Source organism: Mus caroli, unplaced genomic scaffold (assembly GCF_978045245.1).
Source record: "Mus caroli unplaced genomic scaffold, Mus_caroli_1 scaffold_9, whole genome shotgun sequence".
NCBI lineage: Eukaryota > Metazoa > Chordata > Mammalia > Rodentia > Muridae > Mus > Mus caroli.
This window is the reverse complement of record NW_028227264.1, coordinates 8,325,867-8,397,500: the sequence shown is the minus strand read 5'-3', so window position 1 is coordinate 8,397,500 and position 71,634 is coordinate 8,325,867. Positions and strand designations below refer to the sequence as shown.

General features: G+C 39.5%; 1 protein-coding gene and 1 long non-coding RNA gene across 5 annotated transcripts; one reads left to right on the top strand and one right to left on the bottom strand.

The window, feature by feature from the left end:
- Positions 1 to 15,747: 15,747 nt before the first annotated feature.
- Positions 15,748 to 40,642, bottom strand: Fbxo30 (F-box protein 30). Of its 3 annotated transcripts, none has more exons than XM_021175260.3 (3): positions 40,466 to 40,642; positions 30,414 to 32,463; positions 15,748 to 26,754 (listed from the first exon to the last, which is right to left on the bottom strand). In XM_021175260.3, the coding sequence occupies exons 2-3, from the start codon at positions 32,445 to 32,447 to the stop codon at positions 26,551 to 26,553; spliced, it is 2,238 nt and encodes a 745-aa protein (XP_021030919.1). In that variant the 5' UTR covers positions 32,448 to 32,463; positions 40,466 to 40,642; the 3' UTR covers positions 15,748 to 26,550. The 3 variants fall into 3 exon arrangements, with proteins under 3 accessions (XP_021030919.1, XP_021030921.1, XP_021030920.1); XM_021175262.2 differs by lacking the exon at positions 40,466 to 40,642 and adding an exon at positions 40,243 to 40,366; XM_021175261.3 differs by lacking the exon at positions 40,466 to 40,642 and adding an exon at positions 40,083 to 40,227.
- Positions 40,643 to 40,741: 99 nt separating this feature from the next.
- Positions 40,742 to 49,592, top strand: LOC147002562 (uncharacterized). 2 transcript variants are annotated; one of them, XR_015048371.1, is made up of 4 exons: positions 40,742 to 41,323; positions 41,600 to 41,649; positions 45,099 to 45,249; positions 49,529 to 49,592. It is a non-coding gene; the product is annotated as an uncharacterized LOC147002562 (long non-coding RNA). The 2 variants fall into 2 exon arrangements; XR_015048370.1 differs by having other exon boundaries at positions 40,742 to 41,649.
- The last annotated feature ends 22,042 nt before the right edge of the window (positions 49,593 to 71,634 follow it).

Here is a 71,634-nt window from a genome sequence, read left to right as displayed (position 1 = left end):
ACTGTTAAAGGCAGCCTGGTTTCTGGTTGAGCTAGGTTTAAAACCCTGGAGACCTCACAGATAACTCTTCAAGGACAGTGGGCATTTGGCACACTCCTAGACACTAGGCTCCTGACAAGAGGCCGCAGCCCTCCACTTCATAGGTCTGTGGCCATCACCCCAAGCCCTCCTGAGGTAAAGGACTTGACCACAGATCACATAGCCTCAAGACAGATCTCCATTCTAATGAGGTACCTAAATGCCTGAATAGCTTAGCCAATTAAGCTCTCCTTTGCAGACACTCCTCCCTGTGAAAGGTATTTGGCCTCAGGCTCATCCTAATAAAGTGGGGTATGGTTTTACTCAGCACAACTCTCCACCATGACCACAAACACCTTAAAGCCACGGACTGTCTCAATGCTCCCAGCCAAGGTCTCCACCAAGCCAAGCCCCCCCACCCCCACCCCGTCCCAGGTGGAGCTCTCCTCCCCTCTTTTCCCTGGGCTAGAGCCTGCCCACAAGGGGGAAAGTGGCATGTAAGGAGCCGCCTTCACATTTGCCATTACAAGATGGCGCTGATGGCACTGACACCTGTGTTCTAAGTAGTAAACAAGCAAGCTGCGCATGTGCCGGGGTAGCTTTCCACGCCATGTGCTCTGCCTTTCCCGTGACGACAACTCTGGCTGATGGGCTGCAGCCAATCAGGGAGTGACACGTCCGAGGCGGAGGACAGTCCTCCATAAAAGGGAGGGGGCTCCGCCATCTCTCTCTCTCTCTCTCTCTGGCTCTCTCTCTGGCTCCTTTCTCCACTGGCTCCTGATGGGGTAAGCAATAAAGTTTGTACTGCAGAAGATTCCGGTTGCCCTGAGCGTGTTCTTACCAGGGGACAAAAAAGCGGCGGGCAATAGTGGCAGTACTCTCTTTTTGTGGCTGGCGTCTCAGGTGCCCAAGAGTCTTAGAACCTGATGTTCCCGGCCTCCGTGCAGGTCCAGGATCCCTGAGCCAACTCCTGCAGTCAGTAGGGACCTCAGATTGCTGCTCCCCACCCCTGGATCAGGGTCCTGAATCTTCTCATAGCCCAACACTTGCCCAGTGACTGTGTGGGGAACCAGCAGTCAAAACCTGCTGCACACAGCGGCCTGGGGGGGGGGGGGCGGGGGGGTTCAGGCCACCTTTTAACCCACAGTGCTGATTAATTATAATCAAACACATTATACAATACTGACCTGGGCAAACTTCAAAATTGTAGAAGGAAGAAATGCATTCTGTTTCTTTTTATGAATCTAGCATAATCCAAGTTTCAATTTCTGACAAAAACACACACACACACACAAAAATAGGAAACTGTACGGGGCTTTTCTATGTCTATTCTACTCTGAATAACGAATTGGAGACCTTTATATTTATTTAATAACCTTCAGGCACTATAGCTGGCAAGAAAGGACAGAGACACATCTTCACAGTGTACAAAAACATCACTACAACCAAAAAATCTTTTATATGCTTTGAAAAAGTTCAGCAATTATTAACCAATCCAATCAATGAGAACTAACAATAGCAATGCACAATGACACAGCAAGGTTCATCTCAAAAAGGCAAGGCTTTCTATTAGCTTTTAAGTGATCAGTGCAATTCACTGCAATAATGATCAAAGTAGAAACACTGAAGAATCAACTGCCAGAGGTAGAAAAGGCATTTGACACAGGTCAGCACCCACTCATGATCTAAAAAAATTAAAATGTTGCAGAAAATTAAGAACAGGAAAGATCCGGTCAGTGGTGACGCACGCCTTTAATCCCTTCGTTTGTTGTGAATGTGAAGTTGCATTATATTGTCTTCCTAAAACCAAGAAAGACACACAACACATAATGAGTGCCTTTAGATTTTGAAGGTAGCATACACTAACCATATCTGAACATCTATTTCACATTTTTTACCGTACTATTTCGAATTTTATTGAAGTCTGAGGCTTTACAGAGGCAGGTGGATTTCTGAGTTTGAGGCCAGCCTGGTCTACAGAGTGAGTTCCAGGATAGCTAGGGCTACACAAAGAACCCCTGTCTCAAAAAAGAAAAAGAAAAAAAAAAAAAAACACAAAAGAAATTCTGTGTTGCACAGAGGTAGGTTTATTGTTTATTTTTCTACTGCTGTGAAAAGATATCATGACTGAGGCAACTTATTAAAGAGAGCATTTAATTGGGGACTGCTTACAGTTTCAGAGGGTTAGTCCATGACCATAGTGGTGAAGAGGACAGCAAACAGGCAGACATGATACTGAAGCAGTGGTTACATCCTGATCCCCAAGCTGGAGGAGAGAGAGAGTAAAACTGGCCTGGTGTGGTCTTTGAAACCTCACAGCCCACCTCAACTTTCTCCAGAAAGGCCACACTTCCTAATCCTTCCCAAACAGTTCCATCAACTAGGAAACACTGAGAACTATATGGGGGTCAGTCTCATTTAAACCACCACAGTAAGTAAAACCTACTGTTAACACCAAATTAATGATAAAATGAAGACTTCTCCCTTTAAGGTGTGTGGGGGGGCTGAGGAGATAAATGCTGGCTTCATTCATTTCTGCTTTGCATTGAACTAGGATTTTTACTCAACATAAGTAAGAAAATACAAAGAACGGGAAGACACAACATTGCATGGCTAAGCATTATGATTGCCGATCTGTTTCAGGCTCTATGTCACTGTCTACCTTTGACCTTTTAAACATCACTGGGTTGTGTGGTCATTGGCACTGTAGTTTGTGTGGCATCCTAAGTGTTATACAATGTGTTCCTGCACTGGCTCCAATAAACACCGAAAATCTAAAGGCACTCAGTACGTGTTGTGTGTCTTTCTTGGTTATAGGAAGACAATATAATGCAACTTCACATTGGATGGGGAATATGAAAATTTCCCAGACTAATGGAATCCTAGAAATTTCCCTAAGGTGATATGACCACTTAGTTTTGTGGACTTTATTTCCTTCCCACTGACAAGCCAGTATTGACCCAACATGTCTGTGTTATTTGCTAATTCTTACTCACCAGGTCCTATCACTTTTTACTGGTTGAGATTTAGTATGTTCCAATAAAAATCTATCCTTATTTAGAAATAAAGTCATGGTGGACACAGCTGTTAAGATTCAAATACACTGAGACATCCGGCACCCTCCCAGCCGGAGGACAGTGGTCCGCCCTGCATGGGAGTGCCATCTTGGTTCCGGGACTCCACCAAACTTAGGAACTTAGTCTGCACAGGTGAGAATGTGCACCACAGAGGCAGACAGCTTCTGGGGCAGGCGGGAGCCACAGAGCCGCTGAGGCAGCAAACCTTTTGGGGTCGCAGACATCCGGCATCCTCTCAGCCGGAGGACAGTGGTCTGCCCTGCACGGGAGCCCTCTGCCTCAGGAGCAGGGAGCGCCATCTTGGATCTGGGACTCTGCCGAACTTAGGAACTTAGTCTGCACAGGTGAGAGTGTGCACCACAGAAGCTGACAGCTTCTGTGACCTGCCAAAGCAACACAGCATCTGGGAAAGGTCCTGTTTTGGGCCTTCTTCTTCGGCCAGGAGGAGGTCCAAACACCAGATATCTGTACACCTTCCCTTTAAGAGGAGAGCTTGTCAGCAGAGAGTGCTCTAACCACTGAAACTCAGAGGAGAGAGCCTGTCTCCCAGGTCTGCTGATAGACGGTAATCAGAATCACCAGAAGAACAATCTCTAAACAGAGACAACTATAACAACTCCAGAGATTACCAGATGGTGAGAGGTAAATGTAAGAATCTTACTAACAGAAACCAAGACCACTCACCATCATCAGAACCCAGCACTCCCACTTCGCCCAGTCCAAGGCACCCCAACACACCTGAAAAGCTAGACCTGGATTTAAAAGCATATCTCATGATGATGGTAGAGGACATCAAGAAGGACATTAATAACTCACTTAAAGAATTACAGGAGAACATTGCTAAAGAGTTACAAGTCCTTAAAGAAAAATAGGATAACACAATCAAACAGGTAGAAGTCCTTAAAGAAAAACAGGAAAACACAACCAAACAGATGATGGAAATGAACAAAACCATACTAGACCTAAAAAGGGAAGTAGACACAAGAAAGAAAACCCAAAATGAGGCAACACTGGAGATAGAAACCCTAGGAAAGAAATCTGGAACCATAGATGCGAGCATCAGCAACAGAATACAAGAGATGGAAGAGAGAATCTCAGGTGCAGAAGATTCCATAGAGAACATCGGCACAACAATCAAGGAAAATGGAAAATGCAAAAAGATCCTAACTCAAAACATCCAGGAAATACAGGACACAATGAGAAGACCAAACCTACGGATAATAGGAGTAGATGAGAATGAAGATTTTCAACTCAAAGGACCAGCAAACATCTTCAACAAAATTATAGAAGAAAACTTCCCAAATCTAAAGAAAGAGATGCCCATGAACATACAAGAAGCCTACAGAACTCCAAATAGACTGGACCAGAAAAGAAATACCTCCCGACACATAATAATCAGAACAACAAATGCACTAAATAAAGATAGAATACTAAAAGAAGTAAGAGAAAAAGGCCAAGTAACATATAAAGGCAAGCCTATCAGAATTACACCAGATTTTTCACCAGAGACTATGAAAGCCAGAAGATCCTGGACAGATGTTATACAGACACTAAAAGAACACAAATTCCAGCCCAGGCTACTATACCCAGCCAAACTCTCAATTAACATAGATGGAGAAACCAAAGTATTCCACGACAAAACCAAATTCACACATTATCTCTCCACGAATCCAGCCCTTCAAAGGATAATAACAGAAAAAAACCAATACAAGGACAGGAACCACGCCCTAGAAACAACAAGAAGGTAATCCCTCAACAAACCTAAAAGAAGACAGCCAGAAGAACAGAATGCTAAATTTAACAACAAAAATAACAGGAAGCAACAATTACTTTTCCTTAATATCTCTTAATATCAATGGACTCAACTCCCCAATAAAAAGACATAGACTAACAAACTGGCTACACAAACAAGACCCAACATTTTGTTGCTTACAGGAAACTCATCTCAGAGAAAAAGATAGACACTACCTCAGAATGAAAGGCTGGAAAACAATTTTCCAAGCAAATGGTATGAAGAAACAAGCTGGAGTAGCCATTCTAATATCTGATAAGATTGACTTCCAACCCAAAGTCATTAAAAAAGACAGGGAGCGGCACTTCATACTAATCAAAGGTAAAATCCTCCAAGAGAAACTATCAATCCTGAATATCTATGCTCCAAATACACAGGCAGCCACATTCATTAAAGAAACTTTAGTAAATCTCAAAGCACACATTGCACCTCATACAATAATAGTGGGAGACTTCAACACACCACTTTCACCAATGGACAGATCATGGAAACAGAAACTAAACAGGAACACAGTGAAACTAACAGAAGTTATGAATCAAATGGATCTGGCAGATACCTACAGAACAATCTATCCTAAAACAAAAGGATATACCTTCTTCTCAGCACCTCATGGTACCTTCTCCAAAATTGACCACATAATTGGTCACAAAACAGGCCTCAACAGATACAAAAATATTGAAATTGTCCCATGCATCTTATCAGATCACCATGGACTAAGGCTGATCTTCAATAACAAAATAAATAATAGAAAGCCAACATTCACGTGGAAACTTAACAACACTCTTCTCAATGATATCTTGGTCAAGGAAGGAATAAAGAAAGAAATTAAGGACTTTTTAGAGTTCAATGAAAATGAAGCCACATCATACTCAAACTTATGGGACGCAATGAAAGCATTTCTAAGAGGAAAACTCATAGCTCTGAGTGCCTCCAAAAAGAAACTAGAGAGAGCACACATTAGCAACTTGACAACACACCTAAAAGCACTAGAACAAAAGGAAGCAAATTCACCCAAGAGGAGTAGACGGCAGGAAATAATCAAATTCAGGGGCGAAATCAACCAAGTGGAAACAAGAAGAACTATTCAAAGAATCAACCAATCAAGGAGCTGGTTCTTTGAGAAAATCAACAAGATAGATAAACCATTAGCCAGACTCACTAGAGGGCAAAGGGAAAGCATTCTAATTAACAAAATCAGAAATGAAAAAGGAGACATAACAACAGATCCTGAAGACATCCAAAACACCATCAGATCCTTCTACCAAAGGCTATACTCAACAAAACTGGAGAACCTGGATGAAATGGAGAAGTTCCTAGACAGATACCAGGTACCAAAGTTGAATCAAGATCAGGTTAATGATCTAAACAGCCCTATACCCCCCAAAGAAATAGAAGCAGTCATTAAATTTTCCCAACCAAAAAAAGCCCAGGACCAGATGGGTTTAGTGCAGAGTTCTATCAGACCTTCAAAGAAGATCTAATCCCAGTTCTTCACAAACTATTTCACAAAATAGAAACAGAAGGTACTCTACCCAACTCATTCTATGAAGCCACAATTACTCTGATACCTAAACCTCAAAAAGACCCAACAAAGATAGAAAACTTCAGACCAATATCCCTTATGAATATTGATGCAAAAATCCTCAATAAAGTTCTTGCTAACCGAATCCAAGAACACATCAAAACAATCATCCATCCTGACCAAGTAGGTTTCATCCCAGGGATGCAGGGATGGTTCAATATACGGAAATCCATCAACGTAATCCAGTATATAAACAAACTCAAAGACAAAAACCACATGATCATCTCGTTAGATGCGGAAAAAGCATTTGACAAGATCCAACACCCATTCATGATAAAAGTCTTGGAAAGATCAGGAATTCAAGGCCCATACCTAAACATGATAAAAGCAATCTAAAGCAAACCAGTAGCCAACATCAAAGTAAATGGTGAGAAGCTTAAAGCAATCCCTCTAAAATCAGGGAGTAGACAACGCTGTCCACTTTCTCCATACCTATTCAACATTGTATTTGAAGTCCTAGCCAGAGCAATTCGACAACAAAAGGAGATCAAATGGATACAAATTGGAAAAGATGAAGTCAAAATATCACTTTTTGCAGATGATATGATAGTATATATAAGTGACCCTAAAAATTCCACCAGAGAACTCCTAAACCTGATAAACAGCTTCGGTGAAGTAGCTGGATATAAAATTAACTCAAACAAATCAATGGCCTTTCTCTACACAAAGAATAAACAGGTTGAGAAAGAAATTAGGGAAACAACACCCTTCTCAATAGTCACAAATAATATAAAATATCTTGGCGTGACTCTAACTAAGGAAGTGAAAGATCTGTATAATAAAAACTTCAAGTCTCTGAAGAAAGAAATTATAGATCTCAGAAGATGGAAAGATCTCCCATGCTCATGGATTGGCAGGATCAACATTGTAAAAATGGCTATCTTGCCAAAAGCAATCTACAGATTCAATGCAATCCCCATCAAAATTCCAACTCAATTCTTCAACGAATTAGAAAGGGCAATCTGCAAATTCATCTGGAATAACAAAAAACCTAGGATAGCAAAAACTCTTCTCAAGGATAAAAGAACCTCTGGTGGAATCACCATGCCGGACCTAAAGCTTTACTACAGAGCAATTGAGATAAAAACTGTGTGGTACTGGTATAGTGACAGACAAGTAGACCAATGGAATAGAATTGAAGACCCAGAAATGAACCCACACACCTACCGTCATTTGATCTTCGACAAGGGAGCTAAAACCATCCAGTGGAAGAAAGACAGCATTTTCAACAAATGGTGCTGGCACAACTGGTTGTTAACATGTAGAAGAATGAGAATCGATCCATTCCTATCTCCTTGTACTAAGGTCAAGTCTAAGTGGATCAAGGAACTTCACATAAAACCAGAGACACTGAAACTTATAGAGGAGAAAGTGGGGAAAAGCCTAGAAGATATGGGCACAGGGGAAAAATTCTTGAATAGAACAGCAATGGCTTGTGCTGTAAGATCCAGAATTGACAGGTGGGACCTCATGAAACTGCAAAGCTTCTGCAAAGCAAAAGACACCATCAATAAGACAAAAAAAACCACCAACAGATTGGGAAAGGATCTTTACCTATCCTAAATCAGATAAGGGACTAATATCCAATATATATAAAGAACTCAAGAAGGTGGACTCCAGAAAGTCAAATAACCCCATTAAAAAATGGGGCTCAGAACTGAACAAAGAATTCTCACCTGAGGAATACCGAATGGCAGAGAAGCACCTGAAAAAATGTTCAACATCCTTAATCATCAGGGAAATGCAAATCAAAACAACCCTGAGATTCCACCTCACACCAGTCAGAATGGCTAAGATCAAAAATTCAGGTGACAACAGATGCTGGCGAGGATGTGGAGAAAGAGGAACACTCCTCCATTGTTGGTGGGATTGCAAGCTTGTACAACCACTCTGGAAATCAGTCTGGCGGTTCCTCAGAAAATTGGACATAGTACTACCGGAGGATCCAGCAATACCTCTCCTGGGCATATATCCAGAAGATGTCCCAACCGGTAAGAAGGACACATGCTCCACTATGTTCATAGCAGCCCTATTTATAATAGCCAGAAGCTGGAAAGAACCCAGATGCCCCTCAACAGAGGAATGGATACAGAAATTATGGTACATTTACACAATGGAGTACTACTCAGCTATTAAAAAGAATGAATTTATGAAATTCCTAGCCAAATGGATGGACCTGCAGGGCATCATCTTGAGTGAGGTAACACAATCACAAAGGAACTCACACAATATGTATTCACTGATAAGTGGATATTAGCCCAAAACTTAGGATACCCAAGATATAAGATACAATTTGCTAAATGCATGAAACTCAAGAAGAATGAAGACCAAAGTGTGGACAATATGCCCCTTCTTAGAATTGGGAACAAAACACCCATGGAAGGAGTTACAGAGACAAAGTTTCGAGCTGTCATGAAAGGATGGACCATCTAGAGACTGCCATATCCAGTGATCCATCCCATAATCAGCTTCCAAACGCTGACACCATTGCATACACTAGCAAGATTTTGCTGAAAGGACCCAAATATAGCTGTCTCTTGTAAGACTATGCCGGGGCCTAGCAAACACAGAAGTGGATGCTCACAGTCAGCTATTGGATGTATCACAGGGCTCCCAATGGAGAAGCTAGAGAAAGTACCCAAGGAGCTAAAGGGATCTGCAACCCTATAGTTGGAACAACATGATGAACTAACCAGTATCCGGGAGCTCTTGTCTCTAGCTGCATATGTATCGAAAGATGGCCTAGTCGGCCATCACTGGAAAGAGAGGCCCATTGGACTTGCAAACTTTATATGCCCCAATATAGGGGAATGCCAGGGCCAAAAGAATGGGAATGGGTGTGTAGGGAAGTGGGGGGGTATGGGGGACTTTTGGGATAGCATTGGAAATGTAATTGAGGAAAATATGTAATAAAAAAATATTAAAAATTTAAAAAAATTATGTAAAAAAAAAGATTAAAATACACTTAAGTAGGTGGACTCTCCTAGTCCTATAGGAATGGTGTCCTAAGACAGAGGTGAATTTGGACATAGGCATGAACACAGGGAGAATCTCACATGAGATGAAGGCAGAGGTCAGAATGGGATGGCACAATGAAGAGAATAGCAAATGGCAGAAAGCCAGCAGATCCAGAGGCTCTTTCTGCAAGCAACGCACATCCATTCACTCCTGGACCCCAAAAGCCACTTTTCTTCTGAGTTTTGTCCCTGTAATTTTCTTCCTGGTCTAGAATTTTATATAAGTGAGACAAAGTAGTGTATACTCTTGTTTCTTGCTTCTTTTGCTCAAATAGTGGATAACTCTTGCTTTCTCTAGTAAACCATTTCCATCAAAGGGTGTATAGCCAGAACAGTATGGTTTCTTCATGAAAATGGTGTGTACCTGTATGTACAATACCTGAGTCTGATTTATAGTGTCACAGTCCAAGCAAAAGTTTGAGCCAAAATTGCACTCCAGTCTTGGAGAAAAAGAATTTCCAGATGTTTTCGTGGGTACCGCTTACTTAAACACTGGACACATTTTCCCCTCTGACTGTCTCATGAAGTTCACTGCCTCTCTCCTCTCCCTGTTGATAAACCTGTTACATCCTTCCATCTTTTGACTAGGAAACGTCCTCTCTCCCTCCCTGATGTATGTCATGTGCAGGATGTTTCTCCATCATTTGAAGCTGCATAAGTAGTCCCTTGCAAAAAAGTTCCCATCACCCACACTATACTGAGCTTATTTCCTTACCTGCCTCAGATGCTAACAAGCTAAGAAAACAGTAAGTAAAACAAGACTATTATCCTAGTTTTGTGAACAGAATGTAACACCTCTGTGTGGCTTGATCCCTACCAAGAGCTGCATCTGGGAAGGCTAGAGCATGAGCTAGCCAAGAGTTCCAAACTGTATCTCCTAGAGAACACTGAAAGCTTTCACAAAAGCTGTGCCAATGTTTCTGGGTCCTTTCTCTTCTTGCCAGCTCTTCCCTTCCCTTCTGAGTCCTAACCTTTCTCAAATCTTTCCCTACTCTGCATTTTGACACTGTTCAACTCTGATAAGGAAGCTCTCTGGGGTCCTTGGCACATGCAAATGGCCCTTTAGAGCAAGGCCTTGTCATTCTCTGCAGATAACTGCTCTCTTTTGAGAGACAGGTTTTGGCCTACTACTTGGCTTTAGAAGAAACTTTATGCTTCATCACAGGCTGCCAAGTTAAACTTGTGACGTGAACTGCTCATTATGTGTTTCTGGTCAACCAGAATAAGGTTAGGCATACACAGCAGCACTTAGCCACCCAGAGAGGTATATAAGTATGTGATCAAGCATGAGTGGGTTGAAAGTACAATTAAGTTACGTGAAAAAGTGGTCCAAATATCTACTAGCCAAGGCTGCACCTATTGGGCTCATGAGAAATCTCCTATGATTGCCATAAGAAGACCTGGGCCTGGTTTATAGTGCTCCTACCCAATATATAACACTACTAAAAGGTGAACAGCTTGTAGCATCATAGCACTGGGATATCTCTGAAGGGCAATGGTAACAGGGAAGCTTTCCAGACAATCAAATTTCAGGCAGCACACCAGAACTTGTGCTTTGCATAGAATACCAGATGTGTGGTTGAATACTAATACTGTTAGGGGGGTGTGGCCTTGTTGCAGGAAGTATGCCACTATGAGGGTAGGCTCCGGAGGTCTCTTTTCTTATTCTCAGGTTCTTCCCACTGCAGAAGAGAGCTTCCTCCTAGATGCCTGGGGATGTCAGTCTCTCCTGGTTGTCTTCAAATCAAGATGCTGAACTCAGTTCCATCCACCACCATTTCTGCCTGCATGCTGTCATGCTTCCCAGACAGGATTCATGAGTCAGGAACTAAGGAATGGAAACAAGAGCAGCACCACTCACTACTAACACTGGTACCCCACAAGCAAATTTTCATTTCCTAGTGCCAAGCACTGTGCTCTGCTGTTTTGAAGGGCATAGTGTCTGAAGGACCAATGCATTCATTTAAGGAATTGCATTGTGTCAAGAGACACAATGATTCCATTTAAGTAGATGCTAAGAGTGCTACCTGACCACTCTGGATTCCTCAAGCCTCTTGAGTGAGGGAAATAACATTAGCTAGGATGATTGACTCAGAGCAACCAGGGAAGCTTGAACTGGTACACCACAGTGGCAGAAAAAGAAATGTCTGGAATACAACAATCCTTCCTGCAGCCATACTTATACTTCATATGGATGAGAAATCACAGCAGTTCAATCCAGGAAGTAACGTCTGGGGACCTTCAGAAATGAAGATTGGGTCACTGTCAGGTAAAGAATAACCAGGGAAGACACTTGACAGCAGCAGAGGTAATAAACAATGGGCAATGGAAAAGACAATTACAATGTGACAAATTACACAACAAATTCCTATAACTGCCTTACTTCCTATTTCATTTAGATATATTTGTACTTGTATTAAGTGATTGTATTTTTCTCTCTTCTCTTACTCATCATGGGTGAAGTTTACAACAGGATTTAAATGCTGTTAGATTTACATCATGATAGGTAAGTTACAGGCTAACAGGGGAGCAGAAAACACTGCTCAAATACTTTATAACTTCTAGGAAAGAGATTAGTACATTTTTAGATGCATACAGAATAGCTGTTGAGCTACAGGTAGAAATATATAACTTTGCTATTGTCTTAAAGTGTGGTTTAAAGGCATTTATGCAGGTGTCCTATTGACGAGGAGCAGACCTATAACAAATGACTTGGGTGTCAATTTAACTGTACTAAGGGTTACCCAGTTAGCTAGAAAAACATATATTCTCAGTGCTTCAGTAGGTTCAGAGCTTGCTTATCAACTAAAAAGGAAGCCAGATGGAAACTCAGTTGATTAAAACTCCTGGGCTGTCTAGGACCTACCTGTCACAGTATTGCCAGAAGAGACAGGCATTGGAGACTGTGGACTAAGCAGGAAAAGGCTACCATCAATGTGGGCTTGCGATCAGCAAGGCGGGGTGGGGGTGGAGGAAGGTTTTAGGAGCTGGGATACCTTTCTCCTACCCTTGGATATCAGAGCAGGCTGTCTGGCTTTTGGAGTCTAGGATTCCCACCAGTCATCTCATGGTGCTTGGGACCCTAACCTTAGAAGAGAAACACACCAAGGGCTTTTTAAAACCATGAAAGTGAAAATCACAGTAGACTAGTTATTCAGTGGAGCATGAATTATTACAATTACTTCTCTTTCTCACATTCTCTGTGACTTTGGACTTACCCTGATTGAGCAAATAAAGCTAATATTGTACTGCAGCTCTCTCCTCCATGCGTGTCCTGCAGTTTCATTCGACTAAGCTTGCTAAATTATACTTTTAAAATGGGAGCATAAATATCTCTTCTCATGCACAGTCCCAACTAGATGACAGGAATAGTCACCATTTTTGAAACACTGATATGAATCAATAACTTTGTAAAGTTGTTCCCTTAAAAACACATACATACACAGCATAAAAATAGAAAACAAGGTTAAGTGAACAAAAACACAAACAAAAAACAAGCCCAAAGAAAGCATTTTGAAGCAAAATATCTCCAAAAATAAAATCGAGGGTTTTGTGTGTGTGTGTGTTGTTGTTGTTGTTGTTTGCTGCAGACCCTCTGGGCCCCTTTGTCTGTGTGGAACGGGTCTCTAGTCGCTGGTGGACAAAGCATAGGATGAAATTGACAGACAGACGCACACAGGAGAGGCCGTGTGGAATCTGAATGTATTTTTTACAACTCAAGCATCAGACTTTTTATACAGAAGACAATAAGGAAGTTGGGTGACATACCCACAAGGTACAAATGAGGTAACTGGATGCTTAATGACTCTTACACAGAATAGAGGAATGAAAATGCAAAGACTGGCAGGAACTGGGCAATAAAATAACTGAGTCAAAGTCAGCCCTATCTAAGGTCAGCTATAGTCTTAGAAGCCAGGTGTGAGAACTTTTCACTCCTAGGGCAAGGGCTTTCACACCCAAGTCATGGTTCTAACTAGGGAGTTCCATTCTAGCTAACCATTTCATGAATAGTGTAATACTCTAAAACCACAGCCCCATTGTAGATTCCTGTATATAGGTGTAACTCAGCTATAATTCTAAGTATCTATTCTGGTTTCTCCTACTGTCAGAAACTTCTTTCTTCCTTGGTGATGGTAGATCCTGTGAAGGGCAATGACCTAACTTTTACTCAAAGAGATAGTGTAATAACAGGGGCAGTACTGAATTCTAAGCCCAAGGTCTTGCTCAAGGACAATCTAGGACTGTTGGAACACTGAGGCTTTAGATATGTCAGAATTCAATCTTAAAAGGCATTTATAATAAAGAGAGCATGTGGATCCATCCACTAGACTAACTCGGGAATGGAAAATTAATGTATGGGTTAGAGGGAACGCCAGACTCCAGGAGGAGAGCTTCCTTGAAGCTCTTTGCCTCATGAGTGACTTTTAAGCCTCTCGGCTTAAGCTGACTCGACCAGAGTGCTTGGCAGTTGTTGTTTTATTTTGGCTGTCCACCACTGGGCATGGGGCCTCCCTTCAGTGTGGTTTGCATATTCAGTGAGACTGTTTTGGAGAAAACTGCTCGTTCCTTTGTGAGCTGTTGTCAATTGGAGATAGCTTCTAGGTTAGGGATGGAGGCTGGCATCTACTCCCCTTCTCAGCATTGGTACCCATCTATGGCTGGGACCTGTGCATGCTGCCAGTCTGAGTTCATATGTGTATCAATCCCATTGTGTCTAGAAGGCATTGTTTCTTTGGTGTCTTCCAACTCCACTGGATTTAAAACCTTTCTGCCTCCTTTTCTAGATTCCTGAGCCCTGGGGAGAGGACATCTATTTAAGATTGAGTATTCCAAGGTATGTGTGTGCGAGGGGGTGGGGGGCTTAAAAAGCCTTTGGTATTTTTCTCTTCTAAGGTTAGGGTCCCAAGCACCATGAGATGACTGGTGGGAATCCTAGACTCCAAAAGCCAGACAGCCTGCTCTGATATCCAAGGGTAGGAGAAAGGTATCCCAGCCCCTAAAAACTTCCCCCCTGTCTTGCTGATCGCAAGCCCACATTGATGGTATACACACACAAACACACACACACACACAGTCCAGTTGTGGGTCTCTGTATTTAGTTCCCATCTACTGTAGAAGCTTTCTTTGATGCTGAGTAAAACACTAGTCTATGGACATAGCATGTTATGAGTCATTTGTTACTATGTTCCTTTAGCATTATAATAATAGTTTTCCCCTAGGTCCATGGTATATATCTTATCTCAAATTCTTAGCCACTGAAGCAATATCAAGAATGGGTTCCATCATTTGGACTGAGACTTAAATCCTGATAGTGGTTGGTTAATCCAATAACTTTTGTGCCAGGATTGTACCAATGTATCTTGTACACAGGGAGTTGGAGGAGCACTATCAGAGAAGGGTTTGTAGCTACTAGACAGACGTTTAGCTTTCTCCTCTGGTATCATGCAGAGTAGCTTCCAGTAGCCATAGGTAGCACCAGCTCAGCTTCTTTGTATTCAGTGAGTTATGTAGGTAGTCCTCAACAACAGGGCTTTAGCATCAGTTTGTAGAGAGCAAGAAATAGCCTTGGCTATAGCCTGAGTAGTTTCCATGGCATCAGTGTGGCCAACAACCCCATTAGGTGGAACCCATCCTGGCACTGGAGATTTTACTTGGTGATGAGAGGTCCAGCTGGGGGTCTGTCTCCATTATTTGGTGGTTCCATTTAGATTTTTTCCATATATATATTTTAAGAAGCTTCTACTGAATTAGGTTTCAACATGGTCCCTCACATAAACATTAGTGTTAGCTGTCCCTCCCTGAATCCCCCCCCCCTTACTCCTCTCTTCCTTGCCCCTCTTCTCTTTCTAGTTCTGGAGAAAAGGGAGAAAAATTCTAAGGTTTCAATTTGTTCCAGTTTTTATCTTTGTTATAATATCAAAGTATTTGTCAATGATGGAATTCATTGATTTTAAGACTTAATTAGAATGATTCCTTTCCTGTATATTATTCTTTTGTAACATGATTACTGTGTTGCTCTTCCAACCAAGAAGTTATCTGTTTCATTGACCATGGGGCTGCTTTGGAAAGCAGAACTTTAAAAAGCATAGCAAGTGGTGGCATGAAAAGGCCTTGACAACCAGCCCTATTCTCTTGCTGCTTTTGCTACTGCTATGTAAATAAGCCTGGGCTGGGCTGACCTGATGAGAAACATGTGGCCTAATCATCCCATTACTCTGGCCAGTGGCCTGCCAACTGCCAGACATGGAAGGAGGTCTTAAATCAACTAGTCCTCAATTCATCAATCAGCTGACTGTGGACCTGTGAGCCAAGCAGGCAGTAGCTAAGTCAGGCTGAACAAAGCAAGTCTAGCCAACTTAGCATGAGTTTGCTAGACTGCTGCTTAAATAGCAGAGATTTGTGGAACCACATTATATAGCAAAAACTAACTAAATGGCACTACACTTTATCCTTATTCACTAATTACCTTCTTGTTTAAAGCTCTCACCCACACAGAGGCACTTCCAGGAAATCTATATAGAGGTGACCACAAATAAACTAGCCACAGATACTGGCAAGCAGCCAAACCGTACTGCAGTGTGATTAATACTGGAAAAAAGTATATAATTAAAAACAAATGGTGATAAATGAGAAAGCCTAAGAATGGTGTGATCAGAATTACATGTTCAGCAATAAACATGGCAAGTTGAAAGAACATTTTTATCAAAGGAAATGGATGAAAAGGTTCAACAACATTAAAAAATACAACGTTTTGGAGAAATAAGTAAAATGCATCAGAAAGGTAGAGTGCAAAGTAGGACAACAAACTACAGGTCAAAGGACCTACTCCCTAGACCACCGGTATGCAAGTCCCATGAATAGGAAATCACTCACGTGACAGTTCATCAACCACAGTTACTTGCTGTGCTCTGGGTCTGAGTCGGTTGTGCTGTGTAAGTGGAGCTATTGTAGTACAAGTCTCTTCTTGTCTGTTTATCTGATGATCTCGTCCACTGTATCATCTTCATTGTGTTAATCTCATTTAATTATACTTATTGTCATTCCATTTGGAGGACATACCCTTTAACTGGCATGAATACTCCCAATTATACGACAAGCACAGCTATTTGCAAAGCAATTTAACTTTTAATTGTTGAGTCCACGATTTTGCAAAGTTGGTTTCATAGCACTCTGTGCAGTCATTAATTTCAAATGGTTTGAAAGCAACTCCTCTCAGAATCGTGAGAAATAACAGAATTCCTTGAGGGAATTGCTTATGATCATACAAACATAAAATGCTGAAGAACACCTCTTGATGTATTGGAGAATTATGTGGATAAACATTTTAAGTGGGTCTTTACCTTAACCCTTTGCTCTACTGGAATTTGTCCATTGGTCTGGCATTATTATAAGACGGTAAAGGTCAAAATAATAGCAATAATAACAATAATAATAATAAATTACTTGTAAGACTTGTAAAAGGTGAAAAGCCGCCCAAAGTCAAGGCTACACATGTGAAGTAAGTGTTCCATGTGGAATAATATGCATTACACACAGTAACAACTTCAACCTCACCAAATCCTGAATGATCCTTACATGTTAAAGAGCTAAAGATTCAAGTAGTTTCTTTTCCACAAGACAATTCAGAAGGATTTAAAAAGTTTCAGAGTTCAATTTATTAAATCTTGCCTAATAAATACACAATTGCATTTGCTCTTTAAAAAGAATATAAAGTATAAAACTTGAAAAAAAACATAACAATACATTTTTTTTCAAAGCATGGTTTTGAAACACAGTTTTAAATGTCACAGAGGTCAAACAAAATGCAAAGAGTGAAAAGCAAACTCCAACAAGGAAATGACCAAGTCACAGTTGTCCTCAATATAAGGAAACTGTGACAAAAGATTAGCTTGATTTCTACTGCCATCATCAGGCCTCGGATGGGACGCACGAGCTTTCCTGAGAACTTTAACTGAATTAATTTGCTATATAATGCTACCGTAAATTAATCCCAAACCACAGCTTGAACATTCACAAGCTGTGGAAACACTGTCTCTTGGGGAGATTTAATGACCTCAAATGCCATATCTTTCTCAGAAAACAAATGTAGCAAAAATACATAGAACCTAAGTTTACCATCTTAAGGTATATGATTTGTGGCAATCACCCCACCCCGAATACTGCACCACCATCATCACTGTTATGTTCTAAAGACTTCTAGTAGCCCAAAAGGAAACGCTATAGCGTTTCTCCCCTAAAAAGACATCCCCTTTCCCTTGGTAACCACTAATCTAATTCCTTTCTCTGGACTCACCTATTCTAAATAGCTCATATAAATGGAATCACATGTGGCTTTTTGAGTCTAGCGCTGTACATTTTTTCTCAATACCACATCCTCCTGCACTTAAAAAACACTGATGAGGGTAATTCATGAAAAAAAAAAAAAAAAACCAACAAGGTTACAGTAGAAGGTACACAGCATGTCGGGTGAGTACAGTTATCTTTCTGAATGTAAATCCATTCAGATGAACAATACAGCCTTAACGTTTAAACACAAAACTCAGATCTTTACACGTCATGTTCACTGAGATGTTCACATCAGGGCTACTGGGCTATGTGAGAAAGCAGCATGGTCCTCTACGGAGGAAAAAGCTAGTCAGTTTCAGTGATCAGGAAAAGACATTCAACTAACAATTACTGAGGAACTTTACCGTGGAGCACATGGTGGTATTATTTTCATTTCTATAGTGGCTAAACCTGAATGCTGCTATATTTAAAATGTTTCAAAACTACAATCTGTTTACTGTTAAATCCAAAGAGAGAGGCTGAATACATTATTTAAATAAAATGGTTGATGAAAACCACTAAATTACAGCAGAGCAGGCTCTTTAAAGCTACATATAATTAATCTAGGAATTTTGATTATCTCATTAGAAAATTTAAGCCACAGAATAAATACATATCAATAACAATTACTTACAAAAAAAATAAAAAAAAAATCGTACTCTGGGATAGCAAAAAGCAGGTTTGTTCACTTGTCTAAGAGCTAGTGTAGGCTTCTATGGTGTAGAGGCCAGAAGCCAACCTCGTTTAGCTATCCTCTTCTGGAACACTGTTCACCTCTATTGGAGCAGCATCTCTTGCTGGCCAGGATTTCACCAACTGGGCTAAACTGGCTGGCAGTGAGAGGTCCACTTGCCTCTACCTCCCCAGCTCTGGGATTACAAATGTGTGCCACCACACATCTGGAACCCACCCTCATGTTCCTGAGCTTGTATGGCAAGGGCTTTACCAACTGAGCTATTATTCCAGCCCCAACTCCTTTGTTCTTTTATCAAGGATATAGCGACATCCTTGCTAACTTTCTTTTATCACTAGCTCATAACTATCACTTAATAGCACATAAAAAACTGTCTCATTAGTTTTTCTGAAACATATTAAAGATTTACCAGTTTACTTATCTTTTCTGAGAATAAATTTAAATAATTTACACAAAAAAGACAAAAATGACTGTCTTTAATGGCTAAGGATAATTTGACTTATAAATTTGATATAAAGAATTCAACTGAGACGTAATTTTATTACTTTCAATACACAAACTATTATACCACTAGAACTAGTTATATGGAAGAGTCATTACCTAACATAATCAGGCAAACAAGCTAATAAAATGATTTTGAAGATGCTAAAAACTATGAATTAATGAAAAAGGAAATAGTTTATTTCCATTGTCCGTTTGCTCTGAAATGTTTTCCCCTCATTGTAAAGAATGGAAACTTCAATCTAGCATGTCAAAAGGCTGAAAAATTAAAGCAGTGATTCTCAACCTGTAGTTGTGACCCTTTTGTGGGTCTTATATCAAATATCATTACAATTCATAACAGTAGCAAAATTACAATTATGAAATAGCAATTAAATAATTTTATGGTTGGGGGTAACCACCACATGAGAAACTGTATTAAAGGGTTACAGCACTAGGAAGGTCGAGAACCACTGTCGTAAAAGATCTCTATCAGGGACTTTTACTGTGTTCCTACAGAATGTGTTAAGGAATCACGCCTGTAACCCAAATTTACTGCTCTGTAATTATATTTAGACCAAGTTGCTCTGTATTTAATACAATGGAACATCAATACTAGAAAATTTTGAAGTGTTCTAAGGTAACAAACTTCAAGATCCTATTAATAAAACTCAAGATGATTTTGAAGATTAGATGTCAGATACACTTAAATATATATAGTGAAATTTTTCAGCTGCAGATGCAACAAAATTTCATAGACCTTTAGTAAAATGTCTCAGTATTGAAACGGAGTTCCAAAGCTATGAACATACCACACTTCATTAGTTCACTTCCTCTTGGTATTACCTAACAATAAGAACCAATACTCAGAGGATGGCACTTGCTAACGTAACTTTGTATTTAAATGTCCCTTCTCTTTCTGCGTCTGGGAAGTCTTACAGTGACCCGTACCAGGACACATTTCTTTTAGACTGGGTGCCTCAATAGTCTCAATTGTCAATATTCTAATTAGAAATTGAAAACTGCTTTCAATTTATTATCTTTCAAACAATCTCCTGAAGAGCATTAAGTAGTTATATAAAAGGTATCTTCAAAATTAGCCAGCCTTCTTTCTCCTAATTTAGAAAAGATTTCGCTATACCTAAGCTTTACTGAAATATTAGGCAGAATGGAACGAGCTAGTCAGTACATTTGTTTTTAAAGGCACAACCAAAACTCCACTCCATAATTATTAAGAATGTAAGATGATCTACAGCAACATTTAGATAACCACACAAGCAAAGTATCAAAAAAATTATTTCCGTGCATAAGGTTTGTCCAGAGATTTGGCCTAAGTGCTTTCATTCAACTGTACTTCTTAATAACCAACTCTGCAGGTCCCAATCACAAATGCTTCCAATGTGATGTGCCACTCATGACTCAAACTTTAAAATGTTTGAAGATCCTTTCCTCACAATATTTAAAAGATAAACTCCATGTCTTTTAGTTGCGAATGGAATACACAAAACTGTTTTACAAAATCTAAGTAAAATCTCTACAAGTTAAACCTCTTAGTTACACAAACTCCCATACCTTTAATGTGTCTGAGTCTTTCTGAAAACATGATTTCCAGTACTAAGGTTTTCATATTAAATGTGAATGGACAGATAAGAACAGCAACAACATTGATATATGCAAATAATTCAAAGACCAAAAAAAACAAAAACAAAAACAAAACAAAACAAAAAACAACACCCCAGATCCTCTAGCCTGATAACCCAGACAGCTCTACTTAGTATTTCCTACTGATCGGGTGATGGATCCTCACTGAGCATCTTCACAGGACTGAATCCAGTACTTCTCCTCTTCTGCACTTTTCTTATTTGAAAAACCCTGGGTATTCATAGGTTTCCAATTACTAAAGAGAATTAGACTCCAGGCTAAAGGATACTGATGATGATAATTTAAAGAAATAAATATTAGTAAGATATTATGAAAATTTTAAATATTGCTGTTAAGAAAACCCAAGTCAGAGTACCCAATGAATTTTGTCACACAGTTAGAAAATTAAGACAACATATATAACTATTAATCTTAATAAATTATGGCTCTTTAGGATTTCAAATATGTACATACCCACATACTCACCTGAATAACACACAGGCAACAAGCCCCAACTTTCAAGATTGCTCATGAGGCTTCAAGTATACAAAGGACTACTCAACTAAGGAGTACTGAGAGGGAGAAAGTTTTCTCAAGGAAAAAGAGCCCCTGTTGGTTATCCAATACCAAGTGGGCAGGCCTGAGAGCATCCATGTAAGTAACAGTCATGGACTGGGCAGGCTCTAGTTATAGATTTGCAAAGGAGCGTGCGCACACTCACCCACCCACATGCATGCACGGACGCAAACGTGAGAAGAGGGCATGAATCAGATATAGCAAGTGAGGTACATGGAAGGAGCTAGAGGAAGGAAAGGGAAAGAGAGAAAAAGATGTAATTTTAATTTTTAAAAAATTAAATTGCCTCTTCCCCTGTATCAGAATCGCCTGGAGACCTTAACATAGGTTGTAACTTCTCACCCCAAGAGACCCGTGAGGTCTCACACAAACAGAATAGAACTGACAAAGTCTTACTGTGTATCTCTGCTGAAGGAGGCTGAGAAAAAAAGTCATCTTAGATATTGCCCTCCATTCTAATGCCTGTCCTTTATCCTGCTAACTATTAAAGTCAGAAACCAACATGTTGCTCAAACGACAACCTAGTAGGCCAATATAAAAGCCATGCAGAAACTCCAGCTTTTCCCTATCAGCAGAGGATGAGGCCACTCTGAAGATGCTGAAGTTGAGAAGACTGAGTTTTACAAATTTTAAAAACATAATGTTCACCAGTAAAACCTGAGCCTGCAATGATCTTCATCAGTCAGCAACTCTTAGAACAACATGTGGGATGTCAGTACTACAGAAGCAGCAGATCTGTGTTTGGAATTTGTCAAAGAAGTATTAAAATTTAAAAGGTTTTCTTTGTAAGCTCATTAGGAATTGAATAAATGCAGAAGGAAAATATTTTCACAGAACATTTTTATAGCAAAATGTGTGTAAAAGAAGTACATGGCAGAGCACAGCCACACCTAATTCAGGGTTTCCTCAGCAGCTCAAGGATCACAGCAGAAGCCAGAGAGAGGACAGGCTGGTATTTAGCAATTTGCTCTTGAGAAGAAAGCATATGATAGTCAGAAAAAAAGAAAATAGGCAATGAAAAGATTATGATTGTAAAACATGTAAGTGCTGCAGATAACCAACCATACCCACACTTGGGTAGGAGTTACATTTTGAGAATTATGAATTGCCTAGTTATCAGAATATTTTGATGCTAACTGAAAAACTTCAAATGAACTATGATGATTTTGAAAGAGTGTTGGAAATCCAGGATGCAGTTCATGTTAATAGAATATAAGTTACTTACAAAGAAAAACAAGAATATGAAAAAAATCAGTGAAATGCAAAAGGAGCTACAGGAAACTAAAGTGAAGTTGTAGAACATGGACAGGGAAGCAGAGACTGGAATTCTCAATCTGAGATTGGTCGAAAAAGCAAGCTCAACAAAGAAATGCTCTTTTTTTTTTTTTTTTAAAGTGGAAAAAAAAAAAAACCCTGAGGAACTTACTTTAAAAATAAAGAACAATATAAAATAACAACTTGTAATTTGTCTTAGAAAACAACAAAAATGGAAAACCTAAGTAAAATAAAGTATGAATAAAGTAAGAAACAGGCAATAGGGTCAAGAAAATTTAGAGAATAAATCGTATTCCTTCAGTAATCACACAGAACTCAGAATTCAAGGAATATAAACTCTGAAATGGGTTAGGTACTAATGAAGTAGAACTGGAAAAACATAGGGGATGTTATCTGGAAAGACTAGGAATTAAAAACTCATCGAACAAAATGAGGAAGACTAAGGATAGCATGAAGGAGGTCCATACTCAATGTCTTACAGCAAATGAAGCCCAGCACATCTTATTGAAAACTCTGAGCAGAAGACACGCCTGAGTACCTTTGTATTATAATTTCTGCAGGTCCTTAAACATCTCCTTCTACAAGAAAATGTGGTGACTACAACTTGAGGCTGACAATCTTTGAGAATGTTCAGAGGAGTAGCTCAAGAGTCTTTCCAGACTATAAGACTCATCCTTCCATCATAAATCAGCTGGAACTTCCCAATTTCAATCAGAACTCTAAGAAACAATTATTCTGGAAGAGTCAAATGAAACAGAAACCAAAAAAGGTGAACATGTCTACCTGGAAAGATTAGAAAGTACAAACACATAGTAGCAAAAGTCCAGTAAGGGCAAACATGTGGCCAGTGAGCAGTCCTGTGACGGAATAAATAGATGATGAGTACCAGAGACACGACAGGCCACGCTCCCAAGTGTTCTGCTGTTCCAAACCTTTGAATACAGTTTAGAAATCCAAGTGTTCTTTCAAAGCAAACCCTTGCTAATGTCAATGTCCATGCCATGGTAGGTTGCTGAGCCTAGACAGCTACCTGCTCAGAGTTAATTACAGTATGGGTTTTCAGTTAGGTTTCAAGTGTCTGATATTATTTTGGTGAAATACTAAGTTGTTCAGTTAACTAATTTAAACACATAATAAAGTGATGACAAAGAAAACAAACTTTATACATTTTTAAGTTCCTGGAGCTACCATTTTTTAAGAAACAACCTTTTCTTTAATTAATAAATATAATTGGCCTGATAATATTTTATCTTTCTAGCCAGGGGGTAGTGGCGCACGCCTTTAATCCCAGCACTTGGGAGGCAGAGGCAGGCAGATTTCTGAGTTCGAGGCCAGCCTGGTCTACAAAGTGAGTTCCACGACAGCCAGGGCTACACAGAGAAACCCTGTCTCGAAAAACCAAAAAAAAAAAAAAAAAGTAGCTTTCTTTGAAGGCCACATCTTGACTTTATTTAGGAAAAATTATTGGCTATGATTACATGAGAACTTTGAAGAGCTTTACAGTAGCTTCTAAGTGGCTTTTATTTTGGCCGCAGTTCACAGTACTTTAGAGTACTCATGCAACACCCCAGGTTTGCCATCCAAACACCTGATCGAATACTGATGTTCAAAAAACAAAAAAACCAGAGGAATACTTTTTATGACGCTAATAAACTTGTAAACACCCAACATGTTCAACTTCTGTTTTAACTTAAATTTGACATTTTCTTAAATAAGAATTACTTTACTTACCACATGGTTGATTTCAATTTTTGTAAACTATAGCCATTGTATTTTTTAAGATTTTATGTATTAGGATTAAAACTGTTTCATTAAGTAAATACATTCAACTTTTTAGTTCCTATGTCTCCCTAAGTTGCTTTCACATGAAAGATTGATGGCTAAAATGGCAGTGATAATCAGCAGCATTTAAATACTAACTACCATGAAGAACGAGTTATGTTTTCCGATCCAGAAATTCATGTAAAATTCCACACTTGTTCCCGTGTCTAATTGTCTCAGTAAGCATCCACACTTCTGGGTATCTAAAACTGACTGCATGAATAACAGGCTAAAGAAAGCAGCTAGACTATGCTTGCCTCGCCTGGAGATACATGTCTAGTACCTAACTATGGGTTTTTTGACCCAAAATTTATTGAAAAAATATTTATTTGAACAGAATAAAAAGTAGAAATAGTTTTCATTGTACATAAGCTATTATTAAAATATTCATCTCATTCAAGAAAGGTAAAAAAAAAATGTTAACTGTCTGTGGAAATAGACTTAAACTTACAAACCATGAACTTTAAAAAGTACAAACATAAAACAAAAGGTTAACTGCTTGTGTTGCCTAACTATAGAAACAATCTTCAGAAAAGTTATATTCTGTCATATTTGATTCTTATTTCTTCTACCTTTTGGCAGAAATAAAGATGGAGGTGGTGGTGGTGTTATTTAAATGCAATTCAGTCTCACAGTTGAAAAAGAAATTTAAGCACTGAAATGACAAATCCTTGTAAGTTAAATGACAGGTGAGGCAAAACAAGTGATTAATCTTTACTGCTACATTTTGTCAAAACAAATCACAAGCAATTGAGAATTCATCAGTAATGCCCAGGGAAGACCCTCTTTCCCACCCTGACTACTATATATGGGACAATGAACCAGCTTCCCACTCTGACTACCATATATGGGACATATGAATCTACCCACAGAGTACTCTCAAAACAATGGAGAAAGAAAATATACACTTGAGGTTTCACATTAATAACCATTTCTGCTTACCAATGCCAAAATTTATCTGGACAAATCACTTAATGTCCCTGTCTTCACAACTTACTTCTAAATGCTGACAATGTACGTTCATTTCTTTAATAAGCACATTATGTGAACATGGAAACCTATAGGTTTTTTTGACTATTTCATTACCGCACTTGATGTTTACAAAAAAGACACAATTCTTACTTTCTGAGAAATATGTGAAGCAAAACTGTGGAAATGTTTCACAAATATTATCAACCAAGACAGATTTCTGCTTAACGTTATTTTACAAACACTTTGAATTTTCACATTTTTAAAGGTCTTAAAATAATGTCTTATCCCAGCACTTGGGAGGCAGAGGCAGGGTTTCTGAGTTTGAGGCCAGCCTTGTCTACAAAGTGAGTTCCAGGACAGCCAGAGCTACATAGAGAAACCCTGTCTCGGGACAAAAAAAAAAAAAAAGTCTTATAAGTATCAAAAGCAGAACATTTTTAAGGCCCCTCAAAAAGTCAAACCCCTTGTATTCTGAATATTTGAAGTTTATTCGAACAATATTCCAAACGCAAACTTTTAGTGAGGTATATTTTCTTTTCAAACATTGGATACCTAGAAAATATGAAATATCATGAAAATTTTCAAGTTAAATTCACAGGCTTTCTTTGTTTTCACTTTAATCTGTCATATAATACATTGTGCCATGACTCTTCAGATACGGTATTTAACAACAACAAAAAAAAAGAACTGCATATGACCTTTTGTTGCATAAGAGTTTTAAGAACAGAAGATAAACTATCTTTGTGTGTTGTTTTAAAGACATGAAGTCACTCTTGTGCCTTATGTGAATACTGTATTACACTTGTGATCAATAATTATGAAAGTACCAGGAAAACTTGATTATAATCTTATGGCAGTGTTTCAACATCAAATGTATTATGTGAAAAATCTATGCAACAAGAATTTCGAATCAAAGTTTTGCTTTTTGATAACATGGGCTTCAATCCATAGAAAATATAAAGAATTTTTTTGGTCAAGATCTTTTTAGTTTGAGGAGCAAAAATTTCAGAATTTAAATGTGCACACCATTAATACTAACATTATGCAGAAAAGATCACCCTGTCTAGCATGTCCCAACAATTTCACACATTTCAAATATTAAGGCAACATTTTTCTAACTAATAGTACATTATAAAAATATATGTCACTGCAAAACACTATATACATAGTGACAATCAATTTGGCTAGTTGTAGTCTTTAATGCATTCATAAATCATCACATGATACAAAGAACTGACACCAGGTGCTTGCAGGTGTGTGCAAGTGAAGAAGTTACAGCCTTAAAGCACAGGCTTTAAAACTGAGCGCAGGGAACGTCCTTCTTTTGTAAGCTCTCGAGTCACACACATACACGGCAATGGGATGGCTTCCTCCCGTTTCTCTATCACGTTGTAACTGCAGCTCTTCAAGTGGTCAGCCATGCTCAGGATGTCAGCAAATTTCCAGTCATTAACAGAACAAAATGCAGTACTGAATCGCCATACCTAGAAGAAAATCCTACTTCAGATTTAAATAATCTAATATACAGAAACTCAGAATGCCCTTTTTACTCTGCTCTGCCTGCATACTTCTTTTCTTTTGCTAGAGAAATACAAAACATAGTTTTAAATAGCTAAAAATTAAAAAGGGGTAAATCCATTGTTTTTCATGCTTGTCAAACATTTATAAAATGATTATTAATTCAACCAATAAATAAATAAAATTCAACATTAAAAATAACATCAAACCTGATATACTGGATATTTTTTCAAATATCACTTTATAAATTCATAGCCACATCCTAAAATACTATATATTGTACACTATTTTTTGCTATTCAGTTCCCTGTCCATAACTATCTATCAGCTAGAGATGGTGATGACCCCAGTATCCTTCTCTTTTCTTCCCCAGGTTTTTCTTCCATCCCTTTTACTCCACGAAGTAGACCAATAATCTTTAGACCAGTGGTTCTCAACTTGTGGATCATGAATCACCTTTTCACAGGGGTCACCTAAAACTATCGGAAAACACAGATATTTACTTTCCAGTTCATTACTAGCAAAATTACAGTTATGAATTAGCAACAAAAATACTGTTCTGGTTGGGGGGTCAGCATAACATGAGGATCTATGCTCAAGGGTCCCATCTTTTATAAAAAGGTTGAGAATCACTGTTGTAGACTACTAGGTAGTAAAGTAGCTGGCTTCTCTCGTTGCTGTTTACCAGGAGTAACAGTGGCCAGCAACAATAAAAACTTCAATTGGTTAAAATTACATTCAGAGAGTTTTTGTAAAGACAGCCATGGTGGCTCACACATGTCACCCTCAAACTTAGGAAGCTGAGGAAGGAGGTCATCAGTCTGGGCTACAATAGTGAGACCAGGTCTCAAAACTACTAAAATCCTATTTTAAGCAGTAGTACTGTAAAATCTTTTCTATACCTAACACTTCCTGGACATAAGAGGATAAACATGAATGCAGAGTAAAGGAAAACTACCTAAAAAGCACATTTGAAGCAGAAGCAGCTGATGCATTCTAGTGTATACAAATGTCTAATGAAAGAACACTGTAAAAACTCCTTTGGGATCCATGGGATCTAGGTTCTTTGGTTCTAGGACCTTCACAAATACCAAAAATATGTGATATTCAAGTCGATTATATAAAATGGGGTATCCATTTCCTCCAAAAACTTTACATCATGTCTAGTGACTTATAATACCTAATACAATGTAAGTGTTGTGCAGTTACAATACATTGTTTAGGGAATAATGGAATAAGGAAAGTCTGTGTACTGTGCCTGTTTAGTACATTTCCCCCTAAGTATTTTTTATCTGCAGTTGGTTTAATGTACATGACAGGAAAGCTACAAGGGCAGAAGGCCAGCTCCACATGCTAACCAGTGGCTGCTCTGGACAGGGGAGCACGAGGGTGAGGACGTGCTCACGACACTTTCTCATGAAAGCACGGTAATAAGGGCTTCCAAAGTAACCAGATGCTTTAAAATTCCGTGAGAACAGAATCATTTTTCAGCTGACAATAACAACCCTCCTTGTTGTCAAACTTGGTAGCACAGGTCTATAATCCCAGCCCCCTAGGGGACGAGGCAGGAAGATTACAAATTGAAGTCCTGTCTAGATTACTGAGCCTTGTTAATCTAGTGCAACTCTCAATTAGAGTACAAAGGAAAAAGAGAGTTGGGAATCAGCTAAGGAAGAGTATTTGCATAGCACAAGGAAACCCCCAGGCTCAACCTCCAGTATACCAATAAATAAGCATTTGATACGTTACTGTTTCCTTTGTAAAATGGAGGCAGTAATAGGTTAATGAAAGTAATGTAAAAATGCCTACCCAGCACACCACAGATATTTTAGTGTGGATATGAGGGAAGCAAAAGCTTTAAGGAAGAAATAAAACATCAAAACTGTAAGTTAATGGAACTAGAGTATGAAGTCACAGGAGGAAACTGAAGAGGTAAGGATAAGATTATGAGACATTTTAAATGTTCATTAAGGGGTTGGTCTCTAACTCTGAGGCAATGGATAAATATTAAGACTTAAGCACTGCATCAACTTAATAAATATACTTAAAAATATGTACTTGTACCTTTTCTACAGAGCTTATACACTGGAGAAGAACCTAACTGAAGTAGAAACTGAAAGGAACCTGTGGTAGTCATCCAGAAAGAACCAGAGGTGAGATGGTGAGGCAAGCCTGAGGGAGGGGTATGAGAGGACCAACCAACTAGAATGTGGGAATAAAGAGGGCAGAAAAGAGTCAACCCTAACTCCCGAATCTCTGGTTTAGGCAGCTTAATAAACAAAGCTGCTACTTCCTGACAGTAAAGTGGCTAGAGGGGAAGAGTAAGCTGGACACGCTGAGTCTAAGGAAGCTGTGGGATAATCAAGCAGAGATGCTTAGTGGATGCTTCTATATTGTGGTTTAGGCTCAACATGGAAAACAGGAGCATACTGATATGGAATCTGTATAAATTATACCAATTTAATCTTCAAGGTCTCTGTAGACATTACCAGAAAATAATTCATTCCATATATAAATACTAATGACTAAGGACAAAAGCAACTACACTATCTTATTCGAAAAGACAGAGACACATCTAATCATCTAGAAAATTAAAGTACTCACATATACCTAGCTGAAGAAATTGTCACCAGAACTTATTCTTGGGGGAAAAAATTAGTCAAAGTCTCAAGAAAACAGAAAAAGAGACACAGATTTTTTTTTTCTTAGACTGGAACACTAAGACAAAACCTAGGATCAAGAATAAAGTTCCATGATTCTGAGTGCTGTGCAGCTAAATACTGTTTATGCAAGTTGTTATATGTAGATTTGTGTGATGGGTCTTTAGTCACTGATACCTGTGATGTCTTGGATAGTGCATCAAATAGAAGAAACTAGGCAAAAGCAGAATGGAGTTAAAATTTAAGTCTGCTTAAATTTCCATATCAATTTTCTAAATAATATGCATGCTTCTTTTGCCATAAATGGTAACAAAGTCTCTAAGCTATGCCTCATCTTGCACATGAGCCTCACCCACACATTAAGACCACCACCCACAGGGTTTGTTGGCTATTTACTTACTAGGGTGACTGTAATAATAGTTACATTTTTTTTGTCATCCTGAAAAAGACCATTAAAAATAGAGACAATTGAAGGGAAGGCCCAAGAAAATCCTTTTCTCCATTCCTCCACTGTCTTATGCTGAAATGTTTCAGTGAAAATTAGGACAGGCAGTAACAGGGTCACAAAGTTGTTAGATTACAATCTTACAACAGAATTCGGATTCAAGAAATCTATGAAATGCCAGCGATTGTGGCCATAAAATTCTAATGACTTTAGTCTTTTATTATCACCTTTAAAGGATATCATGATGACTTAGTATATGGTAAGATACAGTCACTGTGAAAACTTTTTTTTTTTTTTTTTTGGAGACAGGGTTTCTGTGTAGCCCTGGCTGTCCTGGAACTCACTTTGTAGACCAGGCTGGCCTCGAACTCAGAAATCCGCCTGCCTCTGCCTCCCGAGTGCTGGGATTAAAGGTGTGCGCCACCACGCCCGGCTTTGTGAAAACTTATTAGATATATTGTATATAACATGAGTAAGTGACTACTTGATGCTAAGAGGTTTAAAGTCAAAATTAAACTGACCTTCTCTTTTATCTGCCATGACGAATTTCCTTCCGGATACTTCTTCTTCCCCCACTGCAATATTACCATTCCACGAGACTGAAGTAAACTGCCACAAACGTCCCTCATTAGCCGGGATACACACGCAAGCTGGCATAAACTGAAGCCATCAAGGAAGCCTGCAATATGTTGGAGTACCTCAAAAGGGAGACTACTTAGATGGTCATTACGCAATCCCAACACACAGTTTCTAGAAGGTTCTTCTAATACTGTAGATACACATGGCTGAACTCCAAATGACCTTAAATGGCGATCATGTATGATCTTTGCGCCTTGTGTTGATGGGCAAAATCTACGCTGAGAATAGGTACAACCATAATAAGCTAAAGGACACCTCTGTTCCATCCATCCATTGAGTCCAGCATGAATGTCACCATGCACATTCTTAAAATGGGAAGAAAATTCTTTTCTTCTAAATAGCTGTCCGCATACAAAGGTAAACATTGAACGCTGCTTAGGCTGGTACCTAGCAACACATTCCAAAACTAAGTCCAGCCCAAGTGTCTGAAAAGGGCTTGGATTTGAAAGCTGGGGATTGGCATGATCACAAGCTGAAGCCGAAGCTATTTCTCCAACCATTGTATTTGTAGCTAATATTGCAGATGGAAGTGAAAAAGTCTGTGTCCCAAAGTCAACGTGATAAACATCAGCCATGCGGCTATCAGATATACCTCTCCCACCTGGAGAATCTCCCAGACAAAATAGTAATGCTGCTGTAATCAGATCTATCCCTTGGAGGCCCATGGGATCTTCTGCAACTTCTAAATCTGATGTATCGATTGCTTTGTCTTCCTTTGGTATATACCATGAATTAGAAAGAAACTTAAATGAAGGTGCATGACTGAAAGGTGAACCATTAACATCCTTCAAGTCTCCCAAGTCTACTTTTTTCCAACAGGAGTCCTTATCATCATCTTCATCTGGCATGAGGATTTGCTGAAATGTACTATCTGGCAAAGCACTGAAAGGACTTATTTCCTTAAGTTGTTCTGCTACTAAAAGTGAACTGGAAGGTTCTGAAGTACCATCTGCTTCCACACATTCTCCATTTGTTATGTTACTTTCTGTGGAATCACCATGAAAATTTTGATCCTGGCCTTTGACCTGAATACACATCTTTTCCAAAGGAAAGCCGTTGCAAAGAGCAGAAGTACCATTAGAACTTGGATTTAAGTCACATAATAAATCACTTGAGCCATTTTGTTCAGCCTGAGCATTCTGACTTGTGCCACTATAATCAACTCCACCTACTGCCCCTATCTCACCCTCATCAAGGTGGTCCTGGTCTTTCAAGTTGTCCTGGAAGCTTTCTTTGTTATTCTCCTCATCCATTTCATTCGCAGTAGCATGGAGACTTGTATTTAACATGCCAATGTCTCTTGTGGCAGAATTTAGGATATCTAAAGCAGCAGCCAAACTTCTGGTTGTTTCTACAGTAGCTTGATAAAGTGCACCATATGATTCTTCATCAACGGATACCAACCCGTTAGTACGTGGTATTTCCTGAACACTTGATTTCACTGAGATTTGTTCTCTAGGTTCAGATATTTTATCAGTTGCTTTTGACATCATGGTGGCTACTTTAAGAGATTCCAAAAGCATTCTCTGATCTTGAAGAGCCAAAGCCATGTCTAATTGTGCAACTTCATCAACATCTCTGCTTAGACTTTCATATGATTTCCGGTCTGAATAACTAACGGGCCATCGATTCCATTCCATAGTACAGCACACCACACTTGCAGGACACATTTCTAGATGTTCAGCAACTTTATTTCGTGCCAGGGTAAATGGACATCCAAAGTTTCTATTTAAGCAAGCTACTCGTTCAAAGGGACACAAGAGTCGATGCTCATCAGCTTTACAAGAATGGAAAACTGCTCCACAAACCAATGGACAGCCAATCAAGTCACAGGAAACCCCAGGCTCTGGTCTGGTCATACACCTTCTACTGACACAATTCATACAGTGTGAGTGCTGCTGTACCTCTTCCTCCATAATGGCCAGTCCAGCTCTAGTTTTTGAAATAGAAAAAGGTAAAGACATTAGACAGACAGACAGATAGATAGATAAATAAATAAATATAAATCAAAACTGCATAATAAATCAAACCACTGATATACTTGATTATTATTGAAATGAAATATATAAAGTATATAAAAACACTTAAGTGGTTAATTTGACATGATTAATACCTCTTACAGGAACTTAAGCACTTAGAATACTCAAACTATAGTAAGTACTGTATACAAAATAAATTCTAACAACAGTGCTATTTTCAGCTCCTGATTTTCAGAGACTACTAGACTTAAGCCTTTCAATTTCAATGAGCCTGACTTTGGTGTGCCTAACTGCAGGCCCCTCATCATGTTGTGGAGAATAGTCTGTATTTCATTATGACATTTAGCCAAAATTTCATTAGTTTCTTTCCTCCCTGCAAACAAATGAATTCATGTTTATCTACTTTATCTACTGACCTCTTCATATGGTCATAATCACTTCTACAAATTATCAAAGGCTTAACTAAAATATACAGCAAATGTATCAGGAAAATACTGGATAATTTCGTATTATGGAATCAATACATGGAAAATGGTACCACAGAGATGATTATTCACATTGGAAAAGGCTAGGCCAGGTAAATTAGTAAAAGAGTGAGACATTCGTTTCTAAAGAAACAGCATATGAATTGACAAGACATTCAGAATTCCTAATATTAATGGATTGTGATGATATGCTATAAAGTTCTGAGAAATGAGGCCAAATGGGACTTGGGCAATTATGAGTGGTATGTGCTTGTCAATGGAGGTCAGTCATTTAGGAAGTTTAGGAAGTGTCACTGCTATTTTAAGGGTAGAGAAGCAGTATCTATTAAATAATAAGAGGGATTACAGACACATTCTCATCTTAAAACTGATTCATTTTAACATTTCATCAAGTTTATACCAAAAATAAGAGAAAGTAAAAGCAAAATATGCCAATTTAATTATAACTGTGCTTCTTCACTGCATTTTTTCCCCTAAATCTTTAATTGCTTTCTTTGTTTCTATTAGCGGTGAGAAGTTAAATAATTCCAGTCTTTTGCAGGTATCACCTAAGTTTTATTCTTTCCTCCTCCAGCTCATCACTGTTGCTGTATCATTAGAATTACTAACTCCTGTTGGACTATTAACCCGTTCCTTACTTCCGGGTTATCATACTTAAGCAATTTCCTTTTTATGTCTCTTCATACATGGTCTCTCTCTTTAAATAGTTCTTTTCTTCAGGATTTCATGTCATTTTTTTGTTCACACTATGCATTCTTTCTGGGTGTGTCAGGTTTTTCCAACTTTCATTTACCATCTATAGGGTGAAAACTCATCTATACATCCTGCCTAAAAATCTTCCAAACTCCAGACCTCTAGAGCTATTTCCTGATGCAGACTGCTCTTGTATTTCAAAATAAATAGCCTCTTCCATTATAGACTGAAGAGACAATTCAACTGAGCATTTTCCAAACTTAATTATACTGTAGTATACAATATTCAAACAAAACAAAACAAAACAAAACACTGAAGCCTATCTCTGGCATGTATTTAGATAAATTCTAGCTTGGTTTCAGGTAGGTAATCATTTCACAAATTGTTCCAACTTTCTCTCTGGTTGAGGACTCCTATTCCTCAAACAGGAATAACTAAAGCTAAGCTGGTATTAACAGAGCTCTCCTTTATTAGTACAACAGTCTTGAGTTGATAATGTAATGTTTGTTCAATGATGCCATGGAAAACGGTAACACATTCAACAACAAATTATGTTTAATTGTGCTTATAAGTAAATCACAATGAGGGCTGGAGAGATGGCTCAGTGGTTAAGAGCACAGCACTGACTGCTCTTCTGAAGGTCCTGAGTTTGAATCCTAGCAACCACATGGTGGCTCACAACCATTCTGATTGAGATCTGATGCGCCTGAAGACAGCTACAGTGTACTTAGATATAATAATGTAAATAAATCTTTAAAATAAATAAATAACAATGAATTGAATGAATACTTTTAATATTATTTTCTCACAAAATCCACAGGCAAGTGTTTACTCTAAATTTAAACTGGTTGTACTAAAAGAACCACAAGAGGAAAAGATACACTGTTTATGGCAAATATTTATAATTGAAGTAATGAAAATGCTTAATAAGAATTAAGACGAAGCCGGGCGTGGTGGCGCACGCCTTTAATCCCAGCACTCGGGAGGCAGAGGCAGGCGGATTTCTGAGTTCGAGGCCAGCCTGGTCTACAAAGTGAGTTCCAGGACAGCCAGGGCCATACAGAGAAACCCTATCTCAAAAAACCAAAAAAAAAAAAAAAAAAAAAAAAAAGAATTAAGACGAGCCTTACTGAGGCGGGGTTAGAGTGTGAAAACAGCTGGAGCTTTCTTATTTTGCAATAAGGCTGAGTTTATCTCACATGCTAGAGGTTAAATTTGACTGTTACTAAGAGAGAAATCTAAAAACACAAGCAGTGTTTTGGAACTTGGTGTGGTGGGGACACTTTATGATATTATCCACACCGTCACCCAATCACACCAGGCAGAGCACACCTTGATATTCCTTAATTGAAAAGTGTTTAAAGTAACCACTGCAGTTTTGACTCACATGCAAAGGTAAATGCAAAGGTAAATGCAAAAGGCTCTTGAGTTTCAAAATAAGTAGCCTCTTCCACATTACTCCCCCTCAATAAAAATGTTATAAAGATGTAGCCATAGCAACATTACATAGTATTTTATTGCTTTTTGAAGTAGACCTAGAAAAAGGATTAATATCAAATACACACCTCTTTTATCCTTAACAAATACTAAGTCAATTTCTTACAACTCAGAGAAAAATTGTGTTCAATAGTATTAAGTGGCTGCCCAAAGTCATCTATCTAGGTAAGTGACAGAGGTGGGGACTTAAAACATATATCTTATCACTGTGGACTAGCAGACATGTTTACTTATAAAAATTTAAGAGCATGAGGCAGCTCTTCAACAACTGGTGATTCAATTCTAAGATGTTCTTTGACAAATGAAAATTACACAATTTTGCTTGTAGTTTATTCTAACACCTAATCACCTTGTGATTAGAGCTAGTTAGAGCTAAAATCTTTTAGCTCTTTATAATTATTAAGCCACATTACACTGTTTTGACCATATGTTTTAAATATGAACATATGAATTTAACTATTCTTGGCATGTCTAGGTCAAGCCCATTTTATAGTTAAATATACAAAGAAATAAGAAAGTTCAGGCCGGGCGGTGGTGGCGCACACCTTTAATCCCAGCACTTGGGAGGCAGAGGCAGGCAGATTTCTGGGTTCGAGACCAGCCTAGTCTACAAAGTAAGTTCCAGGACAGCCAGGGCTATACAGAGAAACCCTGTCTCGGAAAAAAAAAAAAAAGAAAGAAAGAAAGTTCAGTAATAGCCAATAGCCTTTCTGGAGAAAGAGACTAGCTTTCAAACTTTAAAGCGCTTCCAAATCCACCCTGTTTTGAATCATGGTCACTATTATAAAATTTAAAATGCCTTCACAAGGTATTTTAAGTTGTTCATGAAGCCTGTGTTACAGGTTTTTAAAGTTCAATCCTTAATTTATCCTTAAATAGTGGCCCACCAGACCTGGTAGAAAACATTTCGTTAAAATTATGGCTTCAACTTTGAGATGAGCTTCATTAAACTCAATGGCATTTTTTAAACCTACCCAAATCAATTTCTAGTAGGCTACACTTAAAAGAATTACTAAAAAAGTTTCATTAGACAAAAAATTATTTGTATATGATGGAACTTTTTTTACAATAATTTCAGTTTTCTCTAACAGAAGTTGGTTGCCAACTCCTACTCCGTGGCTGACTAGCAACCCTTAGACGCGCCATTTCCCACACAAGGAAACAAGAGCTTCTTACTCAAGGCACAAAGACAATGGCTTCTACTGTTTCACAAACTTCACAAAAATCTATAAGGAGATTATGTAATCATAAACTAGCACAATTCTAAAATATGCTAAGAAAAAGTTGTTTAATACAACTGAGGGTGTTTCTAATGTCTATCTGTCTCTGAGACACACACACACAGACACACATCTTTCCCTCATCATACGCCATGTGTGTCAACCTTAGTTTCAGCTTGTAACCTTCCCCTAGAACCTAAGACAAGGCATGGATCTCTTACAAAACAGATGCTCTTCTGTGCTGTACTTTCTATGGCAGTGTTAGGGACAACTGAAAATAAATCTTTTCTTTCTTTCTTTCTTTTTTTTAAGTAACCAGCTCTACAGGAAAACTATAATCTCTAAGAACACCCAAAGTATGCCTGCCCCATACTCTTATGTTCCCCTAGTTCACACCTGTGCTTCATTTCATATGCACTGTGTAAATACATGAATAAAAGAAGAAATAAAAGAAAATAAATTCCCAGACATCCTTCATTTCGTGGAAAATACAACATGACATGATTTAAAAAACAAACTGTACATATCTAGCATTAGAAAATTAATTTAAAACAAAATACATCAGTTAGCCGTACAGAGTCAATGGTGCTCAAACATGAAGCATCACCTAACGTGTCCCAGGCATCTTACATGAAGATAAAACCTAACGCTTCATAAAAGCCAATCATGAAAAAATAAATCAAACAGTAACTTCAATTTTGACCTTCAAATAAAAAACAAAAACAAAAACAAAAAACAACCTTAGAGAACGGAATATAGAGAAAAGCTCTAGGTTTAAAAAGAAAGGTATTGGTTGTCGCCTGTACATGTACAGGGGCCTGAGCAGGGCATGAAGAAAAATAACTTCAAAGTCTGAAGTGGCATCAGCGTAGCCTTTGCTTTAGCATTACATGTATGTGTTATTAGGGGAAACAATTCTACTAAACATGTTCTAATATAAGGCTGGTGTGGAAGCAGTCTTGTCCAATTAATTCATTATGATAAGGAAGTTTATTACCAAAAATCAACAGTTTTATCAGTTAAATGCCTCTAAGAAAAATCTTATCTTTTGTATAGTCAGAGGTACTAGTAAGTAATAAACAGAAATACTTGCTGACCCACTAATCAAATCGGTGCATTTTGTTTTGAGGTTAACAAATCTATACCTCAGTTATTTTATCTGCTTTTAAGGATGGTGATGGTGGTGGAGGCCAGATAGGGAGCTCAGCAGTAGAGCACTTGGCCTACCAGATGCAAGGGTTTGGATTCTGCACTGAGTACAGTAAAAACAAAGCACAACAAACAGAAAACGGTCCCAGCTGTGCTGGTGGTGGTGATGACTCCACATGAGGAAAATTAAGATTCCCACCAAGTCCCCAACTCATGGCACACACACACACAATCCGCTGATTTTCTACCTTCATTATACTGCTGAGGCAATACATAAAAGACCTGGACCAAAAACAAGTACAGGGAGGAAAAGGTTTGCTTCTGCTAACACTCCCAGGTCACGCACAGTTCATCCAGAGCAGTCAGTAGGAACTCGAGCAGAAGCCATGAGGGAATGCTGCTTTTTTGCTTGCTCACTGTCCGATGCTCAGCTAGCTTTCCTAAATAGTCCAGGGCCATCTACCTAGGGATGGTACTGCCCACAGAGGGCTAGGTCCTCCTACATCAATTAAAGACAGTCCAGCACCGACAGCCTCACAGGCCAGAATGACCTAGGCAATTCCTTAATTGAGGCTTCTCTCAGACTCAAGGTTTGGTCAACTTGACAACTGAGGCTAACCAGGCACATGGCTAAACAAGTTATATTCTAATTATTTCATTAAACTTTGCTTCTGGTTTTATATAAAAATGAGCTAGCTAGATGGAAATTTATTTTCATGTTCTTATCCCTCCAGATGTAATATAATCAAAACAAACAGCTGTCATTTCTAAACCTGGTCATGGTTAAAAATTTTTAAATAAAAGTTTTAACTACTCACAATTTTCTCCCCTAAATACACAAATGAAAAAAATCATGGACTTGGATCAGAAGTTAAATGATACTCAGATGAGAACCTATTTAAATGAATACATAGATGAAACCAGATCTAGTCAAGTGGCAGGAAGGACTCAGTCTAAGATGGCAAGAGGAGGCTTCCAGGAAGCCTCAGCTTTTGACTTTGAGGCAATTATTGGACTTAGAAAGCAATACTGAATTTCTGAAAGTTGATTACAGTTATTTCTGTGTTCAACAGTAAATATAGTTATTCACAAATGGAGTCACTCTGCTTTACACAATACTCAGATTTATATACAACTACTTTTAAATGGTACTTAAATTTATAAAGTTTATTGTTATATGAGGAACCACTCTACCCAGTGCTAACATTAACCATTCTGTTAAAAAACAAAACAAAAACAAGAAGAAACAAACAAAAACAAAAAAACCAACCTATTTTGTTTTTTAGAAAACCCCACATTTTGAGGGAGGCGTATTCAGACTAACATTTTCCTATTCATATAGGAACTACTTACTTCAAGCTGACCCTCTCCTATCCCATCGTAACTAATATGAAATGTAATATCTACTCAGCCTTTTTAACTTACAATTCTATCACTGAATACATAAATGCAAAAATATTCTCCAGGAAAATGCCCAGCAAGAGTAATTCCTTTTATTAAATAAACAGCAGTTTTAAAATCTTATTTCGAAGATTATCCAACCGTTACATTTTAGAAACATGCTATATCAAACAGTAAACACATTAACTAAAGCCTGTTTGTCTGCCCTTAAAGCACCTCTCAAACCATATGGGAAGTGTTAGCAATTATTTTATGCAATATTACTTTTAAAAGTATATTTTTAGTATTTTATATTTTAAGACAAAAACAAAAACAAAAAACCCTTTAAACCTAAATCTAAACATTCAGAACCATTAGAGTTCCAGTTTCTTGTAACATTCATAAAACACCTACTATTTCTAGAATCACACACACACACAAAAGCTTATGTCCCTATGTTAAGTATCGGGTATAAACTGGTGATCTAAGAAGTTAGCAAAACATGTTGTCCCCAACTAAACTACTACAGCAAGAAACAGTGACTAAGCATAAAGAAGAGTGATTCAACGAATCTGTATGCTTTAGAAAACTCAAACAGGGATACTTCATGGTATCCTTTGTCTCTTTGTCACTCAACACGGGATTGTTTGGGGAAACTAACATAAAGCGTGCAGAACGTGTTAATGTAACTTACTATGCCTGAAATTTAGCAGGGAATTAAAAAAAAAAAAAAAAAAAAAAAAACCTCAGAAACTTTTTGAGACTTCGTTTTAAAAAACGTTAACCCTCTTTGATACCAGAATGCCCGTAAATAACTTCATCTTGGATCACAGTCAACAAAGCAATCATGGAAGAAAAGGTCAATTCCTTCCCAAGCATCTTTTTTATCCGGGATTTACCACGGGACTCAAAGAAGGGAGAGGGGAGCAGGAGAAACGCGGCAAACACAGGCCTCCGTCGAGGTTAAAATGTAATCCCCGAGTGACTTTGAATCCGCCGTGCGTTCCCTGTCCCGCTTCCAATCTGGGACTCCACGAGCTGGACCCAGGAACTTGGGGGTTGGGGGGGTGATCCCTAAGTCTCCCTTTAACCAGGGCCACCGCTAAGCCTCCGCGCCTCTCACTTCCATGAATGGAAAAGTTACCAACTTCGCTTATCCCGCGGAGACACTTGGAGATGCCTCGCCGTCCTTTAACCCGTTTGCGCCCAAACTCCTCAAGTTCCTACGAGCCAGAGGGTGCGAGCCACGCATTCCGGGGTCCCCCGGGGCTCCTCTGCGCTCAGTGGGGGCGGAGGTGAGGGTCTCACCCGGTTCGGCGTCCCCGGGGCTCGGGGCGCCATTTGCCGGGAGCCTCAAGGGCAGGCCACACGAGCGGCCCGGCGCGACCCGGACGGGGCCAGCCGGACGGAAGCCTCCGAACTGCGCCGACTCCACCGGCCCCGCCGCCCCCGGGGCCCGCGCCGTCCGGGCCGCTGCCCGCCCGCCGGCCCGCGTCCCCGCGCCAGCCTCCCGCGGCCTCGCCACACTCACCAGCCCGCGCGGGCCGAAGCGCCGCTCAAACCCTGGCTTCTCTGGCCTTAGCGCCCAGCGGCTCCGCAGCGTCCCCGCACCGGACCGGACCACGCACGGAGCCCGTCCCGTCCCAATCCTCTGCGCCTCCGCCCTGCCCGGACCGCCGCCTTTTCTCCTCGGCCTCCAACCGCCACCGCCCTCCTCGCGCGCCCCGCCCCGCCCCGCCGCGCCCCGCCCCCCGGCCCGGCAGCGGGTGCGCGGGCACGCGCACGCACAGCGGGCGAGGATGCGCACGCTGCCCTGTGGCGGTCAGGCCGAGCGCAGAGAACCCGCGGGGCAGCCTCTCCCTTGGTGCTCCCAGCCGGGTCCGCCTTTCGCGCCTTTGCTTTTTGTTTGTTTTTGGAAGGACTCTCGGAGCCCCTGTGGCACTGTGGCGGACGCAGGCCCAGGAGCGCGACCCGTCCTCCTAGCTCGCACTCGCAGGAAATAGGTCAGCCCCCGTTGTCGGTGGTAACTGCCACCACCTCACGTGCCCGAGCCCTGTGACTCGGTGACCGCTCTGCTCTGTGACCCGTTTCCCCTTGTAAGGGCTCTGCTGCTCGTCAGCCCGCGGCGGGCGGCTTCGGTGGGGCGAGCTACGCGGCCTCCAGAGGGCGCGGCGCGGCTTCTGGGAAACGTCTTAGGGCCGGAGCTTTCCCGTGGCCATCCAGGGCTACACACACCGTGTGTAGGCGTCCCCGTTACTACCGCCAGGCCCAGGTGTGAGGCTGAGGGACGGTGATGTCACCGACGCCCACCCCGTCTGGAGCCCCCTGCCAACTCCCATCTCAAAGCCACGGTGAAGGAGTCTTGGCCCTGGCTGGCGGAGGGGCGGAGGTGAGAAAACCCCCTTGGGTGGCCGTTCTGGTGACTTCATTTTTACTCCCCAGCGGTTGGAAACGGTGGCTCACGAGAGTCACTGTCCTTCACCTTAAAAACCAGAACATTCAAACAACTACACAAAACCCTGGGGAACTTAAGACTGAGCACACTGTAAAGGTCAGGGGTTTGGTTTGGTTTAATGAAGACATTCAGATTTTGAAATATTTAATGCTTATATGTGGGGTGCTTAGGACGCTGTACTAATTTTTTTTTCGCCTGCTTTGGCTGTAGGAGGTAGGCGCTTTTCGGTCAGCCCAGAGCGTGAGAACCAAAGGGGCCAGGTAAGAAAAGTGAAGCAGACAGATAAAATGGTGGGAGAGTTGCTTATGCATGACAGGTGGTCGCGATTGAGTCACACATCCTTCCATTACATCCCCTTCCACAAAATAAGAGGACTGCAGCAGGGAATCCCAAAGGCTCTCTGCAGCTTTAACATTCCCATCATTGATTGATTGTACTTTTGTACTTTGGGGCTTTCTGCTCTTCTAAATCACCTAGTTGACACTAGGTCATCTCCCACCTCAAGCTGAGTAGGAGTCAGTGCAAACAGAAGCCTCTGCCCTTCCATAAGTGGCAACCAGAGACTACCAGGAATCAAAGGTCTTCAAAGATGTCCTCGGAAGTATATGTGGACTTTGGGCTAGACTTGTGGAACAAAGCTACCATTTATGTGGCTTAGCCACCCAGAAAGCAACAGGTACTTTGGCAATTTAAAATAAACAAATAAGCAGTAGCAGGTTTAACCTGTCTGCTCTCTTTAAGGAGAGGAGCACCCACCCTCACGTTCTTAAATTAGTTTTGCATCGGTTTAGGAAGAGTGTGTACCCTATTTTTTTTCTAGAGGTCAATTTCATGGTGGGATGCTATAAAAACTATGGGACAGGAAGGTTGGTAAAGTTTTTGCTGAGCAAGCAAGAGAACCTGAGTTCTCTTCCATCCCCAGCACCTATGTAAAAAGCCAGGTGTAGTGGTGGTTATGGGGGTTTAATCCCAGGGCTGGGGAAGCAGCCCCATCCAGTAAGAGGCCCTTTCTCACCGAGTAGGTTAGATGGTTCCAGAGGAATGGACCTAGGGTTGGTCCTTGGCTCCGTATACAAACACAAAACTCGCTAAAATAAGACCACAGTCATAAAGCCTTCAGGCAAGGCTGAACTATAAGAGATAGGAGTTTTCAGAGAAAATTGAATTGGCTAAACAAATCCTGACAAATTGTTTTTCCATTTATTCACTGTCAAGACTAATAGCACCTTTAATTTAAAAAGGTTTTCTTGCCCAGTTAGACCACCAGCCTGTATTTGGATAGCCTAAGGCTAAAGCAATGGAAAAGTCAAGACTAAAATTTAAGTCATGTGCTAATTAAGGAAAGCACCATTGGCTAGAGACAAGTGTGAGTGGGTAAAGGCAGATTTGCAGCTGTGAAGCCATGAGAGAATAGGCATTACTAACTGGGATAGTAATACTAACTGGGATTAGTATTAGATATTAATACCCAGTATCTAATATTCACCAGGTATAATTATGTTTCTAATACACATTCATTTGAAGTACAAAAAATATAATTGCAAATTAGAAGAAACCTCCCAAGGACAAACTTTATAGCCTCAAGTCAACCTTGTAGTTTTAAATAAGTAATCAAAGCAATTTGAATCCTGTGGAAAATAGAAGATCCAGGTTTTGTCTATATGAACCACACACCTCTTAAACCATATTCTAAAGAAGAACATGTATATATCAGTGATCCATGTTTTTAGTTAATAAGATTAAACTTATCTGTACAGTATCTAGCATACAGAATATGTATGCACTCAATAAATGAATGATTTTGCCCTGCCCCCACTCCCAAGCTCAGCCTGCAAAGTTCCATTTCAGGCGACTAGCGTTTGGTGGTACTCAAGTCTGGGGGTGAGGAAAGAAATAAACAGGTGGACTCAGGCGGAGATGATAGTTAATTCTTTCATCTGTCTAAAACTGTAGCTGTATAGCAACTGTGCTTGGTGAGGAGGTAGAAACATTTTCATGCAGAAACAAGTTAATATACATTAAACAGGAGAAAACAAATTTAACAGCCCCAAAATGAACTCAATTCCATCTTTATCCTTTCTGTACTCTGCTGGAGTAGTAGCAAAGAAAATGCCATAGTGTAACAAGTAGACTCGGAGGGAACTGTTGGCATCAGAAGAGCATACTATGTTGTTCTAGTTGTTCTATGTTGTTCTGCTGCACCTGGCAGTAGAGGAAATAGTAGCTCCATATCTTCTGTTTTGTTGTTGTTGTTGTTTTCTTATTAAAGCTTCTGAAATTTGGCTAGTTACATGAACACCATCTGATGTTTTTGAATTTTCAGAAACCCCATGTGTGCATGGCTGGGGCTGAGAGGGAATCAAGCACCACAACAAAGCTACATCTTTTTAGTGAGTCATGCAAAAGATGATAAAATAGAAGTTGGTACTTAATTCTAGGAATAGCATGGTTCTTAAACTGTTAGAGTATTGCTTTCCTCTAAAATGGATTTCTGTGCTGAACAGCTGACTTGTTAATTAGCCCTCAGTCCCTTGGGATATTCCCTTCAGTATGACAGACTCTAAGCCTGCTGTGACCCATGACTCCTAGTAGCCACATAAGTAGCCACATTAAGGATGAAATGTGTAGCCTCGCCTTCTCATTCATATAGAGAAATACTATAAACAACACATGGTTCCATTTCTTCTCTTCCTTGATGAAGGCATATATCTTTTTTTCTTTGAAAAATAAAACATGCTGAGACCTCTGCACTAAGATAAGTTCAGCTTCTCTCCATGCACCAACAGAGGGAAAGTCCTAGGCATTGCTTTGGGGCTCTGAAGCATGAGCAGGGCTAGGCGTTTCTGCAAGACCTTTCCAGCCTCAGCCTCCTGCTTTAGGAATCACAGGCACACTGAGCCAGGAAAGCTCTGTTTGGACCACAAAGCAGGTTCCTGTTGCCTACTGTCTGAGTCTAATCTCTGCTTTTGAGTTCTGATATGACATTGTTCCTTTTCTTTTCTGTTTTCATGAGAAAACAAGTTCTTCTCCAAAAGAGTCATGAACTCATCTAGATAAGTAATTAAATAGCTCAAATATTTAGAAGGTATCTTAGAGTTTTAGAACAGACACCATGACTAAGACAACTCTTATAAAGGACAACATTTAATTGGGACAGGCTTACAGATTCAGAAGTTTAATCCATTATCATCAAGGCAGGAGTATGGCAGCCTCTAAGCAGGCATGGTGTGGAGGAGCTAAGAGTTCTACATCTTGTTCTGAAGTCAGAATACTGGCATCCAGGAAGCTAGGAGGAGAGTCTCAAAGCCCACTTCCACAGTGACACACTTCCTCTAATAAGGCAACACCTACTTCAACAAGGCCACACCTCCATGGTGCTACTCCCTGGCCCAAACATACTCAAGTCATCACAGAAGCCCTGAGAAGAAGCCATACTGAGAAGGGAGGGATATACACACACATCAGCATGCACACACACTGGGATTCCAGCCCAGGCCCATGTACATGCTGGGAAAATACCATTGAACTAAACCTATCCCAAGAAGCCATTCAAGTTTTTAATATATTTAAAATCATTTCAAAGTTTATATAACCATATATAACCAAATTAGAACTTTGTCATGCTTGTGTATCAATTATTTGTATTTCACATTCAAGCAAGTAGAGAGATGGGATATTGAGATCCTGTGATTCTGTGCATTCTTTCCAGAAAGACCAAATCAGCTGGACCTTAGAGATGATTAGCTCCATCACTCTATAAAGGCACACAAGACATATCTATACAAGGCATGATGTAATCACTGACAGCCACAGAGCAACTGGCTTCTATGCCACTCTGACACAGAACCTTTTGCTGAAAGGTATGAACTACCAGATAACTGATGCCTCTGTTTTCAGTGTTTATGATATTTTCCTTCAGGAACTCTGTAGATTGCAACCTAAGTCGCTATAGAATCTACTTCTATAATTATTGTTTCATTTGATATGGAGGTGGTGAAAGATCGTGGTTCCTTCAGAATAACACTTAACCTTCTTAAGATGCCAATTTTCTTACTTTCAATGCTTAATTTTTAATATATTTATTCTTTGAGGATTTTTGTACAATGTATTTTGATCATATTCATTCCCTACTTGCCTGTCCAACTCCTCCCATATTCATCTTACCCACTTATATTCACCTAACAACTTGTTCATTCGTTCTTTCTTTCTTTTCTTTCTTTTTTTTTTTTTTTTTTTTGGTTTTCCAAGACAGGGTTTCTCTATGTAGCCCTGGCTGTCCTGGAACTCACTCTGTAGACCAGGCTGGTCTCAAACTCAGAAATCCTCCTGCCTCTGCCTCCCAAGTGCTGGGATTAAAGGCATACACCACCCCTGCCCTGTGTTTTCTTTTTTTTAACAACAAAAAATGTTTGGCTATATCTGTATGTATGGGAAGAAGAAAGGTGATACATAATTAAAGGAGACCTTGAGAATGGAAAGAGTAAATGTTTGATTCAGAACCCATCTACTGGCATATGGGATTTGTGGGCCAAGGACAAAAATTTCTGTGGAATAGGAGAGGCACTGGTGATGACAGTGGGGACAAATAGATCCTACACGAGGGAACAACAACAACCAAAAAAGACACTTTCTTCACAGTGGTGCTGATTGGTGGAATAGGAAGACAATTTTAACGTTTCTGGTAGTAACCTCTGAAAGTCATCTACTGGTCCAGAGAGATAGTACAGCTGTTAAGACCCCTTCCTGCACTTTAGGAAGACCTGAGTTCAGTTCTCAGTACCCACATTGGCAGCTCTTAACCCCCCAATTCTAGGAGATGTAAGATCTTCTGGCACTTCACTTATATGCACAACCCCAGGCCACCACACAGACACACACCTATACAATTAATTAAGAATAAGTATTTTGCCGGGTGTGATGACCCACGCCTTTAATCCCAGCACTCGGGAGGCAGAGGCAGGCGGATTTCTGAGTTCGAGGCCAGCCTGGTCTACAGAGTGAGTTCCAGGGCAGCCAGGGCTACACAGAAAAACCCTGTCTCGAAAAACCAAAAAAAAAAAAAAAAAAAAAGTATTTTGCTGTATTTGTGATTTAGAGGATAGTGACCTTGTTTGTGCCATCTTATACACAAATTCATTTAAATAACAAATCATGCTATAGTAGAGTTCTACCATAAATCTCATAACAAAGAAATTATTTCCTACCATAGGAAGTCCTTGAGAATATTTTTGAAAAAAACCATTTAAGATTTACTATTTTTCCATGTTTCCTATAAAAGCCAATGAGTATATGTTTATAGATAAAATACCCTGATTTCCTTTAATGAGTATTCATTAACTCTTCATTAATATTAATTAAATGCTAAACACCTACTGATGAGGCAAAAGGCTATGAATTTTACTGTAATTCAGAATCACTGGGGAGTGAAAATCCAGTGCAGTCAGGGTCAGCCACTGGAATACAAGCAGTTTGAGAATGTACTGTCACAAGGGTTGACACAGTTTTGTGTTGCCTGGAGATGCCACACATTGCTCTGACCTCTCCCAACCTGTTTGCCTCTGGCTGTGTGACCCATGTTCTTGGCACAGCTTCCTTTGGCATGGCTACTGCTGGCCTCCTGCACTGGTCTGAGCTGTCCTGTTCCACTTCATTAGTTGTGACCCTCTGTCCAACAGCCCTGTTCTTATGCAGTCTCTCATCCTTCCTGACTATTGTCACTGAAGAAGAGAGGCATGTTGAAGACTGCGTATGGTGGCTCATGCTTGTAATTCTAAAATTCCAAAGGCAGAAATGCTGTTGGGTCATTAAAGCTAGTCTGCAGTACAGAATGCAGTACAGTATGTCTCTAGCGCACCTCAAACTAATAAGTGAACATATTTGGAGAATTTAGAAAGTCAATTGGAACATAAAATTAAGTCCTCTAATGAAAAGATCTCACATACATATATACTAGTGTCCTCTTTGAATACAATTGTGTTTTAAAAATTTTGAACAAGAGTGCATGAAATATAATTCATACATTAGAAACCTCTTTGGGCCTCCATCGGCACCAGGCACATACCTTGTGCAAATACAAAAACTCAGACAAAATACACACAAAACAGTTAATGAAAAATTACTAGATATTATAATATCAAGTATAAGGGGAAAGAAATGAAAGAGAAAATATATCAAAGTTTATACCAACCTACATTTTTAAGGTTGGCATTGGACTTAGTGAACTTCAGTTAATAAGGTTTCATTTTCTCAGGATCCCATACTACTGGGCTAGAAGCAGCTTAGTGGTCACGTGTCTTGATGAATTCCCAACCAAGCTGCCCACAAATGGACTCAGCTCCTTATGTGCTATGAATATACATATTTGCCTTGTCTGTTTTGGCATAGATATTTTTCTTTGTATTTTTAATTTTTTTTTTTAATAGAGTAAATGTTGCAGTAAAACTCCAACCCAAATAAGCCCAGGCAAAGGAAATACAGCTCAATCGATGTGAATGCAAGCTGTGTGCCTAGATTGGGCAGATCTACCACTACACTACCTTCTTCCCCATCTAAGAGATCCCTTATAACTTGTGGTTTCTGCAGGCAATGTGCTTCTGCTCCACTTTCCTTCCACCTCCTCCTCTGTCGTTCTCTCTTCTTCCCTCTCCTCCTCTCTCAAACTTTCAGCTTCACCTTCCCTTCTCCTGCCTTTATTTTACAAATTAAGGTGGGGAGAAGGTTCACTAGAAGTCACCCAGTACTGGACTCCTTCCTTGTTCAAAATACCCTTCCAGGAGAGTGGAATTAGCATCAAAATACAATCAGCCCCAGGGCTACCTGCAACAGAAGTCCATTTTTAAAACATACAAGTATGTATGTGCTGCGTTTGTTTGCGTGCCTATTTGTTTGTGTGCCTGCTTGCTTTTATATGAGGCCAGATATCAACTCTGTGCATTCTTCAAGCACTGACCATTGTCCTCTCCTCTCCTTTCTGAGACAAAGTCTCTCATTGGCCTGGAACTTGCCATGTGGTCTAGGCTGGCTGGTCCCTGAGCCACAGGGATCTGCATATCTCTGCCTCCCTTGCACTGTGATTACAAAGCCCTAAACCTGGCTCTTTATTTATTTTTTAATTAATTTTTAAACCATGGAATCTGGAGATTAAATTCCAGTCTTCATTCTCCACTTACATTGTTTAGAAACCAAATCCAGGCATGGTGCTATTTTCTCATATATATATAAAAGTTGACTTTTGGTTTGTTTCCGTATCACAGTATTTTTTATAATAATGGATCATATAATGCATCAGATCAGTATTTATATATTCCAAATTTTCTATGTAATATTCATCATTTTGAAAAATCAGAAACAAAATTAAACCCCTATGTTGTAAGTAGTTGATTTGTACCCCAATTTTTTTAAATGTGGAACTATAATTTTCAGAGCTCACCTACCATTAAACATCTAAGTTTCAAGCAAGACATATGGTCTTGCAATTGCCATCACAATCAAGACAATGTTTCTGTCACCCTTAAAACGTTTCTTGCACCCCTTGTTTTTAGTCCTCTCCATCCTCAAGCTCTGGCAAGCACTAAACTCTTGTTACCGCTATCATTTTGCTTTTTCCTGTCAAGCTAATAGAGCTGTGCCAGAGTTCCTTTGAGTTACAGGGATCTTGCTCTATGAATTAGCGAGTCCTCCCTTCCTATTGCTAGGCAGTGCTTCACTGTATGGATGCGCTCTCACTTGTCTCATCGAACTTCTGAAACTTTTGATGGCTTTATCATTGGGAAGTTATGTGTAATTGCTCTTCTGAGGATCCATGTATAAGTTTTTATTAACTTACGGAAATTAAGCATTTGATATATCTGTATTATATGGTAAGTATATGTTCAACATTAGCAGAAGTAACTAAAGTGTCATTCGGCAGTGTAATATTTTGTTTTCTCATGGAAATATGAAAGTATCAGTAGTTTTCCACTGCCAGGATATTTTCATATTGTCAATATCATATATTGTCAGATATTTCCTCTTTTAATGGTAAACACTGTAATAGATAGGTATCTCGGTTTTATTTTAAGTTAAATTATTTTAGTAAGCAATGATGAGTTATTTCATTGATTATTTGATCTTCTTCCTTTTTTTTTTTTTTTGGTGGAGTCCCTTTGCTTGCCCATGTTTTGTGGGTCAGTTTTGAGAATTCATACATTCTGGATAAAGGTATTCATTATATGTTTTAAAATCTTACTTCTAGTCTATAATGTCTTTCATTCTCTTAATAATGACTTTTGAGAAGCAAGAGTCTTTAGTTTTGATGAAGTTAGATTTAATCTATAGGTTTTTTTTTTAAATAATTACTTAGAATGTTTACTTAAGAAACAAAATTGCATAGCACACATTGCAATTGGTTGATGTGTCTCTCAAGTTTCTACAACCCCCTAGATTCCACTTCTGTCTTCCTTCAAGAATCTTGTTTATTAGTTCCCTCTCCCTACTGTTGGGCATTTCATCTAAGGTCCCTCCCTTTGAGTCCTGGGAGTCTATCACCTCCCAGATCTCTGGTGCGTTTTGGAGGGTCCCCCCAACCTATTTTCCTGAAGTTGCCTGTTTCCATTCTTTCTGCTGGCCCTCAGGGCTTCAGTCCTTTTCCCTCACCCAGTAGCACATCAGGTTCCCTTCTCCTCCTCCCACTTCTCCCCCACCCCATCCACTTTCCCTCCCAGGTCCCTCCTTCCCTCCCAACTTGTGATCGCCTTCTTCTCTCTCCCAAGTGGGACTGAGGCATCCTCACTTGGACACTTCAGCTTGTTGAACTTTTTGAGTTCTGTGGACTATATCTTGTATATTCTATATTATTATTATTTTATTGTATTGGCTAATATCCACTTATTAGTGAGTACATGCCATGCATGTCCTTTTGGGTCTGAGTTACCTCACTCAGGATATTTTCTAGTTCCATCCCTTTGCCTGCAAAACTCAGGATGTCCTCTTTCTTAATAGCTGAGTAGTATTCCATTGTGTAAACGAACCACATTTTCTGTATCCATTCTTCTGTTGTGGGACATCTAGGTTAATTCCAGCTTCTGGCTATCACAAATAAGGCCACTATGAACACAGTGGAACACATGCCACTGTGGCATAGTGGGGCATCTTTTGGTTATATTCCCAAGAGTGGTATAGCTGGGTCTTCAGGTAGATCTATTTCCAATTTTCTGAGGAACCTCCATATTGATTTCCAAAGTGGTTGTACCAGTTTTCAATCCCACCAGCAATGGAGGAGTGTTCCTCTTTCTCTACATCCTCTCCAACATGTGTTGTCAACTGAGGTTTTGATCTTGGCCATTCTGATTGGTGTAAGGTGGAATCTCAGGGTCGTTTTGATTTGCATTTCTCTGATCACTAAGGACTTTGAACATTTCTTTAGGTACTTCTCAGCCATTTGATATTCCTCAGTTGTGAATTCTTGGTTTGGTTCTATACCCCATTTTTTGATTGGGTTGTTTGGTGTTTTTTGGGTGATTAACTTCTTGAGTTCTCTATGATATTAGCCCTCTACTGGGTCTGAGGTTAGTGAAGATTTTTTTTTTCCCCAATCTGTAGGTTGCTGATTTGTCTTATCGACTATGCCCTTTGCCTTACAGAAGCTTTCTAGTTTCATGAGGTCCCATTTATCAATTGTTGATCTTAGAGCATGAGCCATTGGAATTCTGCTTAGGAAATTTCCCCCTCTGCCAATGAGTTCCAGGCTCTTTCCCACTTTCTCTTCTATTAGATTCAGTGTATCTGGTTTTTGTTGAGGTCTTTGATCCACTTAGCTTTGTGCAAGGTGACAAATATGGGTCTATTTTCATTCTTCTACATACAGATATCCAGTTAGACCAGCACCATTAAGACAGGACATCAAGTGAGGGATGGGATTGCTATGCCACAGTCACACTTCTGACCCATGATTGTTCCTGAATTACAGGCATGGAAATGGAGAGGAGCCTGAAGAAAAGAAGGTCCAGTGACAGGCCCAAAGTGGGATCCAGCTGAAAGGGAGGTCCCAAGGCCTGACACTAATACTGAGGCTATGGAGTGCTCACAAAAAGGGATCTATCATGACTGCCTTCCAAAAGACACAACAAACAACTAAAAGAGTCAGATGCAGATATTTGCACCCAACCAACAGACAGAAGCAGCTGACCCCTGTTGTTGAACTAGGGAAGGCTGATAGAAGGTAAAGACAAGGGTAGCCCTGTAGGAGGACCAGCAGTCTTAATTAATCTGGACCCATGAGATCTTTCAAACACTGGACCATCAAATAGCATACACCAGCTGATATGAGGCCCCCAACACACATACAGCAGAGGACTTCCGGGTCTGTGTTCATTCAGAGATGATGTACCTAACCCTCAAGAGACTAGAGGCCCCAGGGAGTTTAGAGGTCAGGTGGGCAGGGGTTGGGGGTGGCATCCATCTAGAGATGGGGTGGGATAGGGAGGAGGTGTAGGACATGGAGCAGTTGGAGGGTAGATGGGGAGGGCGGGGAATGGAATATGCAGTGTAAAAAATGAATTAAAAATAATATAAAAAGAATCTTCTTTATTAAAATAACTAGACAAGCTGGGGTGGTTGCCCACTGAGTAAAGATCTTGCTATGCAAGCATGAAGTTCCATACCCATCATCCATGTAAAACAATGATTTTGGAGACATACACTTTTAATCCCAGAACTGGGGAGAGAGAGAGAGGGAGATCCTTGGATTCAGTAGCCAGTCAGCTGAGTTTAATCATTGAGCCCCAAGTCTTATTGCTTGCCAAACAAACATCAGTACCTTAGACAAAGCCTAGAACCCGTATAACACAGATGCAAGAGTACATGTCTCTGATTCCAGTATTCATATGGAAAGCTGGGAGGAGAGCCAGGAAAATCCCAGGAAGCTCATGGACAGGTTAACTCAAGATGCAAAGGGGAGAACAGGAGACAAGGTAGAAAAGAAGAATGATCCCCTCCCCGAGGCCCAACTTGTATGCACACATATAGAGATTACATGGAACCAGGTTGTTTGTATAACAGAGTCTCCAAATGTAGAGATTCCTGGTTGTCTATCATGCATGTATTTGCTGAAAATTGGGAATTAGTCCTAGAGTCTTAATGAAACTTATTAGCAAAATTATTCGTTGATTATGTCAGTGAGAAGCCATGATAATTAATTTGGAGAATTAGCCAGGATTAACTTGGGGAATATTTGCAGCCATTGAGGAAAATGGCTATTAATATTTTAAATTAAGCAACAAATGCTATAATCAAATATTGTTCACTTTTGAAATTTTAATTTATATTTTCAATGACATTCTAAACAACGTATTGGGCAGACTAGTCTTACCTCTATTTTTCTGTTTTTCTCATGAAGTCAGTAAAGTTCTGAGACAGGAGATAACTTATTTAAAGTCATAAGCAGTCAAGAAGGGAAAGACTTGTATGACATTTAATCTCTTCTCCTTTTACATTAGGAAGTGGTGCATCCCTACCAACTACAGTCATAAATAGAATAATTTGAAAAAGTTATAATTGGTAAAAATGACATTGTTCTTAAATGTACACGTTTACAGCACAGAGCAATGGGCATGAAGGGCATAGTAACATAAGCATGTAGGTATCACTACCTGTGATAAATGCTCTCTTATTTTGTTTTATATATACTTTATAACATTTTATGAAGTACTCATATATATTTAGCTTAGTTCTCTATCTTCCCATCACCATATCATGAGACTTAGAATGTCACAAAATTGAGTAAAATTTCCATACTTTGAAATACATTCCCTAGCACATATATAACCATTATTTAACATTGAGAAAAATGCAGAATATCATTAAATATACTTATTGCTAGAATGACTAGTCTTCTGTATGTACCCATTCTTTATTTCACAGAACAGAATTTAACCTTAAAACTTACCTAGTCAGAATATACCAACATCCCAGAAATCAGAGAAGAATGAAAAAATATATATGATAAGTAGCTGAAATGTGGAACAGTTCTCAGAGCATATATACACATTTATTTCCACAGAGGGTACAATTCGAAGTACTTAAAACCTATATTCTCTTGCTTTACAAGTAGTACTTTTGAATGTAGCTACTAATATCTTAACCAACCACAGGTGAGCCCATAACATAACTGAAATAAAAGCATACACCAAAGGAATGGAGAAGAAACTGCCTAAGAGTCTGCTGGAAGAGAAACAGTTGGATATTTCCAACAGAAATTCTGAAAACTACAACTATTGGGTATCTGTATGATTTTGTCATTCCTGGTAGAAGTGCTATCTTGGATGTTTATAACACTGGATAGAAGAGAAGGTTTATATGACTAGTACAGTCAATTAAGTTATATAAGAAGCATGCAAACTTAATGAAAATTTCATTCAAAAACCAGTGAAATTGTTCAGTGTTATAAATCACTGTCTTGTAAGCGTAATGACTTGAGTTAGACCCTGGAATCCACATAATGGTAGAAGGAGAGAATAAACTTCTAAAAGTTGTCTCTGACCATGGCTTGTATACAAATACATGTCATACATGCATATTAATAAATAAAATGAAATAAAATTTTGGGTGGGAGAGATAATTCAGTAGTTAAGAGCACTTGCTGCCCTTCCAGAGGACCTGAGTTTAATTCTCAGCACTAATGGCAGGCTGATTCTAACTTCCTGTCATTCCAGCTTTAGGGAATCTGACACACGTTTCTGGTCTCCTTGGGCACCCAATACAAATGGTGCCTGTGCATCCAGCCACATAAACACATTAAAAATAATATTTTTAAAAATAAGGAGGGCCGGGCGGTGGTGGCGCACGCCTTTAATCCCAGTACTCGGGAGGCAGAGGCAGGCGGATTTCTGAGTTCGAGGCCAGCCTGGTCTACAAAGTGAGTTCCAGGACAGCCAGGGCTATACAGAGAAACCCTGTCTCGAAAAACCAAAGGAAAAAAAAAAAAAAATAAGGAGGAATAGAGACAATTCTCCCAATTAAAAGAACAAAACTGTTACATTTGTTAATTGATAGTTTACAATTTTTAATTTTCAGAGATTTTTGTATAACCAATTTTTCATTAGAAACTTACAATTGAATCAACAATAATTCTCAGAGTCCCAATTAATCCATTTCTATTGACATAGATCCCTATGAACTCTCAATTCAAAGTAGTAATTACCTTTACTGACTCATTATTTCTCCAACAAGGGTATAGAATATGGAGTACCTATTTACAGGCAGGAAACCCTTCACTCTCCTACTGAGTAGTCCATTCAGGAGATGTTGATTGAGTGACTACTATTATAATCCAGGCAATGGCTTGATCCTTTTATAAGGAATAGGCTAGCATTAAATAAAACTAGTTTATTTCTGGATTATATCTTTATTCTCTCTCATATATCTCAATCACAAATAAGAAGGTAAAAACATTAAGAATATTTACATAATTGCTAATCTCTTGCTATCTTTGATTTAATAAGGATATATGGCCCAAGGCAAATTATCTCAATATAAATAATAGACTTCTCATGTGAATTGAGATAATTTAGTCACAAAACTACCAACAGACATAAAAATGTATTGGAAATAGTAAACTAATTTCCATTCCTAAGTGGAATCAGTAAATTATTAGTAAGAAAATATAGTAGTTATACTATTTATATGCATGTTGTCTTGACATAGCAATCAGCAAGGAAAGCATCCTTTCATAGAATAGTTTAAATTATTGACTTATGAATAAACTAATAGTAATATCCCTAGATCAATATAAATAATCCTCAAATTCAAATTCATTTTGATGTACAATCAATACTATAGAGCTTTAGATTAATGAATGAATTATTTAAAAATAAAAACATAGGTCCTAGGCATTTCTTTTGGGATTTACTGGCCATTGGCCTATTGGACATAGGCTTCTCAAAAGTAAGCTATAATAAATTAAAATGAGCTCATGTTTATATGTGTCCACTAGTATATTTTCTTTGATAAGTATCTCTTCAAATCATCTGTATAACATGGACTGGATTGTTCTTGGGTTTCTGGTTTTTATGAGTTTTTTTGTCATTGAGTTTGAGGCTTTCTATCTCCAGGGTTGTCTCCTTTGGTGATTTCTTTATTGTTTCTATTTCCATTTTCAGATCCTGGATGGTTTTGTTTAGTTCTTTCACCTGTTTGGTTGTGTTTTCCTATGATTTGTTAAGGGATTTTTGTGTTTCCTCTTGAAGGGCTTCTACCTGTCTACTGTGTTCTGTATTTCTGTAAGGGAGCTATTATGTCCTTCTTAAAGTCCTTTGTTATCATCATGAGATGTGATTTTTAAATCCAGATCTTGCTTTTGCAGTGTGTTGGGGTATACAGGAGTAGGAGAATTGGGTTCTGATGATGCCAAGTAACCTTGGTTTCTGTTGCTTTTCTTGTGCTTGTCTCTCACCATCTGGCTATCTCTAGTGCTACCTGCTCTTGCTGTCTCTGACTAGAGCCTGTCCTTTCTGTGATTCTGGTTGTGTCAGAACTCCTCAGAGTCCAGCTGTCTCTGTATTCCTGTGATTCTGGGATCCTGGAATCCTGAGATCCTGGGTGTGTCAGAGCTCCTGGGAGCCAATCTTTCTCTGTGTATTGGAGGAATGGGTGGTGAGCCAGAGCCCTGGGTTTGCAACAGGCACAGGTAGGTATAAGTGGGTAGGGGTTTGTGTTACCCTGGTTAAGGTGTGCTAATGAGGGCCGGACAGTCAATGCTGAGCACCCAGATCTCGGAACCATACCAATCTAAGACAGAGGTACATGTCAAAGGGCTGTGGCTATTGATAACACACCACAGAGCCATGTTTTGTGTGAAATATTACACAAACTAGCTGCACGTAGCCTCCAAGACAGAATTGGATGGTTTGGGAAGATCTAGGATTTCCCAAGACAGACGTGTCCGCCAGCCACCATAACTCCCAGGCAGGACTATAGAGCATAAATAAATTTTATGCCTCAGTCCATTTTTTTTAATATTAATAACAGGGAGGAAATTGTAACCTCCCCCCAGCCTGAAGCAATTCAAAAATTGTTAGGTGATATTAATTGGCTTCGCTCCTATTTAAAGCTTACTACAGGGCAGTTCAAACCTTTATTTGATATTCTTTTTTTAAAGATTTATTTATTATTACACATAAGTACACTGTAGCTGTCTTCAGACACACCAGAAGTGGGCGTCAGATCTCATTACGGATGGTTGTGAGCCACCATGTGGTTCTGGGATTTGAACTCAGGACCTTTGGAAGAGCAGTCAGTGCTCTTACCCACTGAGCCATCTTGCCAGCCCTTAATTTGATATTCTTAAAGGGAGTTCTGATCCTACCTCCCCTAGGTCTTTAGCCTAAGAAGGATTGCTGGCTTTGCAACTACTGGAAAAAGCTATTGAAGAGCAATTGTCATTTATATAGATTACTCTTTGCCTTTACATCTGTTAATTTTTAATAATTTTTAATTTTTCATATGCCTACAGGATTATTATGGCAAAAGTCTCCTCTAATGTGGATACATTCGAGGATTTCTCCTAAATGTAATATCTTGCTATATTATGAAGCAGTAGCTCAGATGATTATCCTTGGAAGGAATCAGGCACTAACTTATTTTGGCAAAGAGCCAGATATTATTGTTCAGCCTTACAGCGTAGGTCAAGACACTTGGCTGAAACAGCACAGTACAGATTGGTTGCTTGCTCAAATAGGGTTTAAAGGAACTATAGACAGCCACTACCCTCAAGATAGGTTGATAAAATTTTTTAAATATATATGAGGTAATATTTCCTAATATGACCTCTTAACAACCCTTACACAATGCTGTTCTGGTGTTTACTGATGGCTCCTCTAAAGGGTGAGCTGGATTTCTTATAAATAATCAACAAGTAATCATAAAGACTCCTGGCCTCTCAGCTCACTTAGCAGAATTAACAGCAGTACTGAATGTCTTTCAGTCTGTGAATGAGGCTTTTAATATTCTTTCTGATAGTTTATATGTTGCACAATCGGTACCCTTATTGTAGACCTGTGGTATGTTTAACTTTAATACGCCAGCAGGATCCCTGTTTTCACAATTGCAAAACATCATTCTTGCCTGAAAACACCCATTTTATATTGGCCACATACTATCTCATTCTGGTCTTCCTGGACCTTTAGCTGAAGGCAATGATTGAATCGACAGAGCTCTAAGAGGAGAAGCCTTAATTTCAGATCCTGTTGCTTTGGCTAAACATGATCATGAAAAATTTCATCTCTCTAGCCATACCTTAAGGCTCCGACATAAGATCACTAAGGAGCAGGCAAGAATGATTGTAAAACAATGTCCTAAATGTATTACATTATCTCCAGTGCCACATTTAGGAGTTAATCCACGAGGTCTTATGCCTAATCATATTTGATAAATGGATGTAACTCATTATGCAGAATTTGGAAAATTGAAATATATACATGTTTGTATTTACACTTGTTCAGGATTTCTTTTTGCCTCTCTGCCTCTAAAAATGTAATTGATCATTGCCTACAAGCCTTTAATGCTACAGGATTGCCTAAATTTATTAAGACAGATAACGGGCCATCCTATTCTATGAAAAATTTTACTTCATTTTATAAAGAATTTGGCATCAAACATAAAACTGGAATTCCTTATAACCCCATGGGACAAGGAACAGTTGAACGTGCTCATCGCACTTTAAAAAATTGGCTATATAATCTCGTTCTTTATATATTCAAAACAGTAATGGTTTAAGATAATATTTTGGTATTTTTGGAGAATGTGCATGTCAAATTGTAAAAAATTTGCCCTTGGTGTCCTCAGTTCTTACCTGTTTCCACATAATGGTGTTAATTCCTGAGGACCTATACTTAATCAATTGCTGCAAATGAATGTTCTTATTCCTGATTAATAAATTATGCACATGTGACTATTAATAACTTTTCAAGCTTTCTAGTTACAACCGCTTTTCAAGAGAAACAATTGAAGGTGTAATTAGTCACTGCTCTTGTTATATTAATACTGATTATAACAGTCAAGCATTTGAGATGTTTTGTCAACAATTTATTAATTCTCAAAGACAGGGTATTGTGGAACTTTAAAAACTCTTCTTCTTAGAAAACAAAGAAAGGGGGCAATTATATCCCCGTGCACATTATTTAATATATCCCCGGGCATATTATTTAAATCATACTTTTATTTTAAGAATTTTAAAATTTGGATATCAGGGAACTTAATAAATGCCTCATAGTATCTTAAAACCAGACATAATCATGTCTAGGTGAGATGAAAAGGATCTACTTATTGGCATATGGCTTGATCCGGAACAGCTACCTTATTGGAAAAGGGAAAAGCATAGGTTCTCTTCACAGAAGGCTGCAGAAGCATGAAGGCTAGCTAATTCGTGTGACAAGCTTACAGACAGGTGAGTTCGCTGAGTGCCCTGACTTTAGTGACAAGAAAGCTGAATTGGGTATATGTTTTTGACCCACCTTTGTTTGCCGTTTTCCCAGTTTGGACAAGCTAAGCTGCCTTGCTTCAAGCTTTTTAAACCTTATGGGACATAGAACATTAGAGACGGTATAATCTGACTTAGAAAGATTAGTCATAAGAAAGAGTTATAGTGATTCTTCTTCCCTCATTGTGACCAGTTATTCTAACTCAATCTTGGACTGGTCTAGTAATAATTCCAGCATTAGAGATTCCTAGGGAAGATAGCTAAAATCTTAATTACCTAGCAGAGTTAATTTGGAGTATAGCTTCATCTCCTAGAAAGTTACAGCCTTTCTGTGATTCTCAATGTCACCTCCCCCACACCAGGAACTCTGAGTCTAAGCCTGATCATTGCTAATTTGCAATTGAATGGAGTACCTGGACTTCCCCAAAGAAGCTTTTGTACTGTTGCTTTTCACTGTCTCAACTTTGTTTTTCAAGCAAGTCAGTCAACGCCCTTCAGCCTGACTGCAGCAGGTATGCAGCCTCGCCTCCAACAGCACAGGTGGCAGATGTTAATCTTCATCAAGAAGCATTCTAGACTCTAGCTGCATATGTATCAAAAGATGGCCTAGTTGGCCATCACTGGAAAGAGAGGCCCATTGGACATGCAAACTTTATATGCCCCATTACAGGGGAATGCCAGGGCCAAAAAAATGGGAATGGATGGGTAGGGAAGTGGGGGTGGGGGTAGGGTATGGGGGACTTTTGGGATAGCATTGGAAATGTAATTGAGGAAAAGATGTAATAAAAAATAAAAAATAAAAAAAATGCCAAAAAAAAAAGAAGCATTCTAAGTACATATTGTGGCTTTGGTCTGAATTGGGAATAAGGTGTGCTAATGAGGGCCAGACAGTCAATGACGGGCACCCAGATCTCAGAACCATACCAATCTAAGACAGAGGTACATGTCAAAACACTGTGGCTGTTGATAACACACCACAGAGCCCTGTTTTGTGTGAAATATAACACAAACTTGCTGCACGTAGCCTCCAAGATGGAATTGGATGGTTCGGGAAGATCTAAGATTTCCTAAGACAGGCGGCGGCCTCCAGCCACCATAACTCCCAGGCAGGACTATAGAGCATAAATAAATTTTATGCCTCAGTCCAGTTTTTATTTTAATATTAATAACAGGGAGGAAATTGTAACCTCCCCCCAGCCTGAAGCCTGCTGAGCCAGACCTTGACCTTGCTGCCACTAAGGAGATTTCCTAGGGTGGAGCCTTCTTCCCTAGATCACTCTATTGTTCAGCCACTGCCACTGTTCCTCCTGCTGAGAGGCCCCTGAGCTATTCTGGAGACTACACCCTATCCTGCACATCACTTGCTTCTGGTTCCAGGCTCCAAGGATGAATTGGCGGGAATGGGCCTCCTCCCCCCTTTTATAAGCGCATTTGCCATTAAACATTTGAGCTTTGATCAGTAATCTTGACTCAGCTCCATTTTTCACTCGACCACCTAGTTTCCCCTCTCTTTTCAGCCCCGGCTTGCCTCCCAGGTGTACCCCGTTTCTTGTGAGCCGCAGGCCAGCCTGCAACACCTGGTTCCTGTGAAAGTCCCAGTCACTCTGGGTATTGGGAAATATTGGTGTCAACTGTGATCTTGAGTGTGTCAGAGCTCCAGTGATCTTGGGTGTGTCCGATCCCCTGGAAGTGGAGCTTCCTCTGTGATCCTGTGTGTGTCAGAGCACCTAGGAGTCAGGCTCCCTCTGGATGTTGTAGGAGTGGGTGCAGAGCCCCAGGTCTGCTCTGGGTGCAGGTTCAAACTGGAAGAACAAGGTTTTCTTACTGAGACACATTCCCACACTCTGGGAAACCAATACATTGATTGGACTTACAAACAAAGGACAGGTAAGGGGTTACCTGCAGGTATGAGTCTTCTCCCATGAAAGACCACACAGGAAAATTTTTATGTAGTAGGGACCATGGCTTTCTCATAGTTGCATATATAGATACTACCACCTAACATTCCCTGGACTACATACTCTAACCTCTCCCTGAGGCCACATGCAATTAAGGAAGAATTACATACAACAAGTAGTATGGAATGGCTGGATATTATTGTGAGGGTTCTATGATACTTCCTGCCTCTCCTCCTATGAGGAAATGTCAGAAGTCAAAAAGTGCTATTAGGATATTGGGAAAAATTGAACTCTCAAAGATGGCTGTTTGGGCTGGAGGGATGATCATGTGCAAAAACAGAACAATGGATTTCTGGCAGTAACTTGTGAGAAGCGGGTGTGGGAGCAGTCCCAAGATGGCACCCTGGACTGCAGCCAAGTCTTATGACTTGCACCTGACTTCCTCATACACCTGAAAATAAGCCGCATCCATCGTGAGAACTGCGCAGGTGCACCTTGATGCAAGATCGAACCATATGACAAGTGATGATTCTGGCCAATGGACTGCTGTTACGTGGACTGGGCAGATGGAGCGTGGTTGAGAGGATATATAAGGGATTGTGATTGGGGGCGGGTTGTTGTTTTTTCCTGGAGAGATTGATTTCTGGAGAGAGATTCATGCATGATGTTGAAAAGTTCCCGAATAAACTGCTTTGAGAAGAATGTAGTGTTGTCACTCTTTTCTGCTGGTTGGAATAGGAAGCGACAGTAACTTACATAGATATGCATGAAACAATTTTATTATCATATTGTAGCAAACTAAATTCGTTACATTAATTATTGGTTCCCCTTGAAAGTGGTTACCTATTTCAAAATTCAGTGTATCATGTCACCTTGTTCACTGATACTGATATGTACATGAAAAATAGCTTCTTTTGATGGAGTTTGGGTATTTGCTACATCCACTCCAGTAGTGGCTCCAGTGAATGGCCTAGAAACCTGGAGGCAGTCCTGAGGCGAAGAGTTTCATGGAAACTTAGCCTCCTGGAACCTTGGCATTCCCATAGCACATATTTCCAAGCCTGTCCCCACGTTAGTCTGGTGTATGGATCTGTGTGCTCTCTTTCAGTATTGTTTTATTATAAGTGCCTTTAAGGATTGATTTTGACATATATCTAAATTAGATTAAGGCTCCACCATGTTCCAATGTCCCAGGAAGTCCTTGACCCGACCCTGAGCTTGGAATTCAGTAAGAATGTTACCTATTCAGTAACATTCAAATTTACCTCTAGTAGAGACAGTGAAAATAAACAGGCATTACAAAGTACAGAGCTAGAAAAGGTCAGGGCTAGTCCATATTGTAATTACTTAGAACAACAATAGCCAAGTCACACCTATATACCAGAATACACAATAGCCTAGGAAATAGGTGGATTGTGGTTTCATGAAAGGGTTAGTAGAACAGAATTCCCCTCCTGCAGGTTTTTCACTAGGCCCAGAGGAATAGCATAACCAGGTATTTACTAAAGGACCCCTGGTGGTGGGTTTAACAATAGACTAGCATTGCAGCAGAGCATTCATCTGGCTCCTGTGTTTAGCTGATCTTAATTGAGGGTTGTTCCTACTCTCAGTTGTAAACATGGCCTGGCTCCTGCCATCTTTTTATGTAGGCATTTTCTTTGTTTTCAGTAAAGAACCAGTGTACCTTGGCAGATGTATTCACCTAGCTTTCTTGTTTTTCTTCTGTATTATAAGACTGATGCTTGCTTTGAGAAAATACATCGAGATACATACTCTCTCTGAGTCCATGTCTGTCACCCATCAGTGCCAACTCCTTGCTCTCCTGTAACCAGAAAACTGAGTTTTCCTGTGGATTGAGGACCTGACTGAGGTCAGTCTGCAGCAGGTGTTCTTGTGTATTTTGGGAAATATTTTTCTGTTGATACAGACATTCCAGGTACATTGCCTTGTAATTTTTATATCAACTGAAATTATTGATAGTTTTTTAATATGGAAATATTGAGTGTTTTTTGGCCATTATGTTTTAAGGATGGAGATTCTTTCACTCGTTTCTACAAGGGAGTAGTGTAGTTTCCTGGAAGTGTATCATTCTTTGCTTTTTACATAGTATCCTATCCCTAGCACTTCTCTACAAGAATCATATAATTATTTCCTTAGTTGGCAAAGTAGCTAGTTGCTAACCAGCAACTTCTGTGTCATTTAAATATGCCATTAAGCTTGTCTGATGACTAGCTTTCTGCTGTCCTATGCATCATCCTGTGGAATTCACATCCCTGTGATGTGATATGAAATATATTCTATGAAGTATAGCAACTTCTATGAAATATGAAATATGTTACCCTTTTTCTTCTGATGCTAGTTTAAATAGAATTATTTGAGACTGGTTTGTTTTTATTTTTATGGCTACCATAAATTGTGTTAGCCAACAGATTACCCACATGGCAGTGTCACAGAGAAAAATTACAATACAAGCTGTGATATGATTGCAGTTTCCATTTAGCTCATTTCTACGTTTAGTTTTTACCATGTGTTTTGTTTCTCTGCTTTCCTATGAGGTAATCTGTAGTTAATGTCTGTTGGTGATTTTCTGGTAGCTTGTTGATGTGTTTTATAAATCCCTTTAATTATCTTAAAGGTCTCTTTCATTCAGATGTTAATAAATACATACTTTAATTAGTCAATGTGGTGATTTAAATATGCTCGGCCCAGGGAATGGCACTATTAGGAGGTGTGGCCTTGTTGGAGTAGGTGTGGCTTTGTTGGAGGAAGAATGTCACTGTGGGGATAGGCTTTGAAACCCTCCTCCTAGCTGACTAGAGATAGTCATCTCGTTTGCCGTTGGAAAAAAGATATAGAACTCTTAGCTCCTCTAATGCTATGCCTTCCTGGACACTGCCATGCTTCCCACCATGATGATAATGGACTGAATCTCAGAATCAGTAAGCCAGCTCCAATTGAATGTCCTTTATAAGAGTTGCCTTGGTCATGGTGTCTCTTTACAGTAATGGAAACACTAAGATAGTCAATTAGCAAAATGTTCAATCCACTGTGTAGAGACTTTAACTGTTGTCAATTCTGCTTTGAAAAGACACTGAACCAAAACAGTATTATGGAGAATTAGTTACTGGTTGTTCTTTCAACCTCTTCTTTCTTTATTCTGAAGAAGGAAATTTCTTTTTATGGAGCCTGTTCCTTTATCGATGTATTGTCTATCTCTGAAAAATATGAAGTACTGCAGGGATGAAGAACTAAATCAAGCTGTTCTGATCACTGCCCCTGAAGGTATTGCTTGAGTTGTTCCTTGATGTGACAAGGGCCTAGTAGAGGGCAGTCCTCCTATGATGGAACTGAGAACTGCCAGTGATAATATTTCTGCCACATGGAAAGAGCCTGGCCCAGGGAAAGAAAAATCTGCCCAGAGCAGAGACAGCAAAGAAGGAAGAAGAAGAAAAAAAAAATGAGAAAGAGACCTGGCATTACACAAGTTCCTGAGGATAACTTTATGCAATACTTTGCCTACCTGTGTTTTGACTCTGCTCAGTCACATGAAATAAGTTATGAAAATTTCTACTTATAGAATCATGTCACACTAGAAAGTTTCAAGTTTGGAGCATTTTGGAGTTGGAAGTTAGAGACACTCAGACCAAAGAAAGCCACACAGCATCCCTAGTTCTCTCAACCTTTTGCTTGTGGTTCAAAAAGTGAACTTTCACCTTCTGCTCCTGCTCCCATGCCTTCACTCTGTTGTCATGTGTAATGACAATTTTGGAATCTTGATTTCTTTAAAAAGTATTATAAGAATATATTTTCATTTTAAGTCCGGATGTGGGATATAGGACTGCTTCAGATTATCCACAACAGCTGACTGTTATTTGCCTGGTGCTCAGGTGGAGGATACAATTTTGCCAGCTGCAGATAGTTCCTGCAGTTGTGTGATATTTGGAATTCTGGAGACTTTTCAGAGGGTATATAAATGTGAGGGCCCTGAGAGGTGGCAGTGGTGAGGTAGGTATTCAAATTTATGAGACTTATGAGGACATCTCATCTCATCACCACAATGTCTGTATCAAATAAACAGAAATCCCCTGAGTGTGTGGAATGAAAAAAAAAAACATAATTTCAGGCCTAGCTGCTTCAGATCTTCTTGGTATAACTAGACCTAGTTCCTCCATCGCTCCCACTTCTACCATAGGTATCTTGTAAAATCAGTAGCATCCACTTCACAGTGCTTCTGTAGAAAGTATGTGTAAATCCCTGAGGCACGGGTCTGAGAGTCTCTAACTTCCAATGCCAAAATGCTCCACACTTGAAACTTTCCAGTGTGACATGAGTCCATGAGTGGAAATTTTCACCTCTTCATATGATTAAGCAGAGTCAAAACACAGGCAGGCTAAGAGTATTGCATTAAGTTATCCTCAGGCTGTACTTGATAACACACAATATAGTCCCAGCACTTGGAATGCAAAGGCAGGAAAGATGGTAAGAAATTAAAGGAACTTGGTTTATGTAACGATTTCAACCCCAATCAGGGCTACATAGCAAGATGGTCTCAGAAAAACCAAAAAAATCAAACAAATAGCTCAGGCCATTTATAGAAGGTATAGATGAAACTCATCATGTTTAAATTTGGGGTTAATTCCCAAGATATCTTACTGCATATGTGTAAATATTCCAAGATGTGAAAAGTAATAATAAATACAAATACTTGTGAGCTTAAATAAGGAGAACCCAACATATCCTAAGTAGGAGCCATTGTTACTATGTGGCTCCCTATGAAAGACAATTACAAAATCAGAAAATTTCTTTTAGCTTTTGTTCAGAATCCATATTCCCCCCCAAAATATACATACACATGAGCTGTATCTGTGTCTTTTGTATAGCCATTGATTATTTCATCACCCTTAAAAAAATACCCTTACAATATATTCTTTGTGATTTGTTCAAGAGGAAGAATAAAAAAGATATTTCTGGATTATTTAATTTTCAACCTAATGTAATCTCATCTTGTTCCCCTGTGCCTCTCTTCCTCATTCCTATTTCTTTCCCTCTCCTTCCTTTCCTGCTTTTTTTTTATATTTAAATCTTTGATCATTAGTAGAAATAGAATTAAACAACTATGTTAATTATCTACTTAGTGCCTACTTATTTTCAGTGGTTGTTATACATGTAGAATTAAGAAATAATTCCCGCTCTTCCGGTCTGACCAGCACCGGGATAGCTAGAGCACAGGGTCAGCTGACACCCACGAGCTACCCACGACACCCGCCACAGGATTTTGAGACTTCTGGTGAGTGGAACACAGCTTCTGCTCCAGTCCAATCGCGCAAGACCTGAGACTGCATTAGTTAGGGAAGCAGAAAACCGGCCTGAGTAGAGCCACAAGCCTCTTCCAGTCTGACCAGCATCAGGGTAGCTAGATCGGAGGGTCGGCTGACACCCGCCAGCTACCCACGACACCCGCCACAGGATTTTGAGACTTCTGGTGAGTGGAACACAGAGTCTGCTCCAATCTTTAAACAGTGACAACCATAACAACTAACCCCAGAGATTACCAGATGGTGAAAGGTAAACGTAATAATCTTACTAACAGAAACCAAGACCACTCACCATCATCAGAACCCAGCACTCCCACTTCGCCCAGTCCAGGGCACCCCAACACACCGGAAAAGCTAGACACGGATCTAAAAGCATATCTCATGATGATTGTAGAGGACATCAAGAAGGACTTTAATAACAAACTTAAAGAAATACAGGAGAACACTGCTAAACAGGTAGAAGACATTAAAGAGGAAGCACAAAAATCCCTTAAAGAATTGTAGGAGAACACTGCTAAACAGGTAGAAGACATTAAAGAGGAAGCACAAAAATCCCTTAAAGAATTGCAGGAGAACACTGCTAAACAGGTAGAAGACATTAAAGAGGAAGCACAAAAATCCATTAAAGAATTGCAGGAAAACCAGACCAAACAGGTGATGGAATTGAATAAAAACATCCAAGACCTAAAAAGGGAAGTAGAGACAATGAAGAAAACCCAAATTGAGGCAACACTGGAGATAGAAACACTAGGAAAGAAATCTGGAACCATAGATACGAGCATCAGCAACAGAATACAAGAGATGGAAGAGAGAATCTCAGGTGCAGAAGACTCCATAGAGAACATCGGCACGACAATCAAAGAAAATACAAAATCCAAAAAGATCCTAACTCAAAACATCCAGGAAATCTAGGACAAAATGAGAAGAACAAACCTACGGATAATAGGAGTAGATGAGAATGAAGATTTTCAACTCAAAGGACCAGCAAATATCTTCAACAAAATTATAGAAGAAAACTTCCCAAACCTAAAGAAAGAGATGCCCATGAACATACAAGAAGCTTACAGAACTCCAAATAGACTGGACCAGAAAAGAAATTCCTTCTGATACATAATAATCAGAACAACAAATGCACTAAATAAAGATAGAATACTAAAAGCAGTAAGGGAAAAAGGTCAAGTAACATATAAAGGCAAGCCTATCAGATTTACACCAGATTTTTCACCAGAGACTATGAAAGCCAGAAGGGCCTGGACAGATGTTATACAGAAACAAAGAGAACACAATTTTCAGCCCAGGCTACTATACCCAGCCAAACTCTCAATTACCATAGATGGAGAAACCAAAGTATTCCACGATAAAACCAAATTCACACATTATCTTTCCACGAATCCAGCACTTCAAAGGATAATAACAGAAAAAAAAAAAAAAAAAAACAATACAAGGACGGAAAACACGTCCTAGAAAAAGCAAGAAGGTAATCCCTCAACAAACCCAAAAGAAGACAGCCACAAAAACAGAACACCAACTCTAACAACAAAAATAAAAGAAGCAACAATTACTTCTCCCTAATATCTCTTAATATCAATGGACTCAACTCCCCAATAAAAAGACATAGACTAACAGGCTGGCTACAGAAACAGGACCCAACATTTTGCTGCTTACAGGAAACTCATCTCAGAGAAAAAGATAGACACTACCTCAGAATGAAGGCTAGAAAACAATTTTCCAAGCAAATGGTAGGAAGAAACAAGCTGGAGTAGCCATTATAATATCTGATAAGATTGACTTCCAACCCAAAGTCATCAAAAAAGACAAGGAAGGGCACTTCATTCTCATCAAAGGTAAAATCCTCCAAGAGGAACTATCAATTCTGAATATCTATGCCCCAAATACAAGGGCAGCCACATTCATTAAAGAAACTTTAGTAAAGCTCAAAGCACACGTTGCACCTCACACAATAATAGTGGGAGACTTCAACACACCACTTTCACCAATGGACAGATCATGGAAACAGAAACTAAACAGGGACACAGTGAAACTAACAGAGGTTATGAAACAAATGGATCTGACAGATATCTACAGAACATTTTATCCTAAAACGAAAGGATATACCATCTTCTCAGCACCTCACGGTACCTTCTCCAAAATTGACCACATAATTGGTCACAAAACAAGCCTCAACATATACAAAAATATTGAAATTGTCCCATGCACCCTATCAGATCACCATGGACTAAGACTGATCTTCAATAACAAAATAAATAATAGAAAGCCAACACACACGTGGAAATTAAACAACACTCTTCTCAATGATACCTTGGTCAAGGAAGGAATAAAGAAATTAAGGACTTTCTGGAGTTTAATGAAAATGAAGACACAACATACCCAAACTTATGGGACACATTGAAAGCATTTCTAAGAGGAAAACTCATAGCTCTGAGTGCCTCCAAAAAGAAACTAGAGAGAGCACACATTAGCAGCTTGACAACACACCTAAAAGCTCTAGAACGAAAGGAAGCAAATTCACCCAAGAGGAGTACACGGCAAGAAATAATCAAACTCAGGGGTGAAATCAACCAAGTGGAAACAAGAAGAACAATTCAAAGAATCAACCAATTGAGGAGCTGGTTCTTTGAGAAAATCAACAAGATAGATAAACCCTTAGCCAGACTCACTAGAGGGCATAGGGAAAGTATTCTAATTAACAAAATCAAAAATGAAAAGGGAGACATAACAACAGACCCTGAAGAAATCCAAAACACCATCAGATCCTTCTACAAAAGGCTATACTCAACAAAACTGGAGAACCTGGATGAAATGGACAAGTTTCTAGACAGATACCAGTTACCAAAGTTAAATCAAGATCAGGTTAATCATCTAAACAGTCCCATATCCCCTAAAGAAATAGAAACAGTCATTAATAGTCTCCCAACCAAGAAAAGCTCAGGACCAGATGGGTTTAGTGCAGAGTTCTATCAAACCTTCAAAGAAGAACTAATCCCAGTTCTTCACAAGCTATTCCACAAAATAGAATCAGAAGGTACTCTACCCAACTCATTCTATGAAGCCACAATTACTCTGATACCTAAACCACATAAAGACCCAACAAAAATAGAGAACTTCACACCAATTTCCCTTATGAATAGCGATGCAAAAATCCTCAATAAAGTTCTCGCTAACCGAATTCAAGAACACATCAAAACAATCATCCACCCTGACCAAGTAGGTTTCATCCCAGGGATGCAAGGATGGTTCAATATACGAAAATCCATCAATGTAATCCATTATATAAACAAACTCAAAGACAAAAACCACATGATCATCTCGTTAGATGCTGAGAAAGCATTTGACAAAATCCAACACCCATTTATGATAAAAGTCTTGGAAATCAGGAATTCAAGGCCCATACCTAACCATGATAAAAGCAATATACAGCAAACCAGTAGCCAACATCAAAGTAAATGGTGAGAAGCTGGAAGCAATCCCACTAAAATCAGGGACTAGACAAGGCTGCCCACTCTCTCCCTACCTATTCAACATTGTACTTGAAGTCCTAGCCAGAGCAATTAGACAACAAAAGGAGATCAAGGGGATACAAATCGGAAAAGAAGTCAAAATATCGCTTTTTGCAGATGATATGATAGTATACATAAGTGACCCTAAAAATTCCACCAGAGAACTCCTAAGCCTGATAAATAGCTTCAATGAAGTAGCTGGATATAAAATTAACTCAAGCAAGTCAATGGCCTTTCTGTACACAAAGGATAAACAGGCAGAGAAGGAAATTAGGGAAACAACACCCTTCTCAATAGTCACAAACAATATAAAATACCTTGGCGTGACTCTAACTAAGGAAGTGAAAGATCTGTATGACAAGAATTTCAAGTCCCTGAAGAAAGAAATTAAAGATCTCAGAAGATGGAAAAACCTCCCATGCTCATGGATTGGCAGGATCAACATTGTAAAAATGGCTATCTTACCAAAAGCAATCTACAGATTCAATGCAATCCTCATCAAAATTCCAACTCAATTCTTCAACGAATTAGAAAGGGCAATCTGCAAATTCATCTGGAACAACAAAAAACCTAGGATAGCAAAAACTCTTCTCAAGGATAAAAGAACCTCTGGTGAAATCACCATGCCTGACCTAAAGCTGTACTACAGAGCAATTGTGATAAAAACTGCATGGTACTGGTATAACGACAGACAAGTAGACCAGTGGAACAGAATTGAAGACCCTGAGATCAACCCACACACCTATGGTCACTTGATCTTTGACAAGGGAGCAAAAACCATCCAGTGGATAAAAGACAGCATTTTCAACAAATGGTGCTGGCACAACTGGCGGTTATCATGTAGAAGAATGCGAATTGATCCATTCCTATCTCCTTGTACCAAGGTCAAATCTTAGTGGATTAAGGAACTCCACATAAAACCAGAGACACTGAAACTTATAGAGGAGAGAGTAGGGAAAAGCCGCGAAAATATGGGTACAGGGGAAAAATTCCTGAATAGAACAGCAAAGGCTTGTGTTGTAAGATCGAGTATCGATAAAAGGGACCTCATAAAGTTGCAAAGCTTCTGCAAGGCAAAAGACACCGTCAATAAGACAAAAAGACCACCAATAGATTGGGAAAGGTTCTTTACCTATCCTAAATCAGATAGGGGACTAATATCCAATATATAAAAGGAACTCAAGAAGGTGGACTCCAGAAAATCAAATAACCCCGTTAAAAAATGGGGCTCAGAACTGAACAAAGAATTCTCACCTGAGGAATACCGAATGGCAGAGAAGCACCTGAAAAAATGTTCAACATCCTTAATCATCAGGGAAATGCAACTCAAAACAACCCTGAGATTCCACCTCACACCAGTCAGAATGGCTAAGATCAAAAATTCAGGTGACAGCAGATGCTGGCGAGGATGTGGAGAAAGAGGAACACTCCTTCATTGTTGGTGGGATTGCAAGCTGGTACAACCACTCTGGAAATCAGTTTGGCGGTTCCTCAGAAAATTGGACATAATACTACCAGAGGATCCAGCAATACCTCTCCTGGGCATATATCCAGAAGATGTTCCAACCGGTAAGAAGGACACATGCTCCACTATGTTCATAGCAGCCTTATTTATAATAGCCAGAAGCTGGAAAGAACCGAGATGCCCCTCAACAGAGGAATGGATACAGAAAATGTGGTACATTTACACAATGGAGTACTACTCAGCTATTAAAAGGAATGAATTTATGAAATTCCTAGGCAAATGGATGGATCTGGAGGGCATCATCCTGAATGAGGTAACATATTCACAAAGGAACTCACACAATATGTACTCACTGATAAGTGGATATTAGCCCAAAAACTTAGGATACCCAAGATATAAGATACAATTTGTTAAACGCATGAAACTCAAGAAGAACGAAGACCAAAGTGTGGACACTGTGCCCCTTCTTGGAATTGGGAACAAAACACCCATGGAAAGAGTTACAGAGATAAAGTTTGGAGCTGTGAAGAAAGGATGGACCATCTAAAGACTGCCATATCCAGGGATCCATCCCATAATCAGCTTCCAAATGCTGAC

Excerpts from the sequence above, each read along its gene's own strand:
- Fbxo30 (XM_021175260.3), bottom strand. The coding sequence starts at position 32,447 with ATGGAGGAAGAGGTACAGCAGCACTCACACTGTATGAATTGTGTCAGT. Across the intron at positions 26,755-30,413 it reads CATGGCAGATAAAAGAGAAG|GTATGGCGATTCAGTACTGC; the intron begins GTCAGTTTAATT and ends ATTTTCTTCTAG.